This window comes from Anarhichas minor, unplaced genomic scaffold (genome assembly GCF_050575085.1).
Source record: "Anarhichas minor isolate MPS153535 unplaced genomic scaffold, ASM5057508v1 ptg000010l, whole genome shotgun sequence".
Classification (NCBI taxonomy): Eukaryota; Metazoa; Chordata; class Actinopteri; order Perciformes; family Anarhichadidae; genus Anarhichas; species Anarhichas minor.
The window spans coordinates 10,124,904-10,195,406 of NW_027466456.1; the positions used below are offsets into that span (position 1 = coordinate 10,124,904).

The following is a 70,503-nucleotide window of genomic DNA, read 5'->3' on the forward strand; positions in this document are numbered from 1 at the left end:
TTACAACAGGGAGTAACTCAATTTCTGCCATTTGTAATTCGTACCTCGTCTGTAGCCAATGATGATCAATACTGAATGTATTGAGTCACACGCGTGTTCAACCATTAGCCGCAATATTATTAGACAATTAAACTGTGTGCAGTGTTTACCCCTCTGGCTTTTTGACACGAGAACAAAATTCAAAATGAGTCCCTTTAATTATTCCAATAAATCTTCATCGAGATTTGAATTATTGGATTTGTGTTGGCTGGTTTCAGTTTGAATGTGATTAGCTACAGTAGATAAGGGAAAATCTTGTTATTATGCAAATAGTTTAATTTGGCCTATATGAGATACCTGATAAAATACTTGCACATTTTATACGGTGTAGTGTGGAAAATGCCTTACATTTTCCATTTAAATCATCATCAATCATTTAAATCAGACCTTCTTATCCTCAAAATCCGACAAAGCAAGAAAAGATGGAATAATGTGGAGCATGGGGAGGATAAGGAGAGTGCTATCCCCGCCGCCATCAGAGCTGGAGACTGATCTTTAAATCCAGAGGAGTCTTGATTTGCTCCTGAAATCATAGCACATTTGTGATGCGGCATGCATACAAAAAGAATACACCTACTGTATGCATAATATCCCCTTTTCTACATTCCACCTGCTCATGTCCAAATATAATATTTGATATTTAAGTATTGTACTGTTTACAGATCAGTTTACCTCAGTGACTCCTTTATACATACTTTCAATGTCAGAATTCATTGACAGGCCTCGTTCCTCTCGACGACTTTTTTGAAAAATATAAAAAATACACTCAGTACAAATCACGAGTACATTTAGATTATTGTTTGTATATGCTTTATTTGTCCATCACATTTCTGTTGATAAGATGATGAGGCTTGTTTAATGCTTTGTAGCAGATATATTAATATTTTAAAGACCACTGACTACCAACAAGAATAAATCTAAAAGTTTACATGCTTAATAAATATGATAGAGGGCACAATCCAATGAAATATTATATATACAATTATTATTGTATTATATAATTTATGATTAGCTTATATGAGTAATTATTATTCTTTTAAATTAACAAAAAGGCTATACCTTAATAGCAACACAAGCTCAGTCCCTTCTACAGATGCCTTGCATACAGCCCTCACAATGCTCAGGCTCATGGGGGCTTTTGACATCCACGCTTACAAAAGGCCTGTTTACATTGCCCAGGTTTTCATGGTAGCATTTTATTCTGATCTTCTCCACCAGCTTCTCCAGGAGGATGTCGATGTTCTCTGGGGTGATGCTGGGCCTTTCCATTGGGGCATCACTGCACGTCTTGCAGTTCTGACGGAGGGGCCTCACTTTGACAACGCCCTGCCCGTTTGACAGGCGCATGTGGAAGACCACCATCACCCGGTTGGAAGGCCAGCTTCTTCCACACCCAGAGCATTTGAACCTTAAAAATGACAGATGACCCAAGTTAAAACTGGCCCTTTAGCAAAATGATACTATTTCTCTGCCGTTCAAGTGTTACCAGATTATTTCTTCCCTCAATATAACACTGGACATAACGTCATAGAGTATTAACAACATTCATTTCCATTACCCTAACTTGACCCTTATTCTTACCCTAAAATTTAGACGTATACATTGCGCACCAGTTTTGGTCCCCAAATCAGACATATTTTTGTTGACATTACTTCAGTATTACAAGTACATATGTGTACAAAACGTAATAAACCAAATGTGCCACCTAAACTATCATTTATTTTAACTTAAGATACACCATACTGTATATACACATGACAACACTACACTAATTAAAAGTAGTCCAACACACTGACCTGGCACATGTGTTCCGAATGTACTGCTCCCAGCCTGAGTTCGGGCTGTCAGGCACAAGACTGTCATCAAACTGCAGACACCAGGAGTCTCCTTGTTGAAGAATATTTGCTTTAATCTGGAAGACAGGTGTCCACTCTGACAGTGCCATCCTGTCGGTGCCAGTAGTGCTGGTGGCTGAAGACGAAGAGACTAAACACTGACAGCTGATCTGCACAGTATATAAGCAACTTGTGAGAATGACGTATCATGCCTTGGTTGAGAGACTATGACTCGACAAATAGAGAATTCAAGGAAAATGAAACTTAAAAGTACTGTGACTCTACCAATAGAGAGTTTAAAGGAAATGAAAATGAAAGATACTGTGACTCTACCGATAGAGAGTTTGAGGAAAATGAAACTTAAAAGTACTGTGACTCTACCAATAGAGAGTTTAAAGGAAATGAAAATGAAAGATACTGTGACTCTACCGATAGAGAGTTTGAGGAAAATGAAACTTAAAAGTACTGTGACTCTACCAATAGAGAGTTTAAAGGAAATGAAAATGAAAGATACTGTGACTCTACCGATAGAGAGTTTGAGGAAAATGAAACTTAAAAGTACTGTGACTCTACCAATAGAGAGTTTAAAGGAAATGAAAATGAAAGATACTGTGACTCTACCGATAGAGAGTTTGAGGAAAATGAAACTTAAAAGTAGAAACCTTGTTTTCTTGAGTTTCGGGTCTAGTTTTGTAAATAATACTGGAGTGGGGAACCACAGTTTGTTAGGCTCGGGTGTTCTATGTCTTCTGTCTTGCAGAAGATGAAAAAATATGCTAATATTTACCATATTTCTATACAAATAGATGGAGCTTGTCAAACATTTTTACCTTCTTCTCATGTGCATGGTTTAATTTCAACACAATTTGGACAGTATAAACATAAGAAACACAACAGTATATTAAGGGACAAGAACTTAAAAGTGTAAACCTGGGTTCTTTAAGTTGCAGGTCTAGGCTTGTACTGGGAATTGAAAGGGAAATGAAAATTTTGTTTCGATGAGTCAGATGTTAAGCATGTACAGAAGTATTGGTAGACGGTCGAATTTCTGGGTAGCCTATTTATACACTGAAATGAAGAGAAGGGTACCCCCATGTGAAGAAAAAGTAACATATTTGTGTGTGTTTGTGTAGTTATGATGTCTTATGATTATCACTGAGTTAACTTTTGATTCACTAATGTATCACACACAAAATAAATGTGATTAGTGTAGATTAACTGAAATACGATCGCTGCCTCTGTGTTTCATAGTCTTCAGAGCACTCACTAAGGAAGGAATGCAAGAGAAATGAAACTGAAATGTTTTCTTGCTGTATTCATGCAACACTGCCACCTGCTGGTGAAACGCTTCCATGTCTTCACTGTGTGTATGCACTGTATGTAATATCCTTATTATAAACAGTCGATGGTAATATCCCATTTTCTAAAATTCTTACCAGCACATGTCCAAATAGTATTTCTAATATTCAGGTATTCAACTGTTCACAGATCAGTTTACCTTAGTGATTCCTTTATATAAATAATAAATAATGTATCTGAAAAGAAAAAAACACCCACACTACAAATCACAAATACGTGTAGTTAATTGTATGCATACACATTTATTTATCTATTGCATTTATGTTTGTAAGAAGGCTGGTTTAATGCTTTTGAGCAGACAAATTAATATTTTAAAGAAAATTAAAAGCAAGAAGATACCAACAGGAATACATATGAAAGCTTATATGCACTTGATTATCATATGAAAATGATAGAAGCAACACAATGTAACAGAATGACAGGAGGGGAAACCTTATACAACTAGCTTATTCAATATGAGTTTAGGCATAAAACATCAGGAAAACTCTATACAGCTTGAAACTCTCTCTCTCTCTCTCTCTCTCTCTCTCTCTCTCTCTCTCTCTCTCACACACAAACACACACACATTATGAAAAAGGCCGACTCCTTGGACAAATGCCCTGCATACAGGCCTCACAATGAGCAGGCTCATGGGGACGTTGACCATCAACTCTTGTGAAAGGCTCGCTCTTTTTGCCCAGGTCTTCATTGTAGCATTTTATTCTTATTTTCTCCACAACATTCTTCAGGAGGATCTCGATGTTCTCTGAGGTGATGCTGGGCTTCTCCATTGGAGCTTCGCTGCACTCCTTGCAGTTCTGACGGAAGGGCCTCACCTTGACAACGCCCTGCCTGTATGACAGGCGCATGTGGCAGGCAACCCTCACTTTGTTAGAAGACCAGCCTCTTCCACACTCAGAGCATTTGTACCTTGAAAAAGACACAGGCCCTTTAACAAAATGATAACGAACCAAAGTTACACTGGAAACTCAAGTTTTAGCTACAGAAACATTTGGAAGCAGCGATGCTCTGGGAGAAGAAATTATATAATTGGGTTTTAAATGTCATTTGGATGATCCTAATCATTGACTATCTTGCTAAATAATTTCGTTTGACTGAAGCCAGTGCAAAAGGTAAAATAGGAGGAGAGAGACACTTGACATCACCTCCTACCTGTTTACATAATAAAACCAGAATCTTTGTTCTGTCATGTAAACTTTGTCAACACCTATGCTTCTTTGGCCTCATCTCAAAGGCCACCACTGACATTATTTCTTCTGTCAATGTAAATCTAACCCAGCCTTTGTCATGCTGGGCATGGCATTAACTTAGAGCTATATCCTTAACCCTAACATTAACCAAAACCAACTTATTACCATAAAAAGTAATGGTTTACATTGTGGAGACCATGAGATAACCTAGTGCATGTACATAGAGAAAAACCTTAATAAACCTAATGCATCCAACTATATATATTTTTAACCATACTGTACATAAATGTGCCAACTACAGTATTTAATAGTAGTTAAACACACTGACCTTGCACTGGTGCTCACGATACACTTCTTCCAGCCCGGTTTTTTGCAGTTAGGCATAAGATTTTCATCAAACTCCAGTTGCCATGAGTCTCCTGGTTTCAGATTCTTGGCTGCTACCTGGAAGAGACGTGTCCACTCCGGATGTGCCATCCTGTCGGTGCCAGGGGTGCTGCTGGCTGAGAAAGAGACTAAACACTGACAGCTGATCTGCACAGTATACAAACAACTCCTGAGAATGACGTATCATGCCTTGGTTGAGAGACAATGACTCTAAAAATAGAGAGTTCGAGGAAAATGAAACTTAAAAGTACTGTGACTTTACCAATAGAGAGTTTGAGGAAAATAAAACTTAAAAGTACTGTGACTTTACCAATAGAGAGTTTGAGGAAAATGAAACTTAAAAGTACTGTGACTTTACCAACAGAGAGTTTGAGGAAAATTCAATTTAAAAGTGGAAACTTGGTTTTATTGTTCCGGGTCTACAACTAGAATGGGGAATAACAATTTTGTTGACTGGGATGTTCATGTCTTCTGTCTTGTATATAAATACTTGTACATTTTATACAGTGTAGTGTGGAAAATGCCTTACATTTTCCATTTAATTTTGTGTGATTTAAATCAGACCTTCTTATCCTCGACAAAGCAAGAAAAGATGGGATAATGTGGAGCATGGGGAGGATGAGGAGAGTGCTATCCCCGCCGCCATCAGAGCTGGAGGCTGATCTTTAAATCCAGAGAGGAGTCTTGATTTGCTCCTGAAATCATAGCACATTTGTGCCGTTTTTCTCGGGTGAATGAAGCCAAATTAGATACGTTCTCATTTGTCTGTAGTTGATGAGGCCTTGGATGTTCAGAAATCACGATGGAAGACCGCAGAGAATTGCCTCCACCGTATTTCCTCTTTTGATGATGAAGGAAATGACGGAGATAATAGTGACATTTTAGAAGACAATGATATCAAAGGCTTTCCTTGCCTGAGAAAGAAAAGTGTGAACAACGATAACAGGACTCCAACGGACAGACGATTGGAAAGAACTATGTGGAAAAACTTCCAGCATATTTCAAAATAAGACACAGTACAAACGTATTTTGTCGTACTCTTATTTTGAAACCGGGAAGTTGGAAAATACGTCGCTATGGTTACGGATGAAACTTTGCAAAGATTAGCTTGTTAGCAACTGTCTGCCTTCTTTATCTGCGATGGAGGGGTCCGATACATACCTCATACGACCTAATCATCAGTACAAGTACGCTGGTCAACATCTTACAGTTGGTATTACAGGTGGTTAGCATTTAGCCAGCTAGTTCATTGCTAACGATGTGTTTTGTAAGCTAAGTTAGCCACTATTTAGCCGCTTACCTCGGTGTTTTCTACTACGCCTACGTTAACTAGCGTTAACCTAGCTATGCCAACCGTTAAGATTGGCTAAGTAAATAACGTTAGTCGATAGTTGGAGTCTGAATGAAGTGGTCACGTTTGGCGTCATGTACTGTGACGCTAGTTAAGCGAGCTAACGAACATTTGTCAGTCAAATCAACTGTTCACAATTTGAGTAAAAGTGTGACAAATGTCTCCAGTCATCAGCCCAATGTTGGTAAACTATGTCTGCTTCACTGTTCATCTAGGGTTAAGGAGGAGGACTCAATTTAGCACACACACACACACACACACACACACACACACACACACACACACACACACACACACACATCTTAATCTATATCATTTAAGCTAGTGTGTAAAACAGATCACTCAAATGTATTGTTGACAGATAATCAAAATGTAATCAGAATTGATTATGAGACCTCTACAGCTCAGTGACCCAGACAGAGAGGGACTGATCATGTTGTCACCTGTGAAGGCTGATTGAACTTCATTTCCTGCTCTGTTGCTGACTGTTTAACCTCCCAGGTTTAAGCCAGCCATTGTGAAGGAGTGCATTCGTGAAATTGTGAGGGAGCGACTGTCGGGGATGCGGTACGACCCAGAAGAAGTCCCAGAGCTGTCCCGTTCACTGGGAGAATGCATTAAGGACAAAGTGAAGAGTGAGTGATGCTTTTTCCATCTCTGATTATAACTCAGAAGGACAGAGTATCCAAGTACTGTTGTACATTTTAATTAATGACATCAAGGCAACAAACTAAAGGTGTTCTGCCAATTATGAAACAAAATATTACTTTTGATTGAAGTCAGTACAGAACCACTCTGAATCCTTTAGAGAAGGAAACAAGGACAAAGTGAACAGAAGGAAAAATAAAGCCGGAAGATTTAAGCTGAATAAAACAGCGTGAAAGTAAATTATTGTCATTACAAGTATAGTCAACAATAAAATGTCTCCCATCAAAGATAGTCCTACTAGATAAAATGTTTTACCTGAGTAAATGCTACTCAGTAAATGTAGCATGTTAATAACCACTCCTGTATCGTCCCTGCGAAAATGTTGCATTATTACTGATAAACTATTACAGCTCAGTTCTCTTCTTCAACAGGTTCAGGGTTTGACAAATATAAGCTGGTCGTGCAAGTGGTAATTGGAGAACAACGCGGACAAGGAGTCAAGTAAGTGATGATGGTAGTGGTGAACAAAAAATAGAAATTTGCATAACTAATATGTGGGGATACTCTCCGACACTTTGTCAACACTTCAGTGATGGACAAAAACATTTCACCAACTTAGCGGATGTGCGATATATTTATTGTGCACTTTATGGATGCCCAAGCTGCAACACAAAAGAAAAGACCAACAATGCGATAAGACAACTATATTTATCAGAGTCTCTTTCAGTGTTACTGCACAGGGTTCCCACAGTCATGGAACTCCTGGAAAAGTTTGGAAATTAGAAAAACGGTTTTCCTGGCCTGGGAATGGTTTGAAATTAACGGAAAGTTTTGGAAAAGGTTAGATTTTTTTGAATTCACATTGTTTTGTCAATTGTTTAAAATATGTTCATGCTGTGTGAAATGTCAGTATTATCATGTGATATACGTTTCTGTATGTAGCTAGTTGGCAGCGGGAATGTCTAAGACAACTTAAGCCAATATTGCTCAACCTAGCAATGGGATAAGGGGCACACTGGAGTAAGAGCCTCATAATTGCGCCCTATGTTCGCAATAGGATATTTAAACTACTTAAATACAATTATGGAAATGGGTTAAAATGTTATGGAAAAGTTATAGGAAAGTTGTGTGGGAACCCTTACTGTAGCAACATTTTTTTTCATTACTGCTGTCATACACATTTTGCTTGAATTTGTAGATTTCACTGTAAGTTTTGCAGCAGTAATGGTGTCAACTGAGTGACACTAGAATTCTTAATTCCGTGTATTAAAGAAGATATTTTAGAATTCCAGGAAAAATAAAATAAATAACAATGTGCCACAATGTTTTATTAGATTGATTTATATTGAAAGGTGTTTCTAATATTCCGCCCACTCTCAAAAATAGCATGGAGTTGGAATGTCCTTCTGACTCACAGTCCACAATAAATGTATATTATGATTAAAGGGCTCGTCCTTTTGGATTGCATTACATTGTACGATGTTTTTCATAAAATAGTTCAGACCTTCAAAAATGAATGCTTGACCTTCTCATGTGTTTCACCAGGATGTCTTCAAGGTGTTTATGGGATGCCGACACAGACAACTATGCAGAAGATATTTTCCTGAACGTAGGTGCCTTTGTTCTGTTCATTCAGACGTTAGGGCGGAAAACAGACTCCTCAACACTAATTTATTTTAATCAGTTAAATGTGTTTTGCCTTTACAGGACAGCTTGTTCTGTATGGTGGCAGTTTTCGGAAGCTATTACTACTGAGGACATAAGGATGGATGACAGAAATCTTCCAGATGAAAAATTGTGAGGTGAACATCCAAATAAGACCGCTCCCCTCCAACACTTCAGGCCCACGGTGCGTTGATCTGAAGTAACTGTATGGAATTGCTGCATCTTGTGATCAAGACGGATGACATTCAGTGTAGAAGTGATGGATATCCGTGTTGATACTGTCGTGATTTTGAAGATGAGGGATTTCCTGACTTGGCAAGATGATTATTGAAGACTGAGGCCTCTTTGAAAAGTGATCAGCTGTTTAGTTTGAAGGGTTAACAGATTAAAAACGTCTCCACCAATATTTCCTGGCACATTTTATTGTGTATTCAGCAGACCTGCTTGATTACTAGAATGCTAATGACGCAGCAGAGTGTGTTTTTGTACGCTTTGGGTGCTTGACTTAGCACAGCAGCTACAGTAGAGGTCAGTATTTGTCTCTAATTATCAACATTATGACAGATCATTACCGCTGGCCAGCTACTGTAAGTATTCTGGATATTTGTGTTTTTCTTTTCACATACAGCTGCTCATTTAAATTTAGTAAAGCCAAGTTGTAACTGCTTAGAAAATACAGGGGAGATGATGCTCATCGCTCAGCACAGATCTGATCTGTTCTCTTTTCTCTTCTCTCAAGTGGAGCAGAAGCTGGACTCGCATGTTTAGGTCCGCTGCTTCATGTGCGTTGAGATTTAAGTCTGTTTCATCACTTTTTGTTTTTATTGATACATCCACTTTTCTTTCTTTAGTGTTTTTCTTGTTTACGCTATTTAGACTTTTTTTCTGTCAGTGAGTGACATCAAAACACATTTCCGATAATTGTAAATAACTGAATTATAAATCACATGCACAACTTCTAGGTTTTATTAACATTCCTATGTTGCTTTAAAAAAAAACTGAAATGTTAGCATATGGCAGGTAAAAGTTAATTAAACTTTTTTTTCTTCATTTAACTACAGTATTTGCAGCTATTGCTAGTTTTCTGTCGGTCAAAGATAATTGTGTCCAACAGTAAAACGTTTCCAAACAATTTCCCCCTGTATTTTCTTGGCCAAATTGAGATGTCTATCTTCAATTTAAGGATTTTTTCCTTTCAACAAACCAGGCCCCAGCTGGAAAACTGGATGCCTTTCAGACTATTTATAGAGACCAATTAGACAGAAGTGAGCAGTCGAAGTGATCAAGCTTAGCTGAATCAATTAGTCAAATGACTCGTACTCCGATTACATACATGCCAAAGTAGGTTTTTACCTTTCTATTTCTGATTGTAAACACAGCTGAGGTGAGAATGAACCTCTAGAAGCTCATCAAACAAATGTTTTGGCCATTCCTCCTCAAATATTCAATTTTTTTGAATTCAGCAAGTTGTAGTAATAAGTGATAGTTTCATACAAAATATGATCAACTGCTGCAAACCCATATTCAGAGTATTTCCCCAAAAATATTGATAAAAACACCCTCCTGATTATCCTCAATTAATATGAAGTATAATGGATTTAAATTGCCTTCAATTTAATTAGTTTTCTGGTTTGAAGAAATCTAATTAAAATCCCAAAAATATTTTTCTATTCCCATTTTCGTACACTCAAAAGTCTCGAACTAAAAGATTTTTTTCATGTTCATTCTCTTCAATTTCTTTAATGTCTCAATTTTGATTTCAAAGTTTGAGTCATTTTGAAGGCTGACCACGTTGACAAATAGTTCCTCTTAAGGGGCTTGAGGTGCGTGCTCTTCCAAATAATAATAAGAGTGACGGAAGAGGCATACAGGTGTTATTGGGTTATACCAATTCATGTGACGATATGTTTATATCTTGTTTGCTCATTGAAGCGTCTGCTGTTTTGACCCATCTTGTTGATGTTAATCATCTTTCAGCTGATGAAACGAGATCGATTTTTCATGGAATTAAGCGGACATCAGATCTTCCACTGTTTTTTATCTTCGTCAACAAGCATAAGAAGGTTTGACTATGAGATACCATCTTTGACTGAATAGTGGGAATATGAAACACAATAGCAAATAAACTGTTTACTTGCATTTGACTGATGGCTTATTTACTCAGAGACAGTATTTGAAGCATTGTAATAATTGCTCTCTATACACTTTCAAATGCCCATTTGTTTGTTTTTATATAAATAAATCTAGTAATGTATTGCTTTGCATGTTTAATATGAAAAAACATACTATTAAAAAAAATATGAAAATATGAATCATTTGCTGGTATTTGCATTATTGAACTTGTTTTGATGTCGGGTTTAGTATAAACTGTGGTGACACCATTATACAGATAAACCTCCATATCATGGCATGACAAAGCAAGATTTGTCGGCCTGATCAAATTCAGTAAAACATATTGAGATCTTTATTACATTCAGAAAACTGTACACTTAGTTAACTTAGTTAGGATTCCACTACGCCTTAGAAGTACACTGTATCCTCACATTGCTTCTCTTTCAGCAGTCGATAATAAACGTATTCCTGAATTCTCTCTAAATCTGTTTGTGCAGTCTGTTGCACAGCAGCTCTTTACAATTCAAGTAGTGGTTTGATGTTTTTCCATTTAACTGCAGGATGACCGATGCTGACTATTGGGTATTTACCACTCAGTGAGCAGTGAGCAGTGATCGTGGCGACTTCTGCATACACTCTATTACACTCTGCTTCCTCCTCCCTACCGCTGTGTTGTTTTGGAAGCAATGCTATGGTGTTTGAGACTCTGTAAACACCTGGAGGTATAAAGCTCATTCCTCTGTGCCATAGAACTCCAGTGCTAAAAACTGTTAAAAATACATTAAAAGTTACACCTTTGGATTGCTTAACATGTTTCTTCATTAAATGAACACGGGCACTGTAGTCTATTTGAATTCAATGTCTACACAAAATACACTATTCACTCCTGTTTGGGTAATGTTTGTTTAAAACAACGATGCAAAACCATTTAAAAAAAGGTATTTGGCATTTTTATAAAAATTCAACAATAAACATTTATTTTCAAGATTCACAGATGGCTTATAGACGTCTAAAAGTAGTGTTGTAGCCTGATATATGCTCAAATTATTACAATATGCTTAATTTATTACAGCAAAATAGCTTGTAAAGCCTTTAATTTGGTTTCAATTAAAACTTAAAACTCATCTATTTAAATCTGCTTTTAACCTGTAAAGTCAGTTATGTATCTCTTTCTTTTTCATGTTGTTCCTTACTGTTACGATGTCGTCTATTTTGTTCTTATTGTAATTACTTCTATTGTTTCTGTTTTTACAATGTAAAGTGTCTTTGAGTGCCTTTTAAAGCACTATACAAATAAAAAACATTATTATTATTATGAATTATTTAAATATTATATATTACCAGCACAGCTTGCTAACCCGTTTTGTACAGGGAAAAAAAAGGCAACAGAGTTTCATTCACAACGAAAGCTAAGTTAATGCTACAGTATCGCTCGACTCCTTATTAAAACCGTCCATCTTTAGTCCACAGTTGTCCATTACATATTCTGCATGAGTCTGTGTAGTGATAAAGCACATCCATTGATTTTTCTCCTGAGCCTTAAAGGCCACAGACAAATACCTTCCCTTCAAAACATAATCAACTGCTCCGGCTGGAGCTGCACTTTACTATACAAATGTGAGGCTGTGATGTTGAGGGGAATAGTCCACTCTGACTAAATTAATTGAATGTATGAGCTGCTTTAAACTGAAGAGGAGTGGGGACTTCCATGGTCTTATTTATCACATTGCTCTCACAGGAACCTGTTGGATTGCTTCACAGCTACCTTTTCTAACTGACTGCTGCTGAGACTCAACATCAGTGTGTTAGCAAATATCTTTGTCTTTTAAATTTAACATTTAAATGGTCTTTCCTCTGGCTGTAGGAGGAATAACCTGCTAAAGTAATTTTCAGTTTTGGTTAGTAATGGGAGTAATTTGGTGTTGACTACATAAGGTACTGCATCACTCATTCCCTCCTCAAAGTTGTGTGTGTGTGTTATCTTCCCTTTTTATCTCAAAGATTAACAGGTAAGTATTCTTTAATTCATGAACATGGATCTTTGGCTCGGCTGCACACTTTTCATTTGATGGTTTCTTTTTACATATCTGCCACTCCTTTTGAGGATTTGCAACTTTTTCAAAGTTGCAAAGTAAGTAGAGGTAGTTGTTCAGCCCCGACACCTGCAGGTGTCCTCCCCGGCTGTGTGCAATCAGTGGCAGCCTCATGTAGCCTGAGAGGCATCACCTAGGGCCAAAGATTCTGACGTTACTCATAACTAGTCATAAAGCATATTATTGTGGGTGCACCATAACACATAGAGAACACAACCAACATTTTATCAACTGAAAGTTTCTCTTAGCTGTATTTTGCTGCTGCAGAATAAGAGGACATCGTTTAGACGAGTAAATAAAACTGTAAAAGTGGAGGTAACAAAAACTGATTTTTTGATTTCCTTGGTGGAAATCTTAAAAAACTGATCAGTGGAACTGATACTTAGGGCTTTGTTTCATACTCTGTCACGTCTCATCAAAAGTATAGTTTACAACATGTAGTTAGTATAACAGTATCTATGGCTGTCCCAGTGCAAAGATAATTATACTCCCTCTCAGATATATTTATAAATCAGCTAGGATTTGCATGAAATGCAGTCAATGCAGTGATAGCATTATTATTAGGCCGGCTATGAACTGGTGTTTAGCATAATTAGGGAGGCTTAATAGGTGAAAAATTATAATTGGTTGAAGTTTGTTCTCTTTTTAGCACTCTTTTTTCCAGTATTTAAAAATAATCTTGCCAGCATTTTTAGGACATTTTTGAACAGGGAAAGAGTCTTGAAACTTTTCAGGTGTGTGACTGATTGAGATGCACAAAGATGGGGGATGCCCGAGCGCTAGAAGTAGGGGGGTAGGAAGTGGGGAAGGGGGCATTGATCCTGATTTGGCGTCGCAGCTGGTGTAATCCTGTCCTATGTTGGTCTCTAGTCTTATTAGATATGGACATTATCATCTTGTTATCAAGACATAAATGACTATGTTCTTGTTTTGTGTTTTTGAGACTAATGTAGCGACATATTGATTTGATCTCAACATATCAAACTTTTGTTGTTGTTGTGTTCACTGCATTTTGATTTGTCATTTGTGCTGGCTGATGTTAGGAACAATGCCACAGTGTAAGCTGAATGAAACCGAATGTTCTTTTCATTTATATAAATGTGTCTCCGAATGGACATTAGCAGTTGTTATGCAAATTATTCTCAGCAAAAGGCAACTCAGTAGGCAACCTTGAGTTGGTTTTGTCAGTCTGGAAAACTCATCCCTTGAATTGCCACTCGATCTTTTACTTATTGTGGATTGTGAACCATTGCTAATTTGTTGATCACCTTGTTGGTGTGTCCAGGTTGCCAGTGGTGGCCTGTGAATTGAAACAAGCAGACAAAGGTTCTCTCAGAGCACAATGTTAGGAGGCATGCTGTTGTTGTCGATTGACCTGTGGAGGGCGCAGGGGACAGAGCATGCTATTTGCCTTCACCTTTGAGATCATTTGAGACGTTATCCGGTTTTAGAGCAACATCATGTGATGACTGTCAGCACCCACAGACAAGAGCCACAAAGTGTACCGAGAGCACCGGTGAGCTCTCCAGTATTTGGAGTAGTGCTCTTGGGTTGCAAGGCAGTTGGTGATGAAAGAAAAATCCTTTAATACTTAAAATGTGAACAAAAGCTGCTGATGATCATGTAGTACGTTGCATTCCTGGATACACTTGATTATGCAGATCACTGACAAACTACAATTGAGTTAGATAAAGATTATTAGCGATACAATAATATGACCAAGGGGATCTTTATAAAGCTGTGCAATGCATCCACTCTGAATAATCATAGCGATCAAGAGCAATTATAATCAAGAGAAATCCACATTGTTTGAGTCCATTTGATATCCAAGTGGTACAGAAGCAGAATTATCACCTACCTCTACAGATGAATTGGGTCTAATTCCTGATAGCCATACCTCTGACGTGCACAAGCTTTCCACTAAACACAATTAGCTCTGTTTGTGGGTGTAATGGATCACATCCTCGTTGCTGCACTAGTTACTCCAATGCTAGGTCAAGTGCTGCCCTGCACAAAGAGACTCTTACTCCCTATGTCCACTGGATTCGGCTGTGTCGCGTTGCGCCATGGCTTCATCGCATCTTTGTCGTTCATGCATTATCGTGACCCCTTAGCTTCAGCGTGGCCTTCACATGCCTCTGTCTTTTCCCCCCAATTACTGCCACCAACTGAGTGCCGTTTAGAGACAACATCTTACAAAAAAGATGCCGGTGCCCAAAAATATACAACTTGCACAATGGAAATATTCTCCATCTTGTTTTCATTTGAGAACTCAGACAAGATCAACAGGCTTGTTTCATTTAGCTGAGGTTAATATTCTTCTCATGTGACACCATACGACAGAGTAAAGCTTTTGCCTGTGCTCCTCCAGATGGGTCCAAGTGAAGGCTGCGTGTCTGCATTCACAGTCTACTGATGGACGCTGTTGAGAGTTGTGCCTGTGCATTGATGAGGCCTCATTTTCCGATCTTCACCTCCCCCTCAGGGTAGAGTTGGCTATCAGTCAGAGGTTTAGTGATGCTTCATCTTTCTTGGCAACTGGTCCAAGGGTTTCAAGCAGCTGGCACGATTCAAGACTTCACGGCTTGGGGTTTCATTTTAAAGAGTTTATAGGCATTTCAGAGAAGATTGTCGGATATACTTGTATAAAGGGTGTCTATCTTTTCCTCTCAAGATGATTCAATATGTATCTTGACGCATGGTGTGCAATACAATACAAAATGATACAGTTAACCATGTTACAATTTGTTACTTAATTCATAGTATTCTCATGACGTGTCATATATTTTCTTTACCAATACAACTCACTAAAAGACAGCTTGTAATTGTGTCCAAAGATTTTATTAAAATTTAGTTTTTTATCAATCACAGTTTCTGGTGACTCGTTTTTTAATGTTTTTTGATTTGAGAAAGAGCCACATTTATGTTTGTCTTCATATTTTTGTGTAAGCTTCGAGTTTATTCCCACAGTTATTTTCTATATTTGGGGAAAGGCGAAGTGTAGTGTGACTACAGTATGACTTTGAACTACACAATTAGCGCTTTACACCCACATTCACATTTGGTAGCAGCGGCTACAAAACAAGGCAAAAGTGGTTGCACCAAATCATGAATTGCAGCCTCTTGGTAAGATAAAGGGTTAGTGGTAAGCACTATGTTTATTATTCATCCCATACATCCTATTTGTGTAGACTAGGCTCCTAAAGATGCCTTATACAGCAGCAGGTTCATGCTCTTAGCAATCTCCTGTTCACTCAAATGAAGATCTTGCAATAGTATAAAAGTGGATTGAAGTGGTCTATATAGAGAGTGTTTGCTGGCAATTGTCACAGTCACAAAAGACCCCAAGGCCTTGCTGCAGACATTCATTTTCTGGTTCAGAGTGCTTTATCTGGGTTTACACCATTTAGAGAGAACAACTCGACATCAGTGCCTTACTCAGGACTGCAGACACCTCTCCACTCTTATTTTCTCCATCATCTGCAGTCCACAAAAAACATGGTGGGTTTATGACTGTTAGACATTTCACTGTAGGGCCTATGTATTCATCTCAGAAAAAATCATCCTGATTGCACTTTGATAAAGCCAAAGAATTACAAGAGCTATGTTTATGTCCAAACTGTGTCATATTTCACAAACTTGAAAAATGCTGTGTGAAATGATATGTTTCTGAATTGGTCTGGCAGATCACAATTTGCTGTAAATTACAACTTATTGTAGATTTTACTAGTTGTACTATTCGACATACAGACATCACTTCAGGGAGCAAACAAACATTACAGATAAAAACGAAATTATCAAGATTTGGAATTTAGAGAATTTCTTGTTTCAGTATAAGCCAATAATAGGCCACTAAAGTCATTTTAACCTTGAACACCAGTTGAATAAAATCAACCAGCTGTTAGGACGGAAAACCACACAAGTTATGAGACTAAAAAATGTATTTATCACAAACGAATTACCACATAAAACGACTTTGCACACCGCATTGCATTTGCAATAAAACTGTGACAGCTGTGAATGAGCTATATGAATCCCCCACAGTGGAAGAGTAAACCTGTGTGGGTAGGGTGAATGAGCCCTTTTTAAATAGTGTAAAGGAGGTACACATTAACATTGCTTTAGTTCCAGAGCACGTTGTGGCAAATAGTACTGGTGATGACGGTGATAATGTCCTTGGTCTAACAAAGCACTGTAGAACAAGACAGGTGCATTCATTGCATTCTGCCTGAAGTGCAGATTTAGTATTAACAGTAGCTAAAACTACCTTGAACTGCCTTCAGAGCTGCTGAGGTTGTCAGCTCTTAAAGATTTTATGTTTTCTTTTGTTTCTGTCTTCCTACCGGTCCAATTTACTTGCAGAGTTGTGGGATGTTATAACATCACAAAGTAAAGCAAAGTAAACTCTTATTAAAGTCGGAAAGAGAATGCATATGAATATCAGACACTTTTGTTTTACAGCAATCTGACAAACATTTACATACAGAGCAAATAAGTTCTCGGGATCAGCTGGTTACAACAGTCATGGTGGCTGGTCAGAATGTGTTGGTATCTCTGTTTTTATAAAGTACGATATAACATCACAACAAATCATAATTGTCTGAGTGTGGCCATTCAAAATGTGTGCTAATACAACATTCCTTAAAACACAGTCACAACGGAGACTCAATTGGTTGGTTACACTCTTAAACACAGTGATGTTTTGAATGACGTGCTTATTATTGTGCAACAAGATATTACAAATTATACCATCACTAAAATATACATTACATGCCGGGGTAAATGTGTTTTGATTCATGGTGATAAATCAGATTGCAGACCAACAAAGTAAAATCATCTGATGTTGTGTTTGTGAAGAATGCAAATATTCTTAATAATTGAATAACCTGAATCATTGTACCGATACGTTAGCATTAGAGCTCATGACATTTATTCATGGTATATTTATTTATTTATATACATTTTATGAAGTGATTTATTTGTTTTGTCTCTCTGTCTTCTTGCCGTCCAAATTGTTGGTCCAGAGCTGGTCTGCAATTAGCTGTGTACATTCATGTTACCCTTATAATGGTTTCATGGTTGACTCCCTGAACCTTTCATGTTATTTAACTTTCTATCGTGGGGTGTGTCAGACCATTTAGCCTCTAGAAGTTACTAATTGGCTTCAGTCGTCTTGTTAGAGCATGGGCTAATGCTACAATAGATCTGAACAAAGGTGATGGTGTTCTACTGGACTCGATGGGTAATCCCCGAATTATGAGCATGCATTGAATCCTCCAATTATGAGCATGCATTGAATCCTCCAATTATGAGCATGCATTGGCCCAATTGAAAATTTGCATAAGCATAGCCGGCCAATCAAGACGTGCCTATCCGAATACATGCGGACCCACAGTATATAAAGCGGTACACACCGCTGTCTGCCATTGTTGCGGAGGTCTGTGAACTCCCCGGGGAGCAGTTTGTGCGCGCCGATCCATGGTAACATAGCAACGGCGGCCACAGGGAAGAGATATGTTATTCAAAGCCTCTATACAACGTGAGGTGTGCTTACTGACAATATTACGCCAATTTAGAGGGTTCGTCCACCAATGATATCGATCCGAAGGGCCCTTCCGTGGTGATGGGGGCTCCTAGGAGATCGTCCTGGTCCTTCCTCGGAAGCGCGGTGAGTCCAAGCCACACATGGGGAGAATCTACAGTGGCTAGAGACATTACACGGCCCGTGGCCATTGCAACTCCCTGAAGCAGAGTCATTTAGCCGATGCTATGGTCCAAAATATAAGTCTGAAACAGTGGGTCTGAGCCGTTAGGCTGGGAAGACATCAGCTCCCAACACACCCAAACTCCAACTCAGTGGTGGCTGTGCTCTTTGCCTGGTCTACACTCAGTAGGCAAATGCTTGCCCGTGGTTGGAGGAGATTAATACCCAGTCTAGTAAAGGACGGAGGGACTTAAACTGTAAATAAATACACTGAGGAGGACGGACCTTTTGGCATAACGTTTTAATGGTTGGTTTAGCAGACATACAGTAGCTGTCAGATAATGTGCCACTACAGTACTACTAGTGTGCCTGAAAGCCTAGTCCAACATACTGTCTAAAACATTTGAAAGTCATATTTGTCATACTTTTAATCATACAAACATCATTGCAATCTGGACAAATGCTAAACATTCTTGGCTAATGAAAACAAGCACATGTATTTTTGTGCAGTGAAAACAAAAATCCCAAAGCTGCTTCATATTACAAATAATTTCAACTCAAAATCTTTTCAAAGTAACACAAAGTACACTTAGAACAATATAAAGCGTTAAGACAGCAGAAATTACTTTAACACACAAACACTTGTGTAAACAGGGCGAACAAGCATTTGTTTTATCTGAACACGGCAATATAGTATACAGTACATACAGAACAATGCAAGTATTCTTTGAAATATATATTACAAATGATTTGATATAAATAATTACTGCACATACAGTTTGGCTTAACTCTTACATCATGGATGATTACAGTAGCAGTATGAGGAATAAAACAACATTCACTTTAGCATGATGGTCATTTTAACTTTCTTTTATAATCCTCATTCTTTATTTACCCGTTTGTTTTTTCATACTCTCTAGTTTACCCAGAAACTTCAGTTCATTGTTACTTTACACCATTGTGTTTTTTCATATCCTTACTGTCTTTATCACACAAGTATATTTACATTTTCATCCTCTTTCTGGCTTGGACCAACCTTTGTAACTATTGGTCCGCCTGTTTTTTTCAAATTATAAATGCCAGGATTCTTGTAAACTGTATTGTCATCATAACATCATTTAAAATTTCCATCTGTTTTCATTACAATGGCCTCAGACATTGAACATTGGATGTCGTCCCTGCTGGCAAACTTAAGATGGCATTCAAATGTACATTCCTGCATCATTGCCGAGGGCATGAGGCTGAATCTAAGCTGCCTAGGCATGTTTGCAAAAGTATGTGATTTGCTGAATTAATTATAAAGTTTCCAAAAGTAGCAGAGCAGCACTTACATTACACTGCATACTGACAGCTCAGCTTTTTCTGCAGTTCTTCCACGCAGACTATTTAAGGTTAGCTGATGCACCTGCAGTGGATGTTGATGGCAGTTGACAGTTGACGGCTCAGAATGGAACCATCCTGCAAACAATATCTCCCCCTTCAAAGACCCTCTGAGTTGTTTTTAACACGAAAAACAGGTTTCCTCTTTCATCCTCATTTCCCTATCTTCTGCCTCTGCTTCAGCAACAGCGGCGCCGTTGCTGAGCGGCACATCACTCAGGGTGCTGCGGAGTGTCCCCCGGGTGACACTGAGTGAGTGCTTTCTGGGGCCGATGAGTTGAGGCCGATGGCACATGACCTCCTTGAACATTTCTCTAAAGCGCGTGGACATGAGGTTGTACAGTATTGGGTTGGCTGCTGAGCTAAGGTAGAAAAACACTCCGGAGATGATGTGCACATACTGGAAGATTTTCATTTGGTTTTCAGTCCAGTCGTTAATGAAACTCCACATGAGGCGTTCAGTGTGAAACGGGGCCCAGCAGATCCCGAAAACCACCACTAAAGCAACTGGAGAAACAGCAAGAGACAATGGGAGACATGATTTTAATAGTAGTACAATGATTGATTCATCCAACATGCTCTCTCTGCTCTCAATTATCAGTGTGTCAGTGATGCAGAGAATGTCTGTTTTGGGTGCACAGCCTTTGATTTGGTCCTATATGTCAGGGTTTAATATGCCTTTGGGTTCATAATCAGAAAAGGATTCTTTGAAATCTGTGTTCTATATAATTGTTTTTTCCCCCAATACTCTTCCTTAACACCCTTCCTGGTTTTGGAGTGGCCCTCATAAAAAAGCTTGACTGCAGGATAAAACACATGACTTAAATGCATCACCAGAAACCAAAAGCAGAATAAAAATGATGCAAAAAGATTCAAGGAGGAAAACCCCCTTTATTTTGTGTTATTTTGCGACAGATTGCAGTGATGTTGAAAATGATCAAGGCCTAAACTGTGCACTGCTCCCTGCAAGCTCCTTTCAAAGTTGTACTAGTTTTCATGTGAAAGACAAAATAAATGCAAAACTACACAAATAAATGCTTGGGAAGGTAGCTAACGTTAACATGATGTTAGCTCGCTGCTTGACTTCTCATCTTAATGTTAGCTTTCAAGTGAAAAGTGCAATAAATGCTAAATTACATATAAAAGCTAAATCATTTTTACTGACTTCACTATCACTGCCTGTATCTATATCTGCCATTAACTGTAAATGAAATTGAATTTACTGGGTTAATGTGGTCACCATGGTCCAAGCATGGCAGGAAGAACAGAAGAGGGTATGTGGATTGCAAATTTAAGGGCACGGTTTACTAATCTAAATACACAAATTGCAAATCTGAGGACATAGTTTACGAATCTGTGCACACGGATTAGGGCGGGGTTTACAAATCTGTTTGAACAGATGGTTACACATCAAGTTTATATTTATATCATGTGACCCCAACAGGGTCCGTACTTGTTTTATACTCACATAACATTTTAGTGACCTGCCGGCGACGGGCCTTCTGCTGATGTGTTCGGACGTTACAGAAGCTGTCCTGTCCAAAGTCCTTCTTCGCCTCCAACTGATGCATCTTCTCCTGCTTCAGCTGCAACCCAATGAGCATGTAGAGAGTGCTGATAGTGAGCATGGGCAGTATGAAAAATAGCAAGGTGGTCACCTGGATGGTCAGGTTGTACATCCAGCGTGGTTTCACCAGCCCACAGATTGCTGAGTCCGGGATCTCCACGGTGATGTTCCCGAAAGAACCGGTGGGACTACTGTGAAGGACGGTGATTCCATGCAGACTTGTGTTCGGCAAAGCACACAACACCGACACGCCCCACACCGTAAGGATGACCCGCTTGGCATGGGTGCGCGTCACAACGTACTTTGCGCGTAGCGGGTGCACCACAGCGATGTAACGCTCGACACTCAGCGCTGTCACGTTGAGGATAGACGCAAAACATACAGTCTCGAATATGAACGTTTTAAAGTAGCAGCCGCCATTCCCCAGGATGAAGGGGTAGTTCTGCCACATCTCATACAGCTCTAATGGCATGCCAAGCAGCAGCACCAGCAGGTCTGACACCCCCAAGCTGAACAAGTAGTAGTTTGTTGGTGTCCACATCACTTTGTTGCGTGCAATGACAGTGCATGTCAGCACATTCCCCACCACACCTACCAGGAAGATGACCAGGTAGTTGAGGCAGACGGGAAGGAACACAGATGATCGACGAGGCCCCAGATTCTTCTCCAGGTACTCTTCTTCTGTCAGACATGCAGCAACCAGATCAACGTGGCTCCCGTTCACGCCAGAGGTCAGATTGACACACTTCTCCCCTGGAGGACATAGCCAACCACCCTTTTCAGCCAGTAGATCAAAAGAGCAGTTGAAAGCTGACATCCTGCTGAAGTAATCAGACCCGCTATCTGAGGAAAAAAAGATGAAACGGACATCAATATGAAATTGCATGTCATGGCAAATGTTTTGAACACTCGTTAGGATATAGGTAACGGTAATGATATTTATACAAAATGGATTTCTAACCATGGCTAAACAGGAATCAAAGATTTATCGATTATTGCAAATGCATGTGTCAGCACAATTAAGGCAGGAGTTGTTTCACAACTTGATCTTAAGTTTGCTGACCAATTTACAAACCTCTGAATTAGATTAGCCAGGACTGTTGTTTCTTCCAATTCATTTTGAATTGACTTCCGACAGTGAGCAGACGACTGAGTGATTGAATAAGCTTGAATTGCCATCTGTTTGCTGTAGACCTCAAAGAAAAGAGGTAATTTGTAGAGAGAAACTAGTCTTTCAACTCCTTTTGTTTTTATAGCCTACAGATTTACTGTTCTGGTTTCGTGTCACCATTGTATTTAGAACCTTTTCCAGCTGCAGTAGTCCACTGTTGTCATCAAAGCTCTAAAAGCCCACTATAAACCACTACCTGCTTGACACCAATCAGCAGACAGACAGAGTTAGCAACTAGCTGGTGAACATTGTGGAGCATTTAGTTGCTAAAGATATTTTTCTCTGAAAGAAGAATGAATATTGGACTTACATTCGCTCAAATGAATTGTGATGTTGCACTATGTCAATGTGTGTTAACAGCATGGCCCACAAGTGGCAAAAAAAAAAACAGCATCAGTTAATGTACATTTAAAACGGACGACAAATATATAGTTTGTTAAAAAGGGGTTGGTAACAGCTGGGCACTGTAGTTTTTAATAAACATTACACAAGCAGGAGTAAATAGCACATGTTATTGGGACTATTTTTACACAACTGGGAAGTATATACTACCACATTGCCCGTCTTGTCCCTTAATGCTCATTGATGCGTTGTTTTGTAGTTTTCGACAACAAGGGAGGACTTTGACTCAGAGAAATTAGCTACTGTATTGTATATTATACTTCATATACACAGGATCAATTTATTGTCAGGATTGGTCTTTTGATGGGATTCATTGACAATGACAATTATGGGATATTAATAAATTAATGATTTCACTTGTTATTGCATTTCTTTGAACTGTCCAATACGTGGAAATGTTTCTAAAGGACAGGGAAGTGGCAGGGAAAGGCTTTGGAGCAAGTGTACTTATAAAGACTGCAGTAAAAGGTCTTCTATGATTGTCTCCAATACCATGACCGTAGGTCAGTGGATGGAGAGTAGCTGTGGTGGGGGCTCTATTCCTTGTGAGTCCCTTACTGAACCTGCTATTCAAAGGAACACAGGTCAGAAATCAGTGACTCATTGTATGTCAAATGTTTGGAGGCTTTTGAAGTTCTAGTCGAAGCGATGTAATTTAGTAATAATTATATTCCAGCGTGAACGGCTTCATATGAAGTTAAAAACATCTGTCATGTTGATAATTCCATCATTAAATAACTGTTTGCAAGTAAAGGATCTTTTAAAATATATATTATGGTTTGTAAGTTTATAACACACAGGACATTTGATTATGCTTACAGAGGAACTTCTTCGGCGTCTGTCAGACTCTGGCTGACGCAGGAGAAAAGGAAACTGGTCAATTAGCTGAATGTTAATTACTCACTTTGACTTCCAAGTGAGAGCGGGTTGATGAGAGACAGGAAAAGGCTTGACTGACAGTTTAATGAATGACTGGTGATGATAAGCAGATAAACACAATCATGATTTTTCCACACATTCACATATATCAGTCAGAGATCATTCTGTCTCAGGCATAGAGTTACCGAATTATGTATTTTATCAGGATGCATTTTGTGTCTCTGTGAGTTTTAAACACAATCAGTGGTATGGCATGTATTACAGTGGAGGCACATCCATTGCGTCACATTGAATCGCAAACAATAAACCACATGTGGCTTTAGAGTGCAGCCACTACTGTGCAATGGATTTATTTTATCAATAGACGGTTTACTTAGTTTAGCTTAGCTTAGCTTGACTGAACATTTAAAAAAGATATTTATTAGCATTTTCTGCATACGGAAAACTCAGAGACAAGCTTGGGGTGTAGGATGTAAGAGCATATTAGCACTCGGTCCAGTGCATATTTCAAAGAAAAACATAGTACGCTTTTAAAAATGATATATGTATCTCCTGCATGATCAGCAGTGACGTGAAATTATTTATGGATGACACATCATATCATTCTCATGAGCTAAGTCTCACTTACTTAAATATCTCTGCCAGGTGGATCATGCCATCTCTGTGTCTGTTCCCAGCTAATCTTGCACTCTGGTGCAGTGAACTGCAAAATATTTTGGGTGGCCAGTTATTGATGCATGCTCAAGGACGTCTCGCAGTTGCACTGTTTTATGCCTGTTTTATACTGCCATTGACTGCCTGCTGACTCACTCACTATTGATTTGACTGTGCTGGCGGGCCATAAATAATGCATTTTAAGACAGAAGGCGCGGGCCATATAAAATCTGACCTTGGGCCGTGATTGGCCCGCGGGCCGGACTTTGGACATGCCTGAGTTAGCTGATAGTCAAACACTCGGTCCAAAACAATAAAAGTTACTAACTGTTGTGTCTCTGGGTGCAGAGTAGTCTGGCTGTTTGAAATTGGCTCTGACCCTTGAACTGTCATGTTACAGCAAGTAAAAAAAGGAAAGTCGATAATGAGGGCCGCCGCTTCCAGGAGAGGTGGAGATCGCAATATTTTTTTCACCGAAAACCGAAACAACTGTGTCTGCCTAATTAGTCATGAGACTGTTGCCTTGTTTAAGGAATATAATGTAAAGAGACACTACGAGACCAAACATGCTAATGCTACAACAAGCTATCAGAGCGACCGTGCTAGAAAAGTGAAGCAACTCCAAGATAACGTGGCCACACAGCAGCGGTCCTTTTCACATGAAAACATCATCAAAGTAAGCTACCAAGTGGCCATGGTAATTGCTAAACATGACAAACATTATCAAAGACTGTGTTATGAAAATAGCAGAAAACATAATTGCCCCGAGAAGAAGACCGAGTTTGCTAATGTTTGCCTGGCTCGTAACACTGAAGAGCTGTCATCAGATACTAAGAGACAACTTTGATTTTTTTCGTTAGCCTGTTTCATGTGTGTTGAACTTAAATGTGAGACAACTTTTCATCACCCTCACTAAGTCATATTTAAGATTGTCTTGAGGTGAGAATATTGATCGGTTTCTATGTAATTAGCTTTTAGATGGCTTGTTCTTTGTGTTATCTGACTTTCAAGATGTGAAAGAAAGGCAGAATAGTTGTTGAGATTTGTTCACACATGAATGCTTACATTTGGTTACGTTGCTATTTGCTGTCATTGAAAATAAAATGATTAAATAACAATGTATGTATAGGCTACTTGTATTGTTTAAAATAATGTCAGCAAGGACTGTTGGCCCTTGGGCATTTTCACATTATCAAATCTGGCCCTCTTTGAAAGAAGTTTGGACACCCCTGTGGTAACTGAACTATCGATACACATACTGCTGAGTACCTCTTGGCCGCTGATCTGCAGCCAAAGACTTGGTGGGGAAAAACAGTTTGCTCACTTTTATTGTTTTGGACAGTAGGCTTGGCAAACAGTTAACGGCATTACCAGTATGCACACACACTGCTGAATACATCACCGCCATTCAGCCACTGCTATTTAGGCAGAGAGCTTGGTGAGTTAAATTTAGTTTTTTTCCAAGATGGAATGAAATATCTTATACGAAAACTTGGAGCCCATTGCCTGCATACATCACCGCTCGTTTTTGAATTTGAATTAAATGTGTTTTACACCTTAGAGCCCATTGGTGTCAGGCGGTTACCCAGGATTGAGTTGTAATCATTCAATTCCACAATACAGTTGTGGTCATTGCAGACACACCTGGCAGAGACTGCACTCTACTGTGTGCACCGTTCTAGTTTTAAATGCTATCAATTTAGTGTGCGACTGGGCTGCAGTTAACTATCATTTGCAGTGGATGCAGCAGAATACAGGACTTTGAAAGTGGTTCTGTCACTTCAAGTCCGCCCTTGAGCATACAGCTCATTACAAACAGTGCAGTATGCCAATCCAGTGACTAGAAACAGCTTTGGCACTGGCTTAAATACAAAACATAGCAGCATCCACAAAAGCTGCTTTCATTGGATATAAATTCATATCTAGTCTACAACTATTAACCCCCTCACATGATATACTGAGGAAATATCCAGGCAGGCCAAATCTGTCATCTATTCTGTATGCGCTGCACCTTTAATGACTTAATTTGATATTCATGCTCCCTTTTCACAATTATGATTCCAGTGATGTGCTTCACTGTCATTTTCTTTTTATTTGTACAGTTATACTTATTTATTAATATTTGGTGTAGTTACAAAGTTGAAAGCAGGAGGATATTCAGTATATCTTATTTACATTGTATGATTTTTGTCTGAATGAGCCACCACGACACTGAGTAAGATTGCATACAGACAGGCAGAATCCATAATTCTTTTTTTAACAGTGATGCATTTTTTTTCTCATTGTTCGTTATTATAATAATATTTCAGGGATGACTTCCCCCTACAATCCTGTTATGCTGATCTTGGCAGGGGCTTTATCAGACAGTCACTCCTTTGGTAATCGAAGATGACAGATTCAACACAAATTAAATTATAGCCTCAGTGTTCTAACCTAAGCAGATTTTATTTTGTTGGCTCCACGCACAAATATTAGAGTACCGGAAATGAACTGAATTAACAGAAATGTCCAATAATGTGCACTGTCCCTGATACAAAACATACATTTAGTAAGTCATTTATGAACAAAATATTATAATAAAATGTTACTATAAACAGGAGTAATACTAGTTAGTTATTGAGCACTACATGCTCATCTTAGTATATTAGCTTATCATCATGAAAGGATAAGTGTATTTTTAATATGTGATATTTATTACTTCAAAAACAACCGTTGCATTGAAATTGAAAAGCTTTGAATTACAAAACAATGCATTGACTAATTACATGATGATTCCCACCAGGGTCTTTTGCATTTTTGAGGCACTACAATCATGAAGTGATGTTTATAGTAGATAATAGTTTAAACATTACATTTTCTTATTCCTACACTCATGATGAATAGCTTTCCAAAGAGCGTAAATCTTCTTACCTCTATAATGTGTTCCCTTGTTGTTATTCCCTTGTGTTAACACAGACCAATGTCTTGATGAAGTGTGAACAATGTGCTGCTCTCTCAGTCTACTCTCCTCCTGATCTGTCGCTCTCTCGAGCCTCACTCATGATCTCACACACACACACACACACACACACACACACACACACACACACACACACACACACACACGCTCTCTCTCAGTCATTCTCCCTCACCTCGACCCTTTCAAACCTTAATTTCATAACTCTGCCCACACTTACTTGTATAAATTACTGTAATGTCGATATGGTACTGCCAAGAGTTGTCAGCCTTTCATGCTGAGATGACACTCCTTTACTGCTGAGTGCAAAATGATGAAAATCATGGACGATTATTGAGCTTTGAATCTTACAGTCCGAACTGCTTGTAATCTGCTTCAATGTTATTTTTGACAGTCAATTTACACTTTGCGAAGCCCTGCTATTCCGTCACCCTGTCAGAGCTACCATGGAGCATGCACTGTCACGAACTGCACATCCTGTATCAATATTATCTAATCTGCAAAGAAGCGCAGACAGACGACGTCTACAATATGTGTTTGTTTGATATAGCCAGGATGTCAAACTGATTCAACGGCAAAAACAGGTTCAAAAGATAAAGATAGAGGAGGCTAAGCCTACAGATCACAGTGTGAAAGTGAACTACCACATCAGCTGGTGATCGGGAAAGAAGACAATGACATTAAGGACAACACAGTTCCTGTAAAGCCAAGAGGTCTTTATTCACGCAGCATAATTAGGTAATTATTGTCCGTCAACACTACCTACGTTTATAGAGCCTAGAACCTCTCAAAGCAGAGAAGTGTATGATGGACAGAGACTCAAGCAGATTGTTGGAGGAACAGCAATTTATTCTTTTTTCCCCAAACTGTCAACAATACAATTGTTGAAGCAGGAATAAATACCTTAAAAACTAAGTTATGGTCAAATAAGTCAATAAAACAGTTAAGGATAGAATAGGGTTACTGTACAGCTCTTTCTTTTTGTGGGCACGGTCCAATAGTCCTCACAACCGTCATGGTCCATTGTCTCTGGCTACTGGCTAGTAGCGTTGTCCATAGCAGGCGAGCAGATACTCTTGTCTGGCGAGCAGCTCCATCCCAACACAACTCAGACAGCTTAGTTAGTGGCTCAAACCACAACGCTCTCGGTACACCTGTAGCGTCAGTTTTGGACATGTCGTTGGACAGTGTATCAGTTGCTTGTTACATGCATACAGTGTCTTTTCAAAATAACCTTCAACATAGGGTTACTTTTAGGTTTACATGGTTAGGTTTATGATCAATAAGTGAAAATATATACAATCACTTTTGACAGGTTTTGTGCATTCAAACCTGTTGTAAATGACTCTACAAACACACAGCTGTGACCAAAAGTAATACTGCTCTAAACAAATTGTTATAAAATGTCAGATTGTTTTGTGAATTTGATTTATTGGGTGGACTAAATGTGGATAAGTGGTTGGAAGAGATGGAAAAGATAGAGAAGTAAGAAAGAGAGGAGACACGCTGAAGAGATATTGAAGAGCTGGAAAGTCAAGAAATGAAGCAGGTGTTATGTTGAGGTTTCTCCTCCGGTGAGTTAGTTAGTTGGTTTAGGTTTATGTAGGGGAAAAAACATATACGGGGAAACATTGACAATACACTGCGACTGTTAAACAGACTATGTGATCTGTTCGTTGTTTTCAGACCTGATCATCCACTTGGAGGAGAACAGTTAGGAGAACCCTACGCTGTCTTTCAATGAACGCACAAAAAACGCACAAAAAACACAAAGATGCTGACGAAAGAAACAAAGAGAGCCTACAAGGATTGTAGTTTTGAGCAGCCAGGAAACCCACTGTGTCCTGTCTGATTGGTTTTGGAGAAATACTTGTTGACGCTGCCAAATCTACCGGCCTTTTATCTTCATTTAAAGTGAGCAAACTACAACGTTCTATGGTAAGTTAACGATGCAACTTTAGCTAGATTGCATGTTTTTATTTGTACCCTATTATGCTCCCCTCGACATAATTATGTATCAATTGACAGCAGCAACACTAACAAAAATGATTTCGCTGGCAAGCAACAACAGCAAGGGAAATGTGAACATAGTAGTTGTCGATGATGGATACAGTGTGCTTATAATGCAGCACAACTGCAACATGATAAGAACCTTTTGTTCTCTTGACGCTGTGTATACTCGAGCCCATGGGGGTGAGTTTCCATGGCTACATGTTGACAGGGATTTGTAAAGCAGCCAAAGATGGCAAGTTATTGATCGTTTGGGTGTATGCAAATCTATAAAACATTAAACCTGACAACTTATTATTGCAGCACGTTTACAGTTCATGTTGATTCTCATGCAGCTTGGCTAGCAGCTTTCCCACAGGCTTTGAGTTAAGCTAAGCTAACTGCACTGACCTACTGTATCTCTGTAGCCCACTGAATGCACAGCCTTGAAATGAATATAGTTCTGTACTATATGTTTAGCTTGACAAACAAATGTTTTTTTTGTATAAATGTGAGATTGTCCCTTTAATTAGCATTAATGAGGAGGTCGAAAGTAGTAGGTCATTGATTAAATCATTTTAAATTGCCTCAGTTTGTTTTATCTTACAAGTCAAAGAGCAGAGATCGATGGAACTCGTAAAATGTTGTGTGACTGGCAAGAAGTAACACATTTTTTTTTGAGGGAAATATTAAATCTTATTTTTTCTCTCTGTCTTTGCTTCCCCTTAACCTACCCTAACCAGTTATTTTATTCCCCCCTCTTTATTCTTGTCATTATATAGAGGGGAATGACACGTCTCAGATCAGATAGGAAAAAATGTACTGATTATCCTCATCGCACCTAAATCGTTGTAATTAGAAGGTCTGTCACCTTTTCCCCAGTTACTTCTGCTCAATGCTTTTAGAGAGCCTCCGCCGTGGCGTTAGGCACTGGAGATTAATTTTCCACTTTATCCATTCTTTCTTGTGCTGCTTTGTCACACCGTAGCTGACTCGTTTATGTTGGTGCTGGAACCCAAAATGTGCAACAGTGTAGATTGATCAATGGTTTGATTTGTTGGGGTTTGTGATGAAAATTACATTCAAACTAAAAATCTGAGACATCTGAACATATACGTTTTAAGCTGTGTCCTGATCAATACAATTTATTTGATTTTTATGGGATTTTTCTACATTCTGTGTGGTATCACATAATCTAATTTAGACATAATTGCAACTAAATGTATTCTTCTGCACCATAGCCTGAGGCAACATGTTTTCATGAGAGAACTCCCAGTTCACTGAGACTGACTGCTTTAAATCTATTCCAGTAATCACACAGCCTCATAGAGCCTTTGAAATTGGAAAGTCATTTTGTTACCAGGCAAGTTTCATGAACTAAGAATTAATTATTTAACAGGTTGTGCAGGTATCAGATTGCCCTTTTGTTTTTCATGAATGCTAAATCTCTGCACAGCAGATGTTTACCTTGACCTGATAAGAATGATACATGTTAATAAGTGATCACACTAACCTTTCACACACACACACACACACACACACACACGCACACACGCACACAAACACATTTTCATAGTGTTTCACGGATAAGATAATCCTTTAGTGATCAGGAGCGGGGAAATATGGTTGTTGCAGCACAAGGACACAACAGATAAATAGAAAAAGTAAAAAAATAAGAGGTATTTAAAAGTGTACAGAATATAAAATAGCCCTATACAAGGGCATTTGGATAGTCACAAACCAAAGTTACAAAGTAAATTGACAGTGGTGTACTATGAATATCTTTTTGAATAATGCCACCAATTGAGATCGACAATAGAAGAATGGCAATCTGCAAAAATGGAGCTTGTATTGCTCATAGTAACAGAAACATGAAGTCATGAGCATAAATTCCATTGAAAGAACTGCCAACGCTGCTGCTTACTTCTAATGTATGACCTGCAACTACAGGTGCATTTTAATCCTGACAATGAAGTTTCTGCATACTTACTGAGGATAATACCAAATTCACCCATGCAGTGCAGCACTAAGAGGGGGACAGAGCTGAATTGACTGTTTTTTTGGGGCACTGAGGGTTCATCTATCGTCGTGACAGTTTGACAGTTTGTCCTTTCAGTGAAATACATTATTTCTGACATTGTTTCACCAAACGGCTGGCTGAGATGCCCGGAGGTTAGAAGTTGTAAAACCAATCTCAACAGCTGTGTCTGTCAAGTGTATTCAAAGTTGCATGAAAAAGATTCACACAATGGTGGTTTTAAAAGGCAAAAATGCTATACACATTCCACAAATATTGTTACATGCTAATTATTAAATAAATCCCGAATTACTTCAGGACCTCACTTTGTTTTACAGATGATGAGACATACCCCTGATAAACAGGCCTATTTTCCCCCAAGGGTGGTTATTATTTTATATAACAGTATATCAGTTCGTATTATCAATTCGATAATCAGCCAGCAACATGTAGTAACGATTGGTTGATTGAAGGTGTTCATTGACTTAACTTTAATGTCTCCGTTTAGTCTCTCATGCACCTTTATAACTTGTGGGTTGCTCGCTACTCTGTGTCAAAACTAGTGTGGAGCCAAAAGCAGCAGGAAAACAGTAATTTCACTTGATACATAGAGATTAGACTTTCAGTGAATATTTGAACTCAAATGTCCTAATTCAATATGTCTATTATGAGGAATATGTACCATTACATTTCTTTTTTTAAAACACTCATGGATAAAACAGTTTGACGTAAATCTTAGGGGAATGCTGTCTGCTGACCAGCATGGTGTTTACTGAAATGAATAGAGTTTCTGATAGGTACGTTTGATAGGTATGATGTGGGTTAGCATTGGGCAGTTTGAGTGACTAAAATGACCATTATGTGAATATGGCAGCTAATTAAAACACCTCAAATATAAACATAAAAAACACTTTTAGTTTACAGCAGTTCTTTTCCTTTTGGTAATGATGGTAATGCTTATAAGTGACCTTATTATCAAATTGTAACCACCACTATTATTATTAGTATTGGTATTAATCATAGTTTTTGGTAAAAGCATAAGGATGTGACACAAAACATTATGTACCTGATACTGTCCTGGGCCAGTATTTGTAGGTAAAGTTCTACAGCCTCTGTCAATCATGAGAGCACAGTAGAGCCTTGTGCTATCAAGCCTGAACTTTAATTACACAGGCAAAATGAGATGGATGGCAAGAAGCAATCTTTGCATTTCCATTCAGATCCATTCAGCTGATCCAAGACTCAACACACAAGGGTGTATTCAGTTGATTGCAATATGCAACCTTACCTCTAAATGCCACTCAATTCTCAACACTGGTCCTTTAAGGTCTAAAAAACATGTTGAATACATTTTAAAACATTTGCAAAACTAAATTTCTCAGTTTTTCAAATTAAGCATTGTTTACATCAGTGTTCAGAAGCAGCAGTCTTCTTATTCCCTGCCTTGATTGGTAAATTGCAATATATATTTCAGCATGCCGATGTTATTGGATATGGATATGGGAGTGGATATTCATGTACAGTTCTAATGCTGACTGTCAACAGTGTCTGTTTCACAGCTACCATGTCAGACACGTGAAGCTCATGGGATTGTCTTAAGTCATAAGTAAGTGAGGGCAGATCGTGTCATGAGCGGACAAGCTAAAGGCCATATCATAAATATGAGCAGGATGGCAGATGGAGACTAACACAATGCATTTTAATTTCCCCCCTTTCCCCCCTGTGAGGACCTGTTGTTTACAGGGGAGGTGAATGCAGGTGATGTTTCCCTCCCTATAAAAATCATATTTTAGATTTTAAGCTCTATTACAGCAATATATTTTTATGCCCCTTTGGGCCAGCGTGACATGCTGACTCTGACATATTAGCGCTGACTTTGTCAGCAGTTTGGTGCTGGGCAGGTCTGCAGTACAATTATGACAACATTTTCACTGCAGCTCTCTGAAAATACTGTAATGTTGCTGTGAGCAAATCAAAGAGTAAAATCAAAACAATAAGCGATGCCAAATTGCTCTTAAGAGCTGAAGGGGGCTGAGCAGGCCCCCAGGGGCCTTGCCCGCCCACAGAGCTGCCGTATACCACCATAGAGTCAGGAGTTTGCGGTGTTTGATCCCGTGCTCAATTAATCTCCCTGTCTTTCAGTACTTTGGACAGCACCGCCATGGTACACGTTTTTTGCATCACAATTTAGAAATAATCTGAAAAGTTTTTTCAGGTAGGTTACACATTTCACATTTTTCAATGATTTCGACGTGCCAGAGTGCACAAACAGCATCAAAATAGAACTTCTTTATCAACAAAAAAAAAAATCCCAGGGGAGGATCCCCCGGATCCCCTACAGCCGGCTAAGCCCCAATGTTTATGTCATGTTTACTTGCATCGCTGGTCCGACATCGTAGCCATATCTTGGCTGCATTCCGATCGTTAGGCTGCAGTATGTATGAACTGTCAATGTTTTTTTCCAGATCAGTGAAAATTCAGACACATATGCTGCGTATATATAGGGAGGATGTTGCTGATAATTGTATAATCTGCCTGATCAATACTCTTGCGCGCCTTCTATTTAGTTTACAATGAGCCCGCTTACGGAAATCAAGTGCCCGCCCACGGATTCATGTCTGCCGTCATAGTAGTACTTTAGAGTATTGTATGTCCATTTTGATTTTTGAAATTGTCTGGTTTCATTATAATACATGTAATACATAAGTGCACTGCACTTTAGAATTCCATCACAAAAAACTGATTTACACCCCAGCTCTGATAGACATAAACAATAAAGTGTAAGCACCAATATCAACACCTGTTTATCTTTGTTGTTGTTTTCTGACAATTTTACAGTAGCAATTTCATGGTTCTGTCATTGTTGCTTTGACGATAAAGGAACCAAAAATACCTTCCAGAAAATTTTGCACTTACATACCCGTATACTCAAAATGACAACCTTTAGGATAAAAGTTAGAGCACAATGTGAAATCAAAATCAATAAATGCTTACAATTCATCCACCACTTTACAGTAGCTATGATAGACTGGATCCACATGTTGCTGCTAGACAGCCAATAATGAGCGTCTAATAGCTTCTCCAGTATTAATTGACCAGCTGACATTTTTTCTTTGCCTCTCCTGTCAGCTTTGTGCGTGCTTTGTGACAGGTGTCTAAGATGGCTGCCGACTCCTTTGTGTCCACTTAACTTCAGGCTTCAGCTGCACATGTAATCAGCACCATAGGAGCTGGGCTAAGACATTTCAATCACTGGAAAGCACTCGACATCAATGCAGACACACACTCCTGGTTCTCCTCAAGGTTGTTGTATGCCTCCCCCTCTTTACTGCGGCGGTGGCTCAGAGGTAGAATGTCGCCGCTTCGATCCCCGGCTCCTTTAGTTTAGTCCATGTTAGTGAACTTGGGCAAGACACTTAACCCCAAATTGCTCCCGAAGGCTGTGCCATCGGTGTGTGAATGGTCAACTAGCCATGATGGATGGTGGCACCTTCCATGGTGCCATCAGTGTGTGAATGGGTGAATGACATGTAGTGTTAAAGCGCAGACTTAAAAACCTTGTCAGAGTGGCAAGTCAAATTATTTTGGCAAATCAGGCCCAGCTTACTGGCATCTACCATCAACATGTTCTCAGGGAGGCCCATTCGATTCTGGATTGTTCTGTGCACCCCTTGCAGGGATAGTTTGAGTTTTTGCCATCTGGCCCGAGTTTCTGGGTGCCTGCAGTAATGACTAAGAGATTTAAGGTTTTCTTTGTTCCAGCAGCCATTGGTGTGCTGAACTCCATCAAATGAACATTGTACTGGAGATTCACTCATCATAAGCTATCATCTGTTGCTGGTGAGAAGTTCTTCAAACGAGATCTTGTACTGTCTGATTTGTATTGTTATGTTTTGTTTTTAAGTTGACCAGTTGGTGAAACGTGGCTGCAAACCTAATCAAACCTATAGCGGGACAATAACGGTGAACTGAAGCCCCACCCTGCTGCTACACACAGCGCTGTTTGCTTGTTAATTCAAAGTTTATTCATATTTAATGTGTCATGTCTCCAAATTGCACCAAACTCGACAAAGCAGACAAATAGACAGAGTCCTTGCTTTATCGTTAGAGGCAAGATGGAACTACTGAGACATAAGCTAGAAACATGCAACCCAAAAGACGATTGGGTCGCATGTTTCTAGTTAGTTAGATTGGATAGGATTTATGAGTGGAAATGTCACGGTTTGGCTGGCCTGAGCAAACTGATGCGTCTTGTTTTGGTCAGTCTGTCCTTTTGTTTTTTGTCAACAAGCCAATTTTTCTTTGGAGAATACAGTCGTCATTGTAATCAACCAACATTTCTGAATAACACAGTCAATGCATTGTTTTTAGTGTATCACCACAGTCCACTATACAGGATATATTAATGATAAAAACATAATAATACACCTTTTATATCACATCAAAGAAACGTACCAGGAAAGGAGTAAGCTTCACAGTTCAGGTAGCCTACTATAGACACTGTGCAAGATGAGAATCAGAAAAATTACATTAATACAACCTGCTTTTTTTCACTGTTTTTTATAACTGTAAGACAATCCTCAATTTAGGGTAGGTCAGCCATGTACTGATTTACAAATGAAGTATTTCTTACTCATAAACTCTTTTAAGTAGAAATTGAGACTGTTCAGGACAATATCCACAGCCTCATCGGAGTTTAAGATTATAAATTAGAATAATAAATGACTTAGGATGTATTTTGTAAATAACAAAACTGAATTTCACAGTTCAGTTAAAACTGTTGGCTACTAGAATAAATAATGTTGAAATTCAAATGTATTGCCAAAATCCTTATTATTATAATTCTTACTAGCCAATGGTTTTACCATGTAATAACGACGTTTGCAAAGAAAAAACACATTTGCGTTACTGTGTATATTTCTTTTTTAAATCCCACCGGATGTAGTTTTCGACATAAGCGTCGATAACATGGTCAGTAAGGAGGAGACACGCTACGTCACTTTTTACTACTTGTTCTTCCACACTTGAGGTAGGTTTACAGACTTGTGAGTCTCTTGTTATCAGCCGCTATGGCTCTTATTTAATGTAACGTTGGCTAGGGTCCGTGCATGAAGTATAATGTATCTGACATTGTTCACGTTGTGTAAAAAACAATGTGATTTTAGGGATATTGCCTAATTTCATTGGCCTAATGACGCTGCCTGAATGTGGTTAACCCTTTGCCTGTATTATTGTCGCATTGAATGAACACGCGCAATATAATTCCTCGGACACAAACATGTGCTTGTTCCCTTATCTAACTTTAAAAATGAAAATCGAGTCAAGGAAGTCTATACCCGGAAACAGAAAGCTCGCCTTCAAAGTAAAAGTTGTGCGTTTTTAAACGTGTTTGCTCCAGCGATCAATTTAAGGAGAGCTAAATGAAATAAATAAACTAATTGCCTAAATAATGAAAACTATTTATAACCGGTATAAAGTCGTATTTCTGCCACTTTCCCACAACTGATCCTGAATAAATTGGCCAATGACTGCGAACACTGGAATTATCTGTATATCAGGATTCATTAAATGATCAATTTATTTATTTAATGAATGCTTCTTATTAAACTATTTGGGTGAATGTTACAGGCTATACTGTTGAGACTTGTAATGAGTCTGACGTATTTGGTGCGTGGAATTGCATGCAAGTGTTCATTCAATGCGACAATAACACAGGGACAGCGTTAACCGTGTTAAAACCGCAATACACACGGATCAACTCTTACAACTCAGTTGCTATTTATTCAGACTCAGTATGTCACAGTTTCTATTTAACATTCAAAATGTAACTTGATATATTAATGACACCGTCCACAGTTGTGTGTGTAGTCTGTGCAGTTTGTGGTGAGCTTTTATCTCGTTTAATCTGATTGGTTCCTTCCCATAAACAAATAATAATTAATTAGTTAAAGATATCGGAAAATAAGGGGCAAATCATCACACTTTCCCAGGGTCCAATATGGCATGTTTTATTTGCAAATACTCACATTAGAGAAGCTGGATTTTACGAATGTCTGTTATTATTGTACTATAAATTACTTTAAAGTCATGATAAGCTAATTTTTTTAATTATTATTTGTGTTGAGGGAGAATGTTAATTTCACTATCACTCAACAATGGTTTTAAAATAAAATAAAAAAAATCACATAATGGCAAAAATATTTAATTTGATTTCTAAAGAGGCATGCAACATGCAGTAATACACCCTTTGGCGGTTTCCTACTAAATTATGTGTTATTATAAATTTACGATAGGTTACTATGATGCTTTTGTTTTGTAAATGTCTGCAACAAAATCCTATTTTTGTGATAGCATGTTGTTTTCATTCAGCAATAATGTCAGCAAAGCATGCCCAGCCCAACTTCAGCCACGCTCAGGTGGTTGAGATGGTGAAGAGACTCTTCAAGCTGACGCCATCAGAAATCCGCTCTCTGCCGAGCTACGATGACCAGAACTTCTACGTGGCGGCCATCGAGGGTGGCGAGTACGTCCTGAAGATAATGAACTCGGAGGACAGTAAGAACTCCTCCCTGATTGAGGTACAGACGTACGCCATGTCTGTCCTGCACCAGAATGGACTTCCTGCTCAAACAGCCCTGCCCACTGCTTCAGGACAGCTCATGAGCCTGGAAGAAGCAGGTATGAGACCAGTCCCACAGGTCAGACCTTAGAAGTAAGAGCAATCGAGGATGTATGCATGTACTGTAAATTCTTTCAGAGAGAGAGGGCAGGTTTAGCTATGCTCGGAGTTTGACAAGTTGAGGAGGTATACTAACATGCCATGCCGCAAGGCAAAATACCTGCTTTAGGAGGATTGAGAGCGAGGGGAATGATCGTAACACTAATCCTGTCTTTACCTTTGGCAGATTGTGGCTATGGCTGTCAGAAGTACCTGGTGAGGCTGCTGACTTATTTGCCTGGAACCACTATTTCCAAGGTTCCTTTAACACCACAGTTACTTTATGAAACGGGCAAGACGGCAGCCAGAATGGACCAAATCCTACAAGAGGTACAATAGTAACATACCTGTGAAACTCTTACATCATTTATTTGTTTTTTAACACCATCAATGACAGCAATGTGCTGCACTATGTGAATGTTTATTGTCTCAAGACAAAACTTCAAGATTATTTTCTAAAACTGTCTTAAGTGACAACATCTGCCACTACTGCTTATGTTTTGAATTGGAGTTATTTTGTCATGAATTGAACGACCACATGCTACTTCATTGTTGCCCATGTTTGTGTTATTTTGGAATCTAATTCAGATAATATATAATAAGGCACCAGCCCCTCACTGCTCATTAAGCATGACGCTTCTCTGTATTATTATTGTTTTTTTCCAGATGGAGCACCCTCATCTTGGCGTGCTGCAGAGAGAGAAGTTCATATGGAGTCTGTCCAATGTTCCCCTCCTGGAAGCATACATCAATATATTAGAGGGAGATCCTCTTGAAGAGGTTGTGAAGTCGGTCATTCATCAGTACAAGACCTCTGTGATCCCTAAACGCTCCAATTTCCGCAGGTGTGAGTATGATAGTTACTTTAAACATTTGAATAAGGGAGCTGGTAAACACTCTTCTGCTCACTTCCTTTCACACAGCTCATTAGCACCTTGTATATTTGGATGTCACTGAATGAGCGATAACATTTTGGTTCCCATTAACAACATTGTATCTCTTCTTTTTCTAAGGCATTAACCATGGTGACTTCAATGACCTCAATGTGCTTGTACAACCTGATGAGAGTGACGGCCACAGGATTTCTGGCATCCTCGACTTCGGGGACATGAACAGTGGCTACTACATCCATGAGCTAGCCATCGCCATCATGTACATGATGACGGAGCACCCTCAACCTATAGAGGTGGGTGGACCTGTCCTCGCTGGCTGGGAAAGTGTCCTTCCCCTCAATGAGGCAGAGAAAGACTGTCTCTACGTGCTAGTGCTGTCCCGCTTGTGCCAGTCAGTGGTTTTAGCTCGTCACTCTGTGATTTTGCATCCGGAAAATGCAGAGTATCTGATGATTTCATCCAGGAGGGGCATCCACACTCTCCGTCAACTCTGGGAGCTCGGGAAGGAGCAGGTGGAGAAGGCATGGTTTCAGAGTGCAGCTCAATTCAGGGACAAATTGTGAGAAATGTGTGAGGAAAGCCATTCAAAAATGTTCAAAGCACTGTTGCAGTATCCACCAAAAATGTCAAAGACACACCACACCCAAAGCCTATCTCTCTATTCCAGGGGTATTCAATTAAAATTCAGCGATGTCCAATCAGAGAGAATTTCCTCACGCAAAGGTCTGGAACATCACAATAATGATTGATTTGTGCTATGATTTAGTGCCATATGTATTGAAGTAGCCAACAGTATTAACGTCTGTATGTAGGCAACAACTGACTGTCAAATCAAATAAAGAACGTTCAATTGAATAATATCCCAACAATATTTATTGTCAGATTTCAAATTGAGCTGGATGAATTATAAATAATGCATGTATGTTCTTCTCTCATTTCAAGGACAATAAGGGCTGGATTTAAAAAATATATTACATTTAGAGAAAAATCTATTTAACTGTATTTTCCTGTAGCTTTAAATTCCTTGAATTCAGGTGTGAAGTGATGTCAATCAAAAAAGCCATGATATTATATTATTCTCATCTTCTAAAAAGAGAAGATTGTGTGCAGAGACTTTATCTGTGCTTATTGAAACCACTTGTTTCAGCTCTATTCCTCTTTCTGTTGATAGCATTGTTGGGCAATGAAGGAATGTGTTAGAGTTCTGATCATATTGGGCTCTTAGGTTTATTTTTCTGTGCCTTCATTTCTGATTAGATTGAGTACGTGTGCTCAAAAGATGTGCGCTTTGTCTCGTAGTGGCGCTTCACGTTGCTGCTTTTAATAATTTCCACGGCCTCTGAACTTGAGACACACTGGTTTTGAACTGCCCGTGGAAAGAATGAACATATCACAGTCTGTCATGTGAAATAAGTTGTCTGACGCACGTACTTCTCCGACTGTTGGGTCTCTCTCAGCGACGCTTTTCAGAATACACATAATGATTACCGTATTTACCGCACTATAAGGCGCACTTAAAAGGCTTTAATTTTCTCAAAAAACGACAGTGCGCCTTGTAATCCAGAGCGCTTCATATATGGATCAATTGGTTAATTCGTTGATCCATACTGGTTGTACACGGCGCTCTGTCAAAATGTTTCAGTACGACTGGTAAACTACAAAGCCGCACCGCGGTAAACACCGGTACTGTGCTTACTCCTAGTCCAACACCACTTGTGTGTATAAAGACCCCAAAATGGCACCTTTCAAGAGACACGCTTACGACGCTATTCTATTCTATGCGCCTTATAATCCGGTGCGCCCTATATATAAAAACAGTTCTAAAATAGGCCATTCATTGAAGGTGCGCCTTATAATCCGGTGCGCTTTATAGTGCGGAAAATACGGTAGTTGTCTGCCATATATGGGCCAGGAGGAAGCGCCAAGTAAAAATATATAAATAGGAGGAGATAACGAAAATCTGGGCTCTTTTTGCTTGGTCCGGCTTTCTGACTCTTTTTGAGGTCTTACTGGGTATTTTAACTTTTGACGTGTCTTTTCTTTTACTTATTTTTTTACATTATCCACTTTTTATCCTTTTATCTTCTTTTGATTGCAAAAACCAAATAACACTGGTTTGTTTTTTGTACATTCCAACCACAAGTCCAGTCTTGCTCAACTCTGAGGGTGCTTCCGTAGTCTCCGAAAGGTAAGAGAGCTCTTCCCCTGGGATAGGCTGTCACGGTCTTGGTTTTGATTTAGTTTGTTTTCATCTATTCAGACTCGGTATGTCAGTTTCTATTTAACATTCAAAATGTAACTTGATATATTAATGACAGTTTCCACAGTTGTGTGTATAGTCTGCGCAGTTCATGGCAACCTTTTTAGTTTAATCTGCTTGGTTCCTTCCGATAAATACTGGCAGGAGAAAACACACAAAATAATACTGAAGTAATTGTCAGTGCAGGTGGAAAAAACATTCTCAGTGGTGCTGTAGTTATTTTTAAATGAGGCTTAATTTTGGCTGAAACCATGTGTTATTATTTCGATTCAATGATTGATTATTTAAGATAAGATATCAGAAAATAAGGGACGAATCATCACACTTTCCCAGAATCCAAGATGGCATATTTTATTAGCAAATACTCACATTGGAGAAGATGGATTTTACGAATGTCTGTTATTATTATTATACTATAAATGACTTTAAAGTCACGATAAGCTACATGTTTTTTAATTTATTTGTGTTGAGGGAGAATGTTAATTTCACTATCACTCAACGATGGTTTTAAAATAAAATTAAAAAAATCTCATAATGGCAAAAATATTTAATTTGATTTCTAAAGAGGCATGCATTATGCCGTAATACTGTACACCCTTTGGCAGTTTCATACTAAATTATGTATTTCAAATTATTATAAATGTACTATAGGTTACTATGATGCTTTTGTTTTGTAAATGCCTGCTACAAAATCCTAAACATGTTTCATTTTCATTCAGCAATAATGTTAGCAAAGCATGCCCAGCCCAACTTCAGCCACGCTCAGGTGGTTGAGATGGTGAAGAGACTCTTCAAGCTGACGCCATCAGAAATCCGCTCTCTGCCGAGCTACGAAGACCAGAACTTCTACGTGGCGCCCATCGAGGGTGGCGAGTACGTCCTGAAGATAATGAACTCGGAGGACAGTAAGAACTCCTCCCTGATTGAGGTACACACGTACTCCATGTCTGTCCTGCGCCATAATGGACTTCCTGCTCAAACAGCCCTGCCCACTGCTTCAGGACAGCTCATGAGCCTGGAAGAAGCAGGTATGAGACCAGTCCCACAGGTCAGACCTTAGAAGTAAGAGCAATCGAGGATGTATGCATGTACTGTAAATTCTTTCAGAGAGAGAGGGCAGGTTTAGCTATGCTCGGAGTTTGACAAGTTGAGGAGGTATACTAACATGCCATGCCGCAAGGCAAAATACCTGCTTTAGGAGGATTGAGAGCGAGGGGAATGATCATAACACTAATCCTGTCTTTACCTTTGGCAGATTGTGGCTATGGCTGTCAGAAGTACCTGGTGAGGCTGCTGACTTATTTGCCTGGAACCACTATTTCCAAGGTTCCTTTAACACCACAGTTACTTTATGAAACGGGCAAGACGGCAGCCAGAATGGACCAAATCCTACAAGAGGTATAATAGTAACATACCTGTGAAACTCTTACATCATTTATTTGTTTTTTAATACCATCAATGACAGCAATGTGCTGCACTATGTGAATGTTTATTGTCTCAAGACAAAACTTCAAGATTATTTTCTAAAACTGTCTTAAGTGACAACATCTGCCACTACTGCTTATGTTTTGAATTGGAGTTATTTTGTCATGAATTTAACGACCACATGCTACTTCATTGTTGCCCATGTTTGTGTTATTTTGGAATCTAATTCAGATAATATATAATAAGGCACCAGCCCCTCACTGCTCATTAAGCATGACGCTTCTCTGTATTATTATTGTTTTTTTCCAGATGGAGCACCCTCATCTTGGCGTGCTGCAGAGAGAGAAGTTCATATGGAGTCTGTCCAATGTTCCCCTCCTGGAAGCATACATCAATATATTAGAGGGAGATCCTCTTGAAGAGGTTGTGAAGTCGGTCATTCATCAGTACAAGACCTCTGTGATCCCTAAACGCTCCAATTTCCGCAGGTGTGAGTATGATAGTTACTTTAAACATTTGAATAAGGGAGCTGGTAAACACTCTTCTGCTCACTTCCTTTCACACAGCTCATTAGCACCTTGTATATTTGGATGTCACTGAATGAGCGATAACATTTTGGTTCCCATTAACAACATTGTATCTCTTCTTTTTCTAAGGCATTAACCATGGTGACTTCAATGACCTCAATGTGCTTGTACAACCTGATGAGAGTGACGGCCACAGGATTTCTGGCATCCTCGACTTCGGGGACATGAACAGTGGCTACTACATCCATGAGCTAGCCATCGCCATCATGTACATGATGACGGAGCACCCTCAACCTATAGAGGTGGGTGGACCTGTCCTCGCTGGCTGGGAAAGTGTCCTTCCCCTCAATGAGGCAGAGAAAGACTGTCTCTACGTGCTAGTGCTGTCCCGCTTGTGCCAGTCAGTGGTTTTAGCTCGTCACTCTGTGATTTTGCATCCGGAAAATGCAGAGTATCTGATGATTTCATCCAGGAGGGGCATCCACACTCTCCGTCAACTCTGGGAGCTCGGGAAGGAGCAGGTGGAGAAGGCATGGTTTCAGAGTGCAGCTCAATTCAGGGACAAATTGTGAGAAATGTGTGAGGAAAGCCATTCAAAAATGTTCAAAGCACTGTTGCAGTATCCACCAAAAATGTCAAAGACACACCACACCCAAAGCCTATCTCTCTATTCCAGGGGTATTCAATTAAAATTCAGCGATGTCCAATCAGAGAGAATTTCCTCACGCAAAGGTCTGGAACAACACAATAATGATTGATTTGTGCTATGATTTAGTGCCATATGTATTGAAGTAGCCAACAGTATTAACGTCTGTATGTAGGCAACAACTGACTGTCAAATCAAATAAAGAACGTTCAATTGAATAATATCCCAACAATATTTATTGTCAGATTTCAAATTGAGCTGGATGAATTATAAATAATGCATGTATGTTCTTCTCTCATTTCAAGGACAATAAGGGCTGGATTTAAAAAATATATTACATTTAGAGAAAAATCTATTTAACTGTATTTTCCTGTAGCTTTAAATTACTTGAATTCAGGTGTGAAGTGATGTCAATCAAAAAAGCCATGATATTATATTATTCTCATCTTCTAAAAAGAGAAGATTGTGTGCAGAGACTTTATCTGTGCTTATTGAAACCACTTGTTTCAGCTCTATTCCTCTTTCTGTTGATAGCATTGTTGGGCAATGAAGGAATGTGTTAGAGTTCTGATCATATTGGGCTCTTAGGTTTATTTTTCTGTGCCTTCATTTCTGATTAGATTGAGTACGTGTGCTCAAAAGATGTGCGCTTTGTCTCGTAGTGGCGCTTCACGTTGCTGCTTTTAATAATTTCCACGGCCTCTGAACTTGAGACACACTGGTTTTGAACTGCCCGTGGAAAGAATGAACATATCACAGTCTGTCATGTGAAATAAGTTGTCTGACGCACGTACTTCTCCGACTGTTGGGTCTCGCTCAGCGACGCTTTTCAGAATACACATAATGATTAGTTGTCTGCCATATATGGGCCAGGAGGAAGCGCCAAGTAAAAATATATAAATAGGAGGAGATAACGAAAATCTGGGCTCTTTTTGCTTGGTCCGGCTTTCTGACTCTTTTTGAGGTCTTACTGGGTATTTTAACTTTTGACGTGTCTTTTCTTTTACTTATTTTTTTACATTATCCACTTTTTATCCTTTTATCTTCTTTTGATTGCAAAAACCAAATAACACTGGTTTGTTTTTTGTACATTCCAACCACAAGTCCAGTCTTGCTCAACTCTGAGGGTGCTTCTGTAGTCTCCGAAAGGTAAGAGAGCTCTTCCCCTGGGATAGGCTGTCACGGTCTTGGTTTTGATTTAGTTTGTTTTCATCTATTCAGACTCGGTATGTCAGTTTCTATTTAACATTCAAAATGTAACTTGATATATTAATGACAGTTTCCACAGTTGTGTGTATAGTCTGCGCAGTTCATGGCAACCTTTTTAGTTTAATCTGCTTGGTTCCTTCCGATAAATACTGGCAGGAGAAAACACACAAAATAATACTGAAGTAATTGTCAGTGCAGGTGGAAAAAACATTCTCAGTGGTGCTGTAGTTATTTTTAAATGAGGCTTAATTTTGGCTGAAACCATGTGTTATTATTTCGATTCAATGATTGATTATTTAAGATAAGATATCAGAAAATAAGGGACGAATCATCACACTTTCCCAGAATCCAAGATGGCATATTTTATTAGCAAATACTCACATTGGAGAAGATGGATTTTACGAATGTCTGTTATTATTATTATACTATAAATGACTTTAAAGTCACGATAAGCTACATGTTTTTTAATTTATTTGTGTTGAGGGAGAATGTTAATTTCACTATCACTCAACGATGGTTTTAAAATAAAATTAAAAAAATCTCATAATGGCAAAAATATTTAATTTGATTTCTAAAGAGGCATGCATTATGCCGTAATACTGTACACCCTTTGGCAGTTTCATACTAAATTATGTATTTCAAATTATTATAAATGTACTATAGGTTACTATGATGCTTTTGTTTTGTAAATGCCTGCTACAAAATCCTAAACATGTTTCATTTTCATTCAGCAATAATGTTAGCAAAGCATGCCCAGCCCAAGTTCAGCCACGCTCAGGTGGTTGAGATGGTGAAGAGACTCTTCAAGCTGACGCCATCAGAAATCCGCTCTCTGCCGAGCTACGAAGACCAGAACTTCTACGTGGCGCCCATCGAGGGTGGCGAGTACGTCCTGAAGATAATGAACTCGGAGGACAGTAAGAACTCCTCCCTGATTGAGGTACAGACGTACGCCATGTCTGTCCTGCACCAGAATGGACTTCCTGCTCAAACAGCCCTGCCCACTGCTTCAGGACAGCTCATGAGCCTGGAAGAAGCAGGTATGAGACCAGTCCCACAGGTCAGACCTTAGAAGTAAGAGCAATCGAGGATGTATGCATGTACTGTAAATTCTTTCAGAGAGAGAGGGCAGGTTTAGCTATGCTCGGAGTTTGACAAGTTGAGGAGGTATACTAACATGCCATGCCGCAAGGCAAAATACCTGCTTTAGGAGGATTGAGAGCGAGGGGAATGATCGTAACACTAATCCTGTCTTTACCTTTGGCAGATTGTGGCTATGGCTGTCAGAAGTACCTGGTGAGGCTGCTGACTTATTTGCCTGGAACCACTATTTCCAAGGTTCCTTTAACACCACAGTTACTTTATGAAACGGGCAAGACGGCAGCCAGAATGGACCAAATCCTACAAGAGGTATAATAGTAACATACCTGTGAAACTCTTACATCATTTATTTGTTTTTTAATACCATCAATGACAGCAATGTGCTGCACTATGTGAATGTTTATTGTCTCAAGACAAAACTTCAAGATTATTTTCTAAAACCGTCTTAAGTGACAACATCTGCCACTACTGCTTATGTTTTGAATTGGAGTTATTTTGTCATGAATTTAACGACCACATGCTACTTCATTGTTGCCCATGTTTGTGTTATTTTGGAATCTAATTCAGATAATATATAATAAGGCACCAGCCCCTCACTGCTCATTAAGCATGACGCTTCTCTGTATTATTATTGTTTTTTTCCAGATGGAGCACCCTCATCTTGGCGCGCTGCAGAGAGAGAAGTTCATATGGAGTCTGTCCAATGTTCCCCTCCTGGAAGCATACATCAATATATTAGAGGGAGATCCTCTTGAAGAGGTTGTGAAGTCGGTCATTCATCAGTACAAGACCTCTGTGATCCCTAAACGCTCCAATTTCCGCAGTTGTGAGTATGATAGCTACTTTAAACATTTGAATAAGGGAGCTGGTAAACACTCTTCTGCTCACTTCCTTTCACACAGCTCATTAGCACCTTGTATATTTGGATGTCACTGAATGAGCGATAACATTTTGGTTCCCATTAACAACATTGTATCTCTTCTTTTTCTAAGGCATTAACCATGGTGACTTCAATGACCTCAATGTGGTTGTACAACCTGATGAGAGTGACGGCCACAGGATTTCTGGCATCCTCGACTTCGGGGACATGAACAGTGGCTACTACATCCATGAGCTAGCCATCGCCATCATGTACATGATGACGGAGCACCCTCAACCTATAGAGGTGGGTGGACCTGTCCTCGCTGGCTGGGAAAGTGTCCTTCCCCTCAATGAGGCAGAGAAAGACTGTCTCTACGTGCTAGTGCTGTCCCGCTTGTGCCAGTCAGTGGTTTTAACTCGTCACTCTGTGATTTTGCATCCGGAAAATGCAGAGTATCTGATGATTTCATCCAGGAGGGGCATCCACATTCTCCGTCAACTCTGGGAGCTCGGGAAGGAGCAGGTGGAGAAGGCATGGTTTCAGAGTGCAGCTCAATACAGGGACAAATTGTGAAAAATGTGTCAGGAAAAATCTTCAACGCACTGTAGTATCCACCAAAAATGTTGCCTGTACCCTCTTTCACAAAGTATTAACAAATAATGTTTTTCCCCAAAAATCTGTTAACATTAAGTGCAATCACAACTTCGATGTTTACTGTGCAGCACACTTAATTTTACCTCCAAAAAGCCACTACTCACTCAAAATGTGTAAATCATGTTGAAATTATAAAGGCATTTATTAACCACAGACGCATCTTGTCATCTTGTCTTTGCAGGATCTTATTTTTTCCTGTCCAATGTATTGTAATGTGTTGTTGACATATGAGACAAAACATACATTTAACAAGCAGTGTGTCAAATATAAGCGATGAAAAATAGCCTCTTGGCTAACTCTGGCGCATTTACAGCAGTGCTTTTCTCAATGTGCACTGTCCCTTATCAAATAAACCAATAAAGAAAAAAAGAAAGGCTTACCTCCTTGTGGTGAGCCATTATGTCACTTTGTACTTTGGTGCCATATATGCAAACTGTAAAACGCCCAACATACTGTGACAACCCTTCAGGAAAATTCAGTGACCTACATTAAAAATGTATTAGATTTTGATTTCCTACTGTCTAAACATGTTCTTCTTTCTGCTGCTGAGTCAGATACTCCAGTTAGTTAGTTTTATGTTTGCTAATTCATTGCTAGAAATAATGACACCACATTAGTTGTGAAAACGTTCCTCATGCTCTCTGATTGTAAACATATCTTGGTTACTTTGAAAAATGATAATTTCACAAAATATAATGATAGTCCTCTATTGTCATATTTAGCCTACATTATTAATGAGCAAGGTCATATGCGCTGGTTATATGCAACTACTACTACTATTACTACTACTAAACAAATACAGAAATCTCTTAAAACTGCAGATGCAGTTTGAAACTATAAAACAGTGACCTGATGTCATTTCATTGTTTGCTGGTAGGAGGTTAATTGAACTAACTCTTTACCACAGTCGAGTTGTAGCTCACGTTCAAAAACTCTTTTTAAAACATCAAAGCTTTCCATTTTCTGACCAAGGAGCTTCATTAAGTTTACATCTGACATTTTTGACATTTTCTTTTAATTCAGAGCATCAATTCTTTCTCGTATTTAGTCATGTATTATTTTTGTACCAGCCACCTGGGTGGCCAGCAGAAGATCTCACATTTCATGGAATTTATATGTTTGTTTTGTTATTAGTGGTGTGATTCGGTTTGTAACTGTAACAGCGATTGAGAGCACATGGCTGCAGGAAGGGGGCGATTTCTCCCTGTGTCCAAAAGTTATGGCCATAACAAATTAATAATGTGCTTTGAGAACTTGTCAGATCAGCTGTTTTAGTACGCTCCTGTCTTCATAGCCGTGGATACAATCTAGTGTAAAACTGCCCTCGTGTGGTCCTCATAAGCTCCTGCTTCCAATGGAGGCTTGACTGATGACAAAAAATAAATAAAAATCTGACCCTTTATGGGTATTAGTCATGTATTATAATTGCTGTAATCGACTTTCTGGCCAAAAGCATACGTGGTATTATTTTTATGAAAAATCTAGTCTGTCTACCAATAATTTAAAAAGTACAGAACCATCAATTGATGGCAAAGATCTCTTTCCCAAAGCTTGTCAATACAGTATCTCAGTATGATAAATATAAGTCATAATGCTTCACCTGTATTGAGGACATGTCTTGACAACAGAGAGGAAACTGGTTATGTTGTTTGAGGCTCCTACAGTTGTTCCATTGACGCTATGATAACAATGACAATTGATGGTATTACAAAGTAAATGATCTCAGAGTTTCACAGGTATGTATGTTACTATTTTACCTCTCGTAGGATTTAGTCCATTCTGGCTGCCGTCTTGCCAGTTTCATAAAGTATCAGATGTACTACTTCACTGCAGACAACAGTGGTCTCTGTCAGTGATCAGGAACCTCATTGTTTCACGATTTTACACAGCAGGGAAGTTGGAGTTAAAGATATTCTGTAAACCAAATTATATGTTTTTAGCCTTTATCAGGAAGTTAACTTTGTTTCTGCCGGTGACACTGATGTAAAATGTTTTGAGCCTGTTTGACTGGTGCCTGTAGATATATGATAAACCGGTTCAAGCTTGTTCGAGGCTTGTGTGACACCCTTTCCCCTTCACTTCTTCACATTTTCTGCTGAGAGACGGATGATGGGTAAGTGCACATATCTGTTAAATTACTGGAAAATAAAACCCATTAAAAACTCAAATATTCTCATTTAGTTATACTTAATGCATTTTGTAACACCCGCTACAACGAATATTGATCATAATATTTGGTACCCTAATGCATTATAACATCTAAATAGAAAATAATGCTCTCAAGTGCTCTCATATGCATGTAATGTGTTGTCACTCTGTTATGATGTTCATTCTGTACACATGACATATTGCACTTCTGTCCATCCTGGGAGAGGGATCCCTCCTCTGTTGCTCTCCCTAAGGTCTCTTCCTATTTTTCTCCCTGTTAAAGGGGTTTTTGGGTGGAGTTTTTCCTGTACCGATGTGAGGGTCCTGGGACAGAAGATGACGCATGTGTACAGATTGCAAAGCCCTCTGAGGCAAATTTGTGGGCTATACAAAATTAATTGAATTGAATAAAGTTTGTTGTAACGCTGGCTACACAGAACAACAAAAACCCAAAAGGCACAGCATGAAACGGCATGTAAAGTGTAATTCCAAAATCGTCGATCCAGTTTCAGGCAGGCAGCAACAAACAAGAAGTAAGGAATGCTGGAACGATCAGGGTAGAGCAAAAGAAAATATGGAATACTTGAGTATTTTCTTCTCGCGTTAATTTCGGAGGGGAATATTTCTCTTTTTTTCTTCAATACATTTATCTGACAGCTTGAAGTGAAGATTATGGCCTATAAAACATATGGAAATATAGTATATTTGATTGCCATAAAATTAATTGGAAACTATTCTGATTGTTTAAATAATTTATCATGCAAGCACATTTCATGGCTCCAGCTTCTCAAAATTGAAGACTTCTGCTTTTCCTTTTAATTTATTTATATTGTAACAAATTAGAATTTTGGACTATCGGTGGAACTAACATTGTGAACATGTCACTATTTTCAGAATATTTACAAACCAGCATCAATCAACTAATGGATAAAATAGTAATCACTAGTTACTGTCTGATACAAACTAGTTCAAAATTAGATCCACCTCAAACCAACTGACATTAAAATCCTGCTTTTACATGAATACACGGGTGATAATAATCTAAGGATATGATACATAATAGCTTGAAAGTCATACTTTAAGTACATTTATACATTTATATATATATATATACACAAAAAAATCGAAACAATCCAAAACATAACACTGCGAGACAAACATCAAGTCAGTATAAACAGGCAGAGCAAAGGGTCCTATAAGATGTGCTGCTGTCTCTGCAAAGTTTCCCTGTCATTTTAATTTAACCACGTGACTGAACTGAAAATGTGTTTCTGGACTTGGTGTGAACTTTGGCTGATTCACAAGTCACAGTTTATAAACTTTTAGCAAAATTGTGTTTTGATTTTACTTGTCCCACAGCTGTTGAACACAGGCCAATGCTCACCCTGCAGCAAGCAACCGAACTGACACTGCAACTTTACGGAGTGACCATAACTGAGATCTCCACCCTGCCGAGTTACATGGACCAGAACTTCCTCGTAGTAGACAAGGAGGATAACAAGTACGTCCTGAAGATCATGAACTCGGAAGAAAGTAAGAATACCACCCAGTTGGAGGTGCAGACCCTGGCCATGTCCTTTCTACACCAGCATGGAGTTCCTTCTCAGACAGTCATGCCCACCACCACTGGGCAGCTCATGAGTATGGAGGAAATAGGTAATAGCAACATATTGCTGCAGTCCAATTTCACAACATTTCACTTAGTTCGAATCATAATATTCTAAAATCCCATGCTGCGAGAGGTGCGTGGTTAAACTAATGCCCCTTCGCCCATTGTTCATACAGAAACACACTAGTACACTATAAGTGTGTGGAATAAGTGTCTAAGAATATGACTTATGCTAGCATATGTTATACTAGCAACATCACCAGCTCTGCCCAGTGTGGATTGTCCAAGAGAAAACTCCGGCAAGGGATTTTGTCCGTTATTAAATAGTATTACATGATCTTTCAAGTTCTAAACCAGACCATACAGAGTTATGACGCTATAGTAAACTAAATATCTTCCTGTTTTTGTATCCACCTTCTGTTATTAGACTGTGGACATGGTGCTCAGACCTACTGTGTGAGGCTGATGATCTATCTCCCTGGAAAAACTGTCGCAGAATCTCCAGTCACAGCGCAAGATCTCTATCATGTCGGCGAGTTGGCTGCCGTCATAGATACGACATTGCAACAAGCAAGTTCAAATGTCAAACTTATATATTTCAGCTAATAGATATTTTTGGAGCAGGTGGCTATCACCCCTCACCTCCACATGCAGCCGTTTTACAAATGACTGAGGATTATTTAGTGTTTTTCAGTTCATTGTTCAGGTTTTATCTGCAAAAGACCCATTTTTATTTCCAGGAGTTGATGTGCTATTTGGATAGTGAATATTGCCCAACATGTTAGCCATATCAACGTTATAGGGCCATAATTTGTCAGACTGATTATACTGGTTAATGTAGCTTAAAAGGTATCAAAAAGTTGCGATATAAAAAGCATGCAAAAATAAAAAAACATTTTCACTTTTTCAGTTGGTATCTCCAAACCTAGATGTCTTACAAAACAACGACAACATTTGGAGTTTGTCCAACATTCCTCTCATAGAAGGCTTCCTATCAGTGATGGATGGAGATCCCCTGCAGGAAGTGGTCAAAGCAGTCATTAAACAGTATAAGTCACACGTGATGCCCAAAATCGCCTCCTTCCATAAAGGTAATACAGATAACAAGTCTACATTCATTATGTTCTCTTTTGGTAAATTGTTTTTCTGTGAAATGTAATGTAATTTAACAGGTTGCTTGAAAATCCAGTCCAGTATCCTTAGGAATCATGGCCATATGGGCAATTCCACGACTCAGTTTACAACCAATGCTCACAGTTTACAACCAATGACAATGTTCACTGGCAGTGTGACCTTTATACAGACTGGGGTTCATGTTCTGTAACCATTATCTTAACCACAATCTTCCCATAACCTTAAAACAATTATATTTAATATTCTTAGCCATGCTAGCGGCATTGCCTGCAATGCCCATCTGTCGGTCCACCGCTTTGGTCAAGAGTGAACAGCTCCTTAACGTGTTGTGATGACATTTTGCATTTTGCAGTTGGCCTCTGCTCGATAAAGCTCAGTTATTTGGTTTACCGACCCATAACTTTTCCATTTTAGTTTACTCTCACCGCTCTAATAGTGTCAGACAGTAAGCAACTGTTTTTTTCTGAAAATAAGCTAAAAACTCCCTTTACACTACTTGTCCATGACCAAAGGGCACACGGGCACACAAGTCAACCCAAATCCAAACAAATGCTAGTTATGACCCATATATATATTTTTGTTTTCATCCATATCTGGTGGATGGGCTAACAAGTTTTCTTTATCAACCTAAAAGCAATATTGTATAAGAGTTGTCCAAGAGGTCATTGAAGTTTTATATACCTAAATACCTCTGCACTATGGGAACAGATATCGGAAATAAATGGCTGGAATTTGGCTTATCTCAAATGAATGTATAGTTTTTCACTAAAGAACATTTAGAGGCATAAAGGTCCTAAGTTTGTCTGTGGTGTCTTTCACAGGAATAATACATGGGGACATAAGTGACCTGAACATCATTGTCACACCAGTAGACAACGGGCGTCATGAGGTGTCAGGCGTGCTGGACTTCTCTCTGCTCGTGATTGATTGCTATGTATTTGAAGTGGCTGTAACAATTGCGTACATGATGCTGCAGAACCCCAGTCCTTTGGATGTAGGTGGAGCAGTGTTGGCAGGCTGGGAGAGCATCATGGTGCTCAGTGATGAGGAAAGGGATTCCCTCTTCCTGCTGGTGCTCGGCCGGTTGTGCCAGTCTCTGGTTTACGGCCGGTACAATGCCGCAAAGTACCCAGACAACAAATATCTCCTGACTACAGCCAAAAGTGGGACTCTGCTTCTTACTAAACTGTGGGAGATGGGCAAGAAAGACGTAGAAAGGAAGTGGTTCACAGATGCTGGCACATTCTCAGACAAATAATAAAGTTTATCAATGGATAAGCATGAAAAAAAATAAAGATTTGCATTTACAAAGAATATCTGAACTGCAGCTTTTTCAGATTTTTAAAATACATTCTTACACTGGAATTTCACCATATTTGAATCAAATATTTGACACTTTATACAATTGTTGGAACCACTTCCTCAACAGGCACCCAGGAATTGCAATTAATGGCTTTATAGAAGTCCATTAATGCAAAATATTCTCTTATTGGTTTACGTCCTCCTCTAGAATAGCATGACCCTTTTGATGTCATTAGGATCTCGTCAATGGACTAGACTTATATTAACAATTTGTTAACATGTACTACTACAGACGAGATGGACTATTAAAGGAACCTTTTATTAATGTCCTCTTAACTTTTTGAATTGTAGATTACTTCCAAAAAATTGCCTTTAACTCATTATAAATGAGAAACCAAGTATTTCTTAATGGATCATCAATATCTATCACTGTATCGGTACCAAGTAAATAAACAGCTATGTTACCGCAAAGATGTACTTGTAGTTTACTTGAGTGTTTCCATCTTCTGCTACTTTATGCTTCTACTGCACTACATTCCAAGTGGAAACATTGTACTTTTTACTCCACCACATTTATTCGAGAGCTAAATTGTCAATTTGTTTAGCAAATATTTCACAAATAAAACACCATCAGATAAAGCCTAAATTGTTACAGGTTAAACTAACAGTATAGAAAATAGTTCATATTAGCTCCACCTCGACCAACTACAGCATTTAAATACTACTAATATTCAATGCATCAGTAATAATAATGATATAGCATTCATCGAGTAGAATGAGCACTATTGGCGCTTAACTACATTTTACTGAAAATATTTTGCTAATGCTACACATTTAAAAGCCCTGCATGGTTTTGGATGCAGGACTTATAATTGAGAATTTTTAAATTGTGTTGTTGCTATAAAGTATCTGAATACTTTTTCCGCACATGTAACTATTGTACCAGATGCATACAGACAATAAAAAAATAAGCAATAAGCTTCAATATTAAATATCAATCACGTATAAAACCAAATAAACGCTTTGCTTTCTAAGGAATAAAACAGGAGACTAAATAGTGCTTCCACCATACTATCTATTTCTGGTCATTATTTAAGATGGACACAAATTGGCCAAATAAACAGTTTTCCACCTTAAAAACATCATATCAAAAATTAATTTTGCATTAAAAATGAACAAATAGTATGTAGACTGCATGACATTGCTGTTTGCTCCCACATTTAAATGAAATGTCTGCATTTCTACTTTCCAGGCACAAACCGGGTATTCAACAAGCTGATGTTAATGACAACACACAATAACTGACCTCTCTTTGTTCAAGAACATTTGCTGTTGACTTTCAGAAAGCTGTGGTGCTAAAACAAATAAAAAAGAGCACTAGATGAACACTAGATGGAGACATCATCTCATTTATCCCACATGCCCTTCTTCTGAACGAGTCTTTCAGAGTCACATTCACCTTAAAAAACCTTTGAATCCTAATTTGGGCAAACTTCAATCATTTCCTCTGACAGTCCTGTGAGGTAAATGTAGGGACTTCATACAGTATCTTCTGTTGACATTATAACAATTGTTGTGTATGGAAAGCTCGTGAGCTAAGGCAAACCTCTTCAAACGTGTGACAATATGTCCTTGGACAGAGCCTTATGTGAACACTCCCAACACCACTAACCTTCACACACACACACACACGCACGCACGCATACACACACGCACAGACACACACGCACGCACACACGCACGCACAGACACACACGCCTCGTCTACCTTTCTACATTTCAACCTCCCACCTCAAAGGCACCATCTGCCCTCTGCCCCCGCTGCAACTCGCAATATGTACCTCCAGTCATGTAGAAAAAGTCACAGTGTGCGTCTGTGAATGTCTGCCTGTGTTCACGTTTGTTCTCCGTCTGTTTCACTGCAGTTTACCAGCATTTGAGCAGAGCGAGCCCAAAGAGGCATGTATCTGAACCTTTGCACTGTTTTCCTTAAGTCACAGTCCTCTCTCTCTCTCTCTCTCTCTCTCTCTCTCTCTCTCTCTCTCTCTCTCTCTCTCTCTCTCTCTCTCTCTCTCTTTGTTATACTTTAAATCCATGTTCCACAAATTATAGCTGAAACAGAAATGGCATACTCAAAGGACTTAGCTTATTACACCAATCCCACTTACCAGTGCCATTAATCCTCTTGGCATTTCAAAACAGACAGCTGGGTATACACTGCATCTTTTTTTGAAAAACAAAAAATGTAATTGACACTCCAAAGACCACCAATCGGAAAGCTTTTAAAGTCAGAATTTACTCTACAAATGTGCTGCACCCAAGAAAGGAATGCATTAAAGTTAATCGACTAACCAACCAACCAAAATATTTTACTTCTACGTTGTTTTATGTCGCTTATCTTTGGGTGAGAATATCATCTGAATGCCTTAAATGTATACAAACAGCAAATTCCTCCAGTTAGAAATAGTTTCTTAATACAAAGGCACATTTTTAAAAGGTAAAGGCTAATTGGAAAGGGTTATGATTGGATTAATAACAAAACAATTTAATTCAATTGTTTGTTCAGTTAGTTTTCAGATAATACAATGTCTCATAAGCCAGCTTCTCCAAGGATAAGCTCAGTGTTACTGATTTCTGTTTACGTATGTTTCTGTGACTCCTCTGGGTCTTTTGTCAGATGTTTTTGGACTTTTTCACCATGAATGTTCCAAAGCATTACTGCAGTGAAGAAATCTCCTGGACGCCACAGTTTTAGGAGAACAGTGTATTATGGGATTCAACTGTATGTCTGTATTATACAGCATATACTTGCAAACTTCCTCATTTTTGGAACGGAGCCTTGCCTCTGCTGTTACGACTAATGTTTATGTGGCACCTGCTGCCAATTGTTTGTCTTTCTTTCAGCTGTGATCACTTATACTGTGTTTAATGCAAACAATGTAGTTTTCTGTTTCTGTTGTCAGATGGCATGAAACATATAGTCAACGATAGATTGGTCTTCTAAACTTTACTGCCGTTTAATTCATTCTAGCATACAGTAAATTGTATATTTGATAACAGATTAACATGACGGCCAATAATAATTCTTATCCTTAGGCTGCGATTCTAGACATGCCAAATATACGCAGTACTGACCAAAATTCTCCTGTTCCACTAGTCTCCATCTTCAGATACATCAGACGCACAGCTCTTGGCCGTCTTGCCAGGCCTTCGCAGCTGCCAAGCCGACCTGTTATGACTAATTCACTTCATGGATCCCTGACAGACTCTGGTGTAATGCATATTAGCTTTATGCCCAGACTATCTATAGTAGCCAAGATGTCAGGGTTTGATACAAGGCTAATGGGTCTCTCTCTCTCTCTCTCTCTGTTAACAAAGATGTTTCTCATCTGTTATGTTAATTGGCAGTTTGACAAGGTCTTGAACTACCAGGTCTTACACAAAAAACATGTGTCCATTACTTAATTATAGTAGCATTTTGTGCATGCAGTTAAATAACATTCATTGAAGAGCTTTGTTTACTTAGATGCTGATTATTGCCAACAAGCGAGACTAAATGATTACATATTACAAATGATTTTCTTTATCTTCTCAGTATTGAGAAATGCTCTAATTTCTTTCAACTTAGTCCCGTCATTTGTATTCAAAAGAAAGCAAACTCCAAAAGTCACCTCTAAAGTGTGACCACTTTCTAACAGAGGCTTAATCACGACGGCATGCAGCCACTAGAATCATGCAAAAACAAAAGGGAGGCTCCTCACAATTGGTAAAAGTAAAGGAGGAGACACAAGCCTCAATTAGTAAGCTGTTGTGGTAGCTCAGTGGCTCATCAGTGGTCTTATCAGTTTGTTTCAGAGTTGCTGGTATTTACAGACAGATGCTAGCCTCAGCCTTCTATCATGAACTGTTCCCCATCAGACCTTCAAAGCTCACCAATGGGAGAGCAAAAGAAAGCCATTAACATGACTTCATTAAAAAACGTTCTGCTTATTATCACATTGCTTTTCAGTGGACGTCACTGCATTCGCTGTTAGACGCGTCATGGCGACCTATCTGCACGGAACAGGTGGGAAGCACGGTGGGTTCTCAGAGCTCCGACATTAGGGAGGCACTGAGAGAAGGGCGGCTAATCGATTGGACGGACTGGATTTACTGAGATGACTGAGTCACAGCGTGAATACGGAGGCAAAGTAGGAAGTAATGTGTGTGTGTGTGTGTCTGAGGCAGAGGAAGGTGTCTGATTCCACTGAGAAACTTGACTTGAAGTACTTACGAAAGTAAGAAATACATATCATTTCGAAATTTGAGCAACATGCTGGAAGAACAGAAGATTTTTAAAGATTTAAATATACTACAGATGGGTGTTTTCATTCATGAATTAGTTAAAACATATTGACTTCAAATGACTGACTGTACAGTACCTTTTATGCCATGAGATCACACAGTGTAATTCACTCACATGCTATGGCAAAAAGCAGGATGGATAGAAACTACTGTAGCAATCAGGGTTGCTGGAGCCAATTTGGAGCTTTTCAGCACTACACAAGTTGGAAACAATTCATGTTTTCTCATCTATCACTGTCCTCGCATTCACTACCAAACATGAGAAAAAGGGGAAAATTGCAACAAAAGTATTTGAAATGAAACAATTTCATGACAAAAAACATCTTCAGCAACAACTCATTCATCATTCTAGCATCAGGAAGGTAAAACATACAATAGACAATACTTTCCAATGACATAACTGGGAACGAAGTACTTTTCTCAACTTTTTCTGTGATTCACAATCTTGACACCGTCTGACTTGATGGTGTTGTGATCCTGATCCACCCACACAGCAAATGTATAGCTCAACTCAGAGTATAAAAAGTATTGTACTTAAAGATAGTTTCAAACACCCCCATGATGCCCCACAGCCATTTAGTGGACACAACTCTCCAGTCAACTCTTGTCAACTCCATATGTCATACAAAGACTCACCTCTTACTGCGGCACTGTGGTACTCCAGACATGTTGCAGTAATACAAACTTATAGACATTTTTGATGACATTAATTGTAAAAGATCTGATATCAAGAGACATTTTCTGATTCTTGGGGAGGTTTTGCTTATAAAAAGCCAGCAGCTCTGTGAAAAAGAATGGGCCATCTCGACAACAAGAGACTTACATTTTGTGCCCACTAAGTATTGAAAAACAGCTGACTGTAAGAAACATGAATACTTGTTTGCTGTTGTCAGTACCAATAAAGTGATGATACAAATTCTGTTTCTAATTATGATAATTAGGTAATGTATACATGGAAGGCTATATACAGTTTTCTGCTGTTACCCATTTAGATGTGTGTATCCAAATGCATGACTATTATTACAAAATATTTAGAACTATTCATTTTCAAGTTTGTACTTTATTGTTCTAAAACAACTTAACAAAAGTGGAAAATATTTTTTTCTGATAGTTGAACTTCTCACCATGCTGCAGTGATGCACGAGTGTTCTCCAGACATCACATTCAGAGAAGCATCAGACTTGATTTTCATCAAGATATCTTAGATGCATCGACAGCACATTTTCAGGCAAGGCTCAATGACAAAATGTTATTTAATACTTTCTTTGTTGACAACTGGCCAGATTCTGTTCGCTCCTTCCCTCATTAACTGTCTTTTTGTCCAGGTTATTTGGTCAGAGATCAGTGGTTAAGGGCAGAGTGTAAGCGAACTTTGCTGAAGAAAACACACCCTGTACAGTAAGGGGCTGCTTGCATTTCCCTCCAATCACGACGAATTTTTCTCTCTGTCTGACGCTGACATTATGCATAGCACAGCTCCAGTTAACATGTTCGACTCAGAGTGCCACGGGCAGTGACCCAAAGCTGGACGCATCCAAAATGTTTAGAAAATGGGAGATTGGAAGAGACACACGTCCGATACAAACAAGGGCAAAAGTTGGACGGGAGAGAGAGAGAGAGAGAGAAAGTTGGAAAGTGAAAGACGGATGAACTAGCCTGGACCCTTCAGAATTTCAGGTCATTACCCAGCTTGTATTAGGTGGTTTTAGCCAGACTATGTAGGAGGAGAGAGGCCTCTTTAACTCGCTACATTTCTGCTTGTGCAGAGTTGTACTGTAGATCACACTACCGACATACACTGACCTCCCTGATGGTGCCCACATTGTTTATTTTCTTTGCGTGTTCATTTATTGATTTGATTTATGTATTTATTGTATAATTCACCCCATCCCTCCTTTATTATGACCTGCATTCAGGCCTTCTATTGAAACTCACTTGTTGAGTAGAGACAAGTCTTCTATTCCATGCATTGTCAATAAAATCTACATTTTCGGTATAGTAGTCTCTGGCTCCATTTTATTCTGGGTCCTGTGCATTGAGAATCCCCGGGTCACAATACTACAGTGCAAATTTACTGTGTCAAAAGTAAATGTCTTGGATTTTTATTGAAGAAAAAGTACAGAAGCATTATATAAGTTGTATAGATTTTAAGAATAATAGGTGAATAACTCTAACTGTTGGCCACAACAGTCCATAACAAATGAGTGTATTTTGAAGGCTGAATGTATGTTTTGTATATCAAATCTTAACCTGCAAAGTTATTTGGGTAACTAACTCTCAAATGTAGTTAAAAGTTTCATATTTTCTTCTGAAATGTAGTGGAGTAGAAGTGTACAGTTCAATAAATTGAGAACATGTTTTTGGTTACTTTCCACAAGTACTTCCAGTGTAAGCTTGATAATGTATGCAGGCCTGCAGGCTAATAATACAGTACATGTAAAGAAATTAAGGGGACTTTGTTGGTGTTTGTTGATCTACTTTGTGAATTCGAGCTCTATTATGTTGCTGCTGTGTTGTGACAGCTGTTTCTCTGCCTCCACTAAAACCTTTACTTTTCCTCCAGCTTGAGCCATTCCGTGTTTTTTATTAAACACACTACCTTCATGCGTTGAGTATGCAGAATCAAAACAACACACGGTAGCCAAATTAAATAATTAAACGAGAGAACAAAGAACCTAGCTCTTTATCTAGTAATCTTAAATACAATCTAACTTAAGGTGTTGACATGACAATACATCTTCGTATCACCTTACTGAGGTTATAACTGCATCGGAGTGAATGTAAACACACTTTGTTATTCGGTGACTTGACTGCAAAATGAGGTGTGGGCCGTCCAATGGAGCAGATTGCACAAGTCAAGCATCGTGCTCGACATAAAGTGTGTGTGTGTGTGTGTGTGTGTGTGCGTAGGTATGGTGGGTGGCTGTGTGGGTGGGTCAGCGTGTGTAGTATGAGTGTGTATGAATATGGCTCACTGTCAGTGCAGATGGGTCAGCATGCACAGTATGATGGAGTCAGTGTTTTTGTGTGTGTGCGACTGCTGCATGAGTGCAGGGTGGACAGTGAGATGTACAGACTGTCATTTTGGACGGCAGCCCGAGAGCGTCATTGGGAGATTTGTTGAGGAGAAACTGGAATTAATAATCATTATGTGAAAATAGAAGAGTTAACAACTCAAATCCAAAAGGTTCTGGGAGAAAAAAAAAGCCAGTGTCTTCCCCTTTTTCAAATCCCATAGCTGAAAGTGTGTTTATCTCGCTCCCTTCAGACAAGTGACATCCATTAAAAGAAAAGTTGAGAGTAAGAGAAAAGCTGAGGGGGAAAAAGCTTTTTTACTGAAACAACAAAGTAATGTGAAATTGTGCAGGATGGCAGGAGCTCTGTATAATAGTTTGTCTCGGTCACGGACCCTCTGTTTTCAGATAAAATGGCCTTTTAATTCAACATGTAATTTCCAGTAATTCTGCTAAATCGCCTCTCTCCGAGGGGAGAAATTGAGGTGACTCTGGGTTGATTTGTTTCCCAGCTGTTGGCAAGATGTAATTTTTGTTCTTGTTCATTAGTTTTTCAGCTCTCATAATAGAGAACATAATATTTTGATTCTTTTCTGTAACGATTTGAGGATCTAAGGAAGTTCCACCCAGGACACGTGAGTCTTGTTGTGATTCAGTTATGTTTGGCTGTGTGAGATTGTCGACACATATGTGTGCATGTGTTTACAGATAGTCTGAGAGTAAATGGCACTGGAGATGGAAATAATCCGCCCCCAGTGGGGAAAATATGGCAAAAGATGAGGTGAAAAAGAAGTGAGTGGGAGGTGTGGACATTTAAACTGTGAATCACTGGGAAGGAGCGAGGGGATCTGCATGACCCCTGATGACCCTTCACACCCATCTACATGATGCAAAATCCCTCTGAGGTCTATTGTTGGCCTCCATCACTTCTCTGTTCAGCCAACATCAGAAAACACTGCATACCCTAGAGGCTATCCTGCAAACTGTAGCCCAGATCAGTCAACCTTGGCTACACATCACCCTCTAAACTACAAACAGTGTCCACCAAAGCAAGATATTTGATATTGTATTATTTAAACTTGTTTTCTTTTACAATAAGTGAACACAGATGGAGCTAGATAACATAATGTCAAGAGTCAAGAGTTCACCTATACACATGTAGAACATAAAAAACCTGACAACTTTATTTGAATCGATCTCTGCATGTAACCCATTCAGTATTTTAGGAGCAGTGGATTGCTGTAAAGCACCTTGAGTGCAACTTAGAGTTCAATATATCACTCAAGTACATGCCGATATGCAGAAAGGAGGATTTGGGGATTGAGCCGCCGTTGTTGTGATTCAATCCCACACACCGCTCTGAGCCAAAGCCGCTGGCAGAAAAAAAGGTCTGTAAAGCTGCACGAGTCCAAGACTGTCAAATTCCCGAAGATACCCCACAGATACATAATCATTTAAAAACATTTTAATTTCAGGTGGGTTGTTGGTGTTTGCTGCTCCTTCCCAAATCAAAGCAATTAGGAAGAAATGTAAATTTACTCATATCGCCACTAATGGTTTCTCTGTAATAAAAGACAAATAATGCAAATAAGTCCAATGGTACATTTTATGTAAATTGTCAAACAATACATGTAATCCCAGTAGGGCCAGATTCAAACCAATTCCTGTTTCCTGCTAGTACTTGGTGTGATTACCTGTTGCTAAAAAATATTTTGATGCTGGAATAAAGAATACCAAAAACCAGAGGTTCTCTATTGTGCATTTATTTTCTCTGCAGGAAAGGTTCAATCATTACAACAGAATGCGTACAGTCTCCGTGAGGAAGAGCCAAGGAAAAAGTGAACGCTCTTTCTTTATACACAATGAGTGTATAAAAGTGGGGGCCGATGGCCAATGTTACATATATTTTGATCTCAGACTTTTTGGTCTCAGACTGATAGGAACAACAATCAAAAACAAACGGCCAGCAACCAAAACAAGCGGCCCGAAGGCCTCGGTGCTGGAACATTCTCATATAACACAGTTAGTTATCTTTGTGCACAGGCAAGGGAGAATTCTTCTTTTGCACAACAGAGACACGGTGAAGTCCATCAAAGTTCAGGGCAAAATTATGCATGAATACAATATACTGAGTAGAAATATATACTAAGTAAGTAGAAATATATACTACGTACAAAAATGACCATTACACTGCCTGCTTATCTAGTCTATTTGCTTCTCTTCCTGCCCACTGTAACCCAGTTTATTTGACATCTGAACTCCCTTTTACAGTACTAGTTGGGTCTCGATGTCAGCATTAAGTCCCCTATTTCTGTTGTCAGTAACCACACTCTCCATCTAAGTCTTAAGATTTCAATTTTTCAAGCTGACTTAGAACCCGTTTCTGTTTTTAAGTCATTGCCTGTTTCTACTTCTGACTTTGTTTGTTCCAGAGACTCTTTTCTGTTTCTCAGACCAGCCCTGTATCCCTTCCGAATCCGGCCCCGGTCTTCCTTTCAGACTCCTTCCATGCTATCTTGTAAACTGGCCTTATCTGAGATGGATATAATTTACCGCCTCAGGACACTTAAGATTGTGTCTGGTAATTTAGCAGTTAAAAATGCATAATAAATGATCTTTAACTCGTCTAAACTTTCTGGCTCTCTCTGTGTTGTGATACTCATAAAATCTTGCCCCTCTAGTATGCCAAAAGACTCTTCAAATGTTTAAAATATTCTCTATTCAGCGTCTCCTGATAGACCGAGGAGGAGAGAACTGTGGGAATAGAGGTAATCTATGCCTCATAAATCACACTGTACACAAACGATGGTCTTTTGGATGCAAGATCTGTTTGTTTCGACCCATCCTTCAAACCCGACCTTTGTGTTTTTTTTTTTCGTTTTTTAAACATCATCAAACTCCATGAGTATTTTCTTTGAGCCTCTAATCATGACGCAGATGTGTTTACTATGTAGTTACTTGAAAGCCCAGTGCGTCTCATATGAACGCTAAAGGGTTCCTTATGCATCGTTATCAGTTGCCATAGAGCATGTCAAAACGACGACATTTGACACCCTGTGAATGAGAGGCTGGACCCATTTAGAGCCAATTTACTTTTGGTTTGGCAGGAATGGCTTATTGGTCCACACTCAGACCAGATGATGTGTTCAGAGACACCTTGCATTCCTTAAGAAAGAATCCAGTCTAATGCTTTAAGTCTGTCCAGTGATGTAACTTTGCTCCACACTCCGAGCCTCTTTTTGAGTTTCTTTGCTGACACTAAAGATTTTCTTTGTTGCACTATTGATCTTTTCCCACTAATAAGGCACTGTGGGGATGACCCTTGGCCATAGTTTGGATCCTTCAGTTGCATTCTCATGTGGCCCAAATTACAGAGAAAACCAAATGGTGAGTTGTTTCTCAGCTCAAAGGAAGTGATGCCTGCAGTCCGCGTTGTTGAAGACATGACCTCAAAAAATGTGCTGGGCTGGCCAGTGGTAGCTTAAAATTAGGAAAGCGGTATGTCAGAGACTCTGCAGTAGTTGTGCAATCTGACAGCTTGTACCTCTCCTGTGGGTGGAATTTGACCACTGGGTCATTTGTTTATTTGCCCCAAACAGTCAAAGTTAACATAAATTAGCTGTAAGCTAACTAGAAATGGATGCATTGGCCATGTCGTTGTGTTTGTTCGTGTGGCCATCAGACTCTGACTAACTGTATAATTCCAGAGAAACTCAACTTTCAGTGGTTTTCATCCAACCTCTCTCCTTTTCATTTTGTCCCCAAAACGTCTTTATGGAACAGGTTCATGGGGCAGCTGTTTCCTGGAAAATAAGACACAAAAATGACTTGTAAAAAATAAAAAAATTTCATAAATGTGTTGAGAAAGAGACAGTAGTGGACTGGCTGTGCTCTTTAAAAAAAAAAAGTAAAAAATAACAGCAATTTAACACAGCCATTTTCAAGGGCTAGCTAACTTGTAGACAATTACAACATTATGTCAATATTCCAACATGATCTTACTATAAATATTCGGAATGTTATGTTAGCTAATTTGATTGTGTCTGAAGACATCAGTCACATTCTTACGTCTTCCATCTTCCCCTGGGTGTACCATTACCAAAGTGACTCCGCCTAATCTGCGCGTATCCATCAGCTTCATCAACTCATCATTCTAGCAGCCTCATCAGCCACCAGTGTCTGGACTCCACGGGAGGGATTTATCCTGCTGCTGCTCAGGGCAGAGGCCCCTTGATTACAAATCTCCCTGTAGAGTCCAAGCGCCAACGTCTCTGTCAAGACTTTATCATCACATATCATCTGTTAATAATAAACAATTATCTTTTCATCTAACTTATCTCTCCTGATTGAAATGATGTGACGTGACGTGAGGGAAAGATCAGGTTTTGGGATGAAATACGTATTTTGTTATGGTAAGAGGACCTTCGTCGTCATGGTTAAAATAATAAGCACTTAAAATACAACGTTGACTGTTGATAGGAGCAAGGAAAATGGCCAGCATTTGGCCAATTTTGGGCAAGGGAAACTGAGAGTTGGAAAGCTGTATTTACTGGAGGCAGTAGTGCCACTTCAGACCCTTTACAAATCAAGGTAAGAGACAGTTCATATTTTGTTCAACACTAATTTGAGATTGCTAGTATGCCTCTAAGTCTCAGCCCGTTTGCATGCGTCTACTACTACATAATCAATTAGCAACAACAGCATCAGTGAAGTCAAGTTACAACTGCTTTACACCTTGCTGGTACTCTAGAGGTTTATGATTTTATTGTATTGGTATGTATTGTATCTCATTTACCTTGTCAGTGATAGAGAAAGTAATACTGTATGTATGCATTGCTTTAGTAAAACATTATTTTCTCTCAAGGATAACAAAAAAAAAAGAACCAGGACTCACAGCATCAATATCATCAGTTTTCTGTTTCACATCATGTTCTATACTCTTCAAGTGGCACTGATACAGGGAGCGATGAACCTTAGTTTACCACTCAGTTAAAACCCTTCATAAATGCACAAATAAGACTGATAAGTAGTCAGCATTCAGCATACCATCTAGGGTTATAGTCCAGAGTCCAACAACATCACACATGAGCTTGATATCACTTGCCTAATAAAATATATTTGCCTTTATGCATTCATTTTTAGATGTTGCATGAGTGTATGTTGATAGGTGGTGGTTACGGGTGTTTCAGGGTTTCACTCGGCCTTGCCAAACATATTCTTACTCTGCTTTCCAAAAGCTAGTAATAAAAAGTGTGTTCCTGTTTTGAAAATGTTATTTCTGTCAAAGCCCATCGTTTCTAAATCACCATATCTTTGCTTTTCTACAGCAAAGACTCCATCGCAGGGATTGAGGGAATGGCTTTACTGAGAGTAAGAAAATCTTTTGTTTCAATGCTCCACATCAGTGCACGGAAATGTGGTAGCCTATTAGTTTCTGCATTTAAAAAAAATTGTTTAACGACAGAAACTAGATGGCCTCCATCATCGTTTGCAGAGTAACATAATTAATGTGTGGGAGAAAAGTAACATGAGCTTTAGATGGGTAATAATGTGTGTCAATGTGTTCCTGTGAGTACAGAATGTATACGTGGATTCATGTTTGATTAATGACCCAATCTCAGTTAATCGTAAATCAGCTCTCCAATGTCTTTTTATTTTCCAACCGAAATCAACACTCACTGTTCCTACTCTATTCACGAATGACTCAGGCGCCTTTGATTGCAACAGTTTATGTTAAGGTTCTGATATTCAAAATTCACAGTCAGGAAGAGACACCGAAGAGCCCATTGGATGAGTACCAGGATGGAGCTGTGGCTCATTTTGGAAAAAAAACCTGTTGCCAATACCAATAAACTCCAGTAGAGGTTGCATGATATTTAACAAAATAACTGCCACAAGCAGAAATCTCCCACAGCTTTAAACACATCATATTCCTGGCATAATCACGTTTATTACTCTATGAAGTTGAATTTGACGAATAAAGTGTTACAAGAAACCACACATTTGTATGACTGCTACTGAGGTTTGTGAAATGTTGGCGTTGGAATTCATTGATCTGTATCTATTTTTACAGATATTTAATACAAAATATATTTTCAAATTCTGGTTTATTTTTGGCACATTATGAAACAAATATAAGTTCATTGACTGCAGTGTCCCCTGTCTCCATTCCCTCAGTCACTGCACCAAGCACATCCAAGCAAATAGCTCAGTGTGCTCATGAAGATGACTTTGGAGGGGAAAACTCTGCCGGTAAGCCACATGGCTTTTTGAAAGCTTGAAGACATCATTCAACTGCTAAGAGACGGGGTCAGTCGTTCCACTGTCCTCCTCATGTGGCTGAGAGGGGCCAAGCAGACTGTCATTACTCTGCTGACAGCATGCGTTTGCTGTTCTAAAAGCAATTGAAGGGCACTCTCCTTGACTCCTCTTCTACCCACATGTTTTATATAAGCAAGTGCAATACAATTGCTGTTTTTCTTTAAGTTATGTAAGAGCTGGACAGATTCACTGCTTGTTGCACATATCATACAGGAAAACAATAAGTATAACTATTTGCATGATTCTTGGTGTATACAACCTAATGTCTCTCTGCATACATCTGACAATAATACTTTTACCATCTGTGAAACTAAAAGCCATCCAGCTGACATAAACAAATGGTAATTTATGCATACGATGCATATGCATACGATTCGCTAATGTTAAGACTGTCCATCTTCTTTGGCAGTTCTAACATTTTTGCCAAAAGGTCTTACTGACCCACAGGAAAAAAGAAACCTCTGAGTAACAAGAAAAGGGACTTTACTTGTCTTGTAAATTGTTGAAAAGGGCAATGAAACCATTAAACGCCTGTGGGAAACGTAACCCCGCTGACACTGATGGTATCGGAGATAAGTGTGAGGGGAACACACCAGGGATGACCACGCAAAACTCAACCCACCCCCTAAAAGCCCCACTATTCACCCTGACGTCCCTGAATCCGGGTATTGGAGTCTCTGGAATTCTACTCCGGACCTCAATCTACCTCCCTTCCCCTCTCTCTTTTCGGCCTTGTTTCCATCAGTCAATCAGGATGGGGTCCAAGTCTCCCCCCCACAATGGCCACAACCAGCACCACTCACTGTTCAAGCTACCATTTCCAACCCCATTCTTCCGCTAATTAGTGTTATGGCTAGTTAGCATTTTTGGCGGGCCAGGGGGTTCCTTGTGACATTATGTCTGAAGCACTTGTCAAAACAGCGGTTGGAGGAGCCGTGCTGGCCTGCTGACTGGGGATGCTGAGGCAGGGGAAAGGGTTCTGGTGGAGGTGGAGGGGATGGAGAGAGCCAGGGAAATTGCGGGTGGGTGAGAGAGAGCCTGGCGTTTCAGGCAAGGCCCTGACAGCTCAAGTCTCCAGGCTCTCTGCCCACCAACAGAGAGGGAAGCAGAAAGACAGACAGCATTAGTTGGGCTTGGCTGAAGCTAACTGCAATATGCAGACATGTGCTTGCTGCCCAGGATAAATCCTCTCCCTTTTCCTTTAAATCAGGTTTGTGTGTATTCATGTGTTCATTTGTTGCCGAGCACAAGTTCTGCTGCTGTCATCATTTTAACATAATCTCACAGACTGTAAGAAGCAAAACAACAAAGGAATGTATTACAGTAAGATTCTCTCTTGTCTTCTTACTTTTATTTCTTCTTCTTCTGTTATTTAATCCTCCTCCCTGACGTTTCTTTTGTTTTTCTCTCATATTCTTTCTGATTTGTTTCTTCTTTATTATGCTTCTTAACCCAACTTCTTTGCACACCCCAGCTTGCTGCCCATTTACCTCCGATCAGCTATTACTCATTTCAAAAGGGAAACCCTTCTGTAATATGGCTTGTTATGAAAGCCTGAGAGTGTAGTGGGCTCTAGAGTGAAGACTTTTGAGAAGAGTCTGAGCATTCCCTCATCCAGACAGTTAGGATTTTAAATAAAGCATACAGGTAATCATTTTGACTCATACTTATACTAATATATATCAAGAAATCACGACAGGCGAAGAGACCGAATGCCCTGAAATGAATTGTTATAAAATGTAAAAAAGGTCAAATATATTTAGTAAATTAGGTAAAGTAATTTGGAGTTCCTTTCTTTGCTTATCACTCTTCATGCTTCATTGAGTTGGCAATTGGTCACATACATAACTGCTGTCCACCTATGGACTTTTAATATTGCAAGGTTCAAAGCGCGAGAAGTCGGGGTGGGCTATACCCCAAAATTTGGTTTTGGATCTGATAACAAGTAATTCCATGCAGGGCATATTGGTTATCAATACTGATACTTAAAAGCGAATAATGTGATGAGTTTAATGCAATATTAATAAGCTTTTGAATACATTTTCATTGCCACTGAGTGTTTCTTTTTATTATTTCATGCTAATGACTAAATTGTTGTGTGAATCAAAAAAGAGAAGTAACAAGATAATCCCTACACAGCTACATACACAAGCAGCAGAGAAACAAAGAGCACACACAGAGAAGATGTTTTTTGTGCCCAGAACGTGATCTCAAATGAGACCATCCATTTTTTTTTTGTATTTAGTATTGATAATATTGATGTAGTGTCAATACACAAAACAGAACTTGGTACCAGTAGATTTATACTTTATGTATCAATCTGCCACCAGAGAAAGGAATGGAGTAGTTTTTGATCTAACACCCAAGAAGTATGCAGCCCGAAGCAGTAGAAAATACACTATTGTAAAGAAAAATACAGCTGATAGCAAAAAAATCCAACCTCAAACACAATATTGAATAAAGAATGGAATCCAATAATTGAATGGTTTTGGGATTGAAGACAGCCGGTAACCAGCAACCCACACAATTTCGAATTACTAACATTGTGTTATGCTTTCCTATTTAAAATGACACACGTATCATTGGTACTATACAATGCTTTGTACTAGCCAGTAAACAATGTATAAAGCTGCCCCCTGACAAGGACCAACTCCTCCTAAAACTCAGATCACTCGGAAGAAATGGTGTAAAATCCAAGTCTTAACACTTAAATAAATGGTAACCTGTAGAGTTTATCAAAGGTTACCATTTAATACCTTTTATACAAGTACATGCTGTTGACTAGAGTACGTACACATTCAACTAGTTGCGGTTAGCTTGAGCATTTAGTGTTCAACAAGGTCACATGATCGGGGTAACAAACAACTATCATTGTGTGGGTGGTTCTTAAACTCCCTACCATGATATCATCACAGTCCCAATCCTCTGCCAGCACTTA

At 39.0% G+C, this 70,503-nt stretch overlaps 8 protein-coding genes across 9 annotated transcripts; 5 read left to right on the plus strand and 3 right to left on the minus strand.

The window, feature by feature from the left end:
• Positions 1-832: 832 nt before the first annotated feature.
• On the minus strand, positions 833-2,043 carry LOC142946668 (receptor-transporting protein 3-like). Its single transcript, XM_076088121.1, has 2 exons — positions 1,836-2,043; positions 833-1,447 (listed from the first exon to the last, which is right to left on the minus strand). The coding sequence occupies exons 1-2, from the start codon at positions 1,982-1,984 to the stop codon at positions 1,117-1,119; spliced, it is 480 nt and encodes a 159-aa protein (XP_075944236.1). The 5' UTR covers positions 1,985-2,043; the 3' UTR covers positions 833-1,116.
• A 1,412-nt stretch (positions 2,044-3,455) lies between these two features.
• LOC142946667 (receptor-transporting protein 3-like) lies at positions 3,456-5,001 on the minus strand. The gene is made up of 2 exons (XM_076088120.1): positions 4,753-5,001; positions 3,456-4,143 (listed from the first exon to the last, which is right to left on the minus strand). The coding sequence occupies exons 1-2, from the start codon at positions 4,899-4,901 to the stop codon at positions 3,801-3,803; spliced, it is 492 nt and encodes a 163-aa protein (XP_075944235.1). The 5' UTR covers positions 4,902-5,001; the 3' UTR covers positions 3,456-3,800.
• Positions 5,002-5,473: 472 nt separating this feature from the next.
• On the plus strand, positions 5,474-10,787 carry dynlt2b (dynein light chain Tctex-type 2B). The gene is made up of 5 exons (XM_076088122.1): positions 5,474-5,998; positions 6,664-6,797; positions 7,242-7,311; positions 8,356-8,419; positions 8,518-10,787. The coding sequence occupies exons 1-5, from the start codon at positions 5,952-5,954 to the stop codon at positions 8,563-8,565; spliced, it is 363 nt and encodes a 120-aa protein (XP_075944237.1). The 5' UTR covers positions 5,474-5,951; the 3' UTR covers positions 8,566-10,787.
• Positions 10,788-19,885: 9,098 nt separating this feature from the next.
• On the minus strand, positions 19,886-22,148 carry nmur1a (neuromedin U receptor 1a). The gene is made up of 2 exons (XM_076088631.1): positions 21,233-22,148; positions 19,886-20,271 (listed from the first exon to the last, which is right to left on the minus strand). The coding sequence occupies exons 1-2, from the start codon at positions 22,146-22,148 to the stop codon at positions 19,886-19,888; spliced, it is 1,302 nt and encodes a 433-aa protein (XP_075944746.1).
• Positions 22,149-36,370: 14,222 nt separating this feature from the next.
• On the plus strand, positions 36,371-39,879 carry hykk.2 (hydroxylysine kinase, tandem duplicate 2). Of its 2 annotated transcripts, XM_076088632.1 has the most exons (5): positions 36,371-36,428; positions 37,769-38,077; positions 38,305-38,447; positions 38,784-38,964; positions 39,131-39,879. In XM_076088632.1, the coding sequence occupies exons 2-5, from the start codon at positions 37,774-37,776 to the stop codon at positions 39,571-39,573; spliced, it is 1,071 nt and encodes a 356-aa protein (XP_075944747.1). In that variant the 5' UTR covers positions 36,371-36,428; positions 37,769-37,773; the 3' UTR covers positions 39,574-39,879. The 2 variants fall into 2 exon arrangements, with proteins under 2 accessions (XP_075944747.1, XP_075944748.1); XM_076088633.1 differs by lacking the exon at positions 36,371-36,428 and having other exon boundaries at positions 37,764-38,077.
• Positions 39,880-41,994: 2,115 nt separating this feature from the next.
• LOC142946994 (hydroxylysine kinase-like) lies at positions 41,995-43,956 on the plus strand. The gene is made up of 4 exons (XM_076088634.1): positions 41,995-42,298; positions 42,526-42,668; positions 43,005-43,185; positions 43,352-43,956. Exons 1-4 carry the CDS (start codon positions 41,995-41,997, stop codon positions 43,792-43,794), a joined length of 1,071 nt encoding a protein of 356 aa, XP_075944749.1. The 3' UTR covers positions 43,795-43,956.
• A 1,857-nt stretch (positions 43,957-45,813) lies between these two features.
• On the plus strand, positions 45,814-47,613 carry LOC142946995 (hydroxylysine kinase-like). Its single transcript, XM_076088636.1, has 4 exons — positions 45,814-46,117; positions 46,345-46,487; positions 46,824-47,004; positions 47,171-47,613. The coding sequence occupies exons 1-4, from the start codon at positions 45,814-45,816 to the stop codon at positions 47,611-47,613; spliced, it is 1,071 nt and encodes a 356-aa protein (XP_075944751.1).
• A 2,190-nt stretch (positions 47,614-49,803) lies between these two features.
• LOC142946400 (hydroxylysine kinase-like) lies at positions 49,804-53,843 on the plus strand. The gene is made up of 5 exons (XM_076087594.1): positions 49,804-49,807; positions 51,202-51,498; positions 51,879-52,021; positions 52,362-52,542; positions 53,407-53,843. The coding sequence occupies exons 1-5, from the start codon at positions 49,804-49,806 to the stop codon at positions 53,841-53,843; spliced, it is 1,062 nt and encodes a 353-aa protein (XP_075943709.1).
• Positions 53,844-70,503: the final 16,660 nt, after the last annotated feature.

Excerpts from the sequence above, each read along its gene's own strand:
- LOC142946668 (XM_076088121.1), bottom strand. The coding sequence starts at position 1,984 with ATGGCACTGTCAGAGTGGACACCTGTCTTCCAGATTAAAGCAAATATT. Across the intron at positions 1,448-1,835 it reads ATTCGGAACACATGTGCCAG|GTTCAAATGCTCTGGGTGTG; the intron begins GTCAGTGTGTTG and ends GTCATTTTTAAG.
- LOC142946667 (XM_076088120.1), bottom strand. The coding sequence starts at position 4,901 with ATGGCACATCCGGAGTGGACACGTCTCTTCCAGGTAGCAGCCAAGAAT. Across the intron at positions 4,144-4,752 it reads ATCGTGAGCACCAGTGCAAG|GTACAAATGCTCTGAGTGTG; the intron begins GTCAGTGTGTTT and ends GTCTTTTTCAAG.
- dynlt2b (XM_076088122.1), top strand. The coding sequence starts at position 5,952 with ATGGAGGGGTCCGATACATACCTCATACGACCTAATCATCAGTACAA. Across the intron at positions 5,999-6,663 it reads CGACCTAATCATCAGTACAA|GTTTAAGCCAGCCATTGTGA; the intron begins GTACGCTGGTCA and ends TTAACCTCCCAG. Across the intron at positions 8,420-8,517 it reads CAGAAGATATTTTCCTGAAC|GACAGCTTGTTCTGTATGGT; the intron begins GTAGGTGCCTTT and ends TTGCCTTTACAG.
- nmur1a (XM_076088631.1), bottom strand. The coding sequence starts at position 22,148 with ATGTCAGCTTTCAACTGCTCTTTTGATCTACTGGCTGAAAAGGGTGGT. Across the intron at positions 20,272-21,232 it reads GCAGGTCACTAAAATGTTAT|TTGCTTTAGTGGTGGTTTTC; the intron begins GTGAGTATAAAA and ends CTGTTTCTCCAG.
- hykk.2 (XM_076088632.1), top strand. The coding sequence starts at position 37,774 with ATGTCAGCAAAGCATGCCCAGCCCAACTTCAGCCACGCTCAGGTGGTT. Across the intron at positions 38,078-38,304 it reads CATGAGCCTGGAAGAAGCAG|ATTGTGGCTATGGCTGTCAG; the intron begins GTATGAGACCAG and ends TACCTTTGGCAG. Across the intron at positions 38,448-38,783 it reads TGGACCAAATCCTACAAGAG|ATGGAGCACCCTCATCTTGG; the intron begins GTACAATAGTAA and ends GTTTTTTTCCAG.
- LOC142946994 (XM_076088634.1), top strand. The coding sequence starts at position 41,995 with ATGTTAGCAAAGCATGCCCAGCCCAACTTCAGCCACGCTCAGGTGGTT. Across the intron at positions 42,299-42,525 it reads CATGAGCCTGGAAGAAGCAG|ATTGTGGCTATGGCTGTCAG; the intron begins GTATGAGACCAG and ends TACCTTTGGCAG. Across the intron at positions 42,669-43,004 it reads TGGACCAAATCCTACAAGAG|ATGGAGCACCCTCATCTTGG; the intron begins GTATAATAGTAA and ends GTTTTTTTCCAG.
- LOC142946995 (XM_076088636.1), top strand. The coding sequence starts at position 45,814 with ATGTTAGCAAAGCATGCCCAGCCCAAGTTCAGCCACGCTCAGGTGGTT. Across the intron at positions 46,488-46,823 it reads TGGACCAAATCCTACAAGAG|ATGGAGCACCCTCATCTTGG; the intron begins GTATAATAGTAA and ends GTTTTTTTCCAG. Across the intron at positions 47,005-47,170 it reads ACGCTCCAATTTCCGCAGTT|GCATTAACCATGGTGACTTC; the intron begins GTGAGTATGATA and ends TCTTTTTCTAAG.
- LOC142946400 (XM_076087594.1), top strand. Across the intron at positions 51,499-51,878 it reads CATGAGTATGGAGGAAATAG|ACTGTGGACATGGTGCTCAG; the intron begins GTAATAGCAACA and ends TTCTGTTATTAG. Across the intron at positions 52,543-53,406 it reads AATCGCCTCCTTCCATAAAG|GAATAATACATGGGGACATA; the intron begins GTAATACAGATA and ends TGTCTTTCACAG.